The sequence below is a fragment of the Anoplopoma fimbria genome, chromosome 4 (assembly GCF_027596085.1).
Source record: "Anoplopoma fimbria isolate UVic2021 breed Golden Eagle Sablefish chromosome 4, Afim_UVic_2022, whole genome shotgun sequence".
Taxonomy (NCBI): Eukaryota; Metazoa; Chordata; class Actinopteri; order Perciformes; family Anoplopomatidae; genus Anoplopoma; species Anoplopoma fimbria.
Genome location: NC_072452.1, coordinates 7,240,829 through 7,312,917, shown reverse-complemented (window position 1 = coordinate 7,312,917; position 72,089 = coordinate 7,240,829). Strand labels below are relative to the sequence as shown.

The window sequence follows — 72,089 nt, the reverse complement described above, 5'->3', positions numbered from 1 at the left end:
TCAAATTCATCAATGCGTTGTTTGGTGTTGCCCTGACGAATCTGACGCAGGGTCTTGTATTTGTCACGTCCCGCCTTCACATTCTCAGCGTGGATCAGGTCATTGGGGGTCTTTTTGCTCTCGTCTACAGCTCCAGCCAGCTCAGTGCTCAGGAACTGAAAGAGAACACAAACACACAGTGAATGAGATCCTCTTTCCTCGGACTCTTTAAGGAGACTATTCAGGAGCCTTGCCCCTCTCCAGTCACCCCTGTACTCCACTCAATCCCGCATCTGAAAACCCTCTATTGTGCATAGTTAATAAGTCCAGTTCTGTGTTGAGTCCTCTATGCAGGACCATATCTTGTTTTGACTGTGAGATAGAGACCAATGTTATTTATTTGTTACAGGACTGGGTCTGGATGAGATTTGGGACTTGAATGAAACCAATAGAATGATAATGTACCCGCGACAATGTTTTATTATGCAGAGTGCACTTAGTTCTGGGTGAAAATCAAATTTCTTTGGGGGTGGCAATTAAGCTGCCATATTAAAAAACCTCTATATGACTGTGTCAACAGGCAAAACAGCAAATGTACCAAAACACTTTAAAAAGCTAACAGCAACAACAAAGATGTAATTTCCAAAACACAAACTCTAAGAGGTGGGACAAGGAATTGCAACCACCACACAGCTGAGTAACATTAAGCTTAAAGCACACATCACTCCATACATCTTATTCAGCCTCCAGGGCCTAAGTTCTACATTAAACTGTTACTTTAAAAATAACTATCAAAAAACATTTATAAAGAATTAAAGTCAGAGATCCAGACATTCTCCGTAAACAAGGCCGAGAGTCTTCATCTAGCAGCCCTCTAGCTCTCGGTGCTTAGAGATAAATGCTTATGTCGGCATACTGAAGTGCTCACAGTGACAATGCAATCATACTGATGTTTAGCAGTCAATATTTATCAGGTTAATTTAGCCATTTAGCATGTTAACATTTGCGAATTAGGAATAAACACAAAGTGCTACTGAGGATGATGGGAATTCCATCATTTTTTCATATATTTATTTGTCTACCAAAGAATTTGAACTTCGCTGACGTGGCCAGATGAAGTCAGAAGATTAAAGCATCTATCAAATATTTGTCAGGATATTTCACTCCAAAAAAAACAAAAATATATATAAATATTTTTCCACAAGAGGAAAAAAGAATATAGAAAAAAATTCACCAAAGTCAGTGGGACTGACCAACTGACAGACCGACATTGCCATAGAGCCACACACTCTTACAGGCCCCAGGACAGCCCAGGGACTGCTAATCTCTATCCGAACATGACCTCTGACCCGACGTTGAAAAAGAGAACAGCAAATATAGTAAATTTGATTACATTCACTTAACCTTACCTTGAGCTTTTTCTGCAGCCGCTGGTTCTTCTGGGCCTCTGTTACTCTCTCCTCCTCACTGCGATCTCGGACCATGCCCGGAGAGGTCAGCTCGGCGCTCGCCTCGGCACTGCTCTCGTCCGTCTCGTCGTGCTCATGCATATGAGGGTGGACTGAATCCTGGATGTTGACACCCATGAGTTTAGTCTTCAGCTCCTCCTTGGTTCGCTCCAAATCCGCTTCTACCACGGTCGCCTGTCAACACAAACGGAATTGCAGTGAAGTGCTGCAGCTGGATATTAATATTCAAGTAGCCTACTTGCTTTCCGTCTGTTGTTGCGGGGAATCAGACCTGAGACGGTTTCATAACCGGTTAAAAATATATTTATTTATATATATATTTATAACACATAAACTTCGATGACATATTTATTTTGGGTAAAATGCCCAATTCCTGTTGAATCCCAGGTAAATTTGTTTTTGTACAGCGCTCACTAATGAAGGGAAAATGTCCCAAATAAGTAGTCCTCTATGACTTAAGGGGTTTTTAGTCTCCGTTGGTCATTAAAAAATGAAATAAGGTGGAAATATTTTGGCAACTGCAAGTTCCGGAGAGCACTTCTTATTTGTATACAAAGATTTGCATGTACCTTCGGTAAATCTTTTTGCAAAACTTGCATTTACATTTAATGGTTTGTTTCAGCCAACTACAGCATCACAGGGCTGAGGTTTGCTACCTGTGACAATGCAGTGAATCAAAACAATCACAATCTGAATGTCTACTGATATACTAGTCTGTGGTCGACGCCTTTCTTCTTCTTTTCCGGGGCCTAACACTAAGAAGTGTCAGACATCCCTTTTTTGCTCATGTTTGATTCATCCTTTATCTCTGTCTCTCGTGGTTCCTTCATTAATTCTCACCCTTTCCTGCCATCTATTCGCCTCCTCGTCCTTTTTCTTCTTGGCGTCTTCCAGCTGGGAGATCTTAGAGGTAAGCTCTGCCAGCTCAGTGGCCTATACACACACGCACACAAATGGGAAGAGAGTTAAGAGTGCTCCTGATCTGGGGTCATTGTGCTCTGCCTGCGGGTGCGTTAGAGAGAACATGTGTGTGCGTGTACTAATGTGTTATGCGGCATCAAGGATCAGGTTATTGGCCTGTCTTTTTAATCGGCTAAAAATGGGAATAATTTGCAGTATACTATCTAGCTGAATTTGTGAATCACTTGATGGATCAATACCTTAGTTTCTAGCTTAGAGGTGGACTTGATCAATAAATATTAAATATTCCATAATGAGTCCTTGATCGTGGAAATAAAGTAAATTGGAATGATCAATTCACAGCAGTTTTTCTACTTTGAAGGTTTGGAAGGAATCCACCATATAATTTAATCAATTCAAGTGGAATTGAATTAAACCCATTATGCAGGTGTGTTTTGTGTTGTTGTTTTTTTTACCAGACTTTCCTGGCTCTTGATCTGGGTTTCAGACTGGTACAGCAGGGCTGCTTTAGCTTCCACTGCAGCTCTGCGGTCCTTGTCCAGCCGCTCAGCCTCCTCCTGAGCGATCGTCCTCTCCTTCTCTAACTCAAGAGCCCTGCGAGTCTGCTCCTCCAGCTCTGAAACACACATCCACCCGTGCGCAAAAATTATCCTACACATATACCCAGATATGCTCACAAAGTACAAGCTTCATAGAGATCCGTAAAAAACTAAAATATTTGAACGTACTGTTCGATTCTTTTGATGTTCTTAAACAGAAAAAAATAAAACTCAAGTTTGAGAAACATTTGTATTCAGAAAGTTGTCAGACCATCTTGAGCTCTCTTTGTCTGCTCTTCAATCTGTCTCAATCTCTCCATCAGCTCCATGGTCTCACGAGCAATCTTCTCTGTTTCCTTCTCAGCATTTTCTCGTTTCTTTTTCTCACTCTCGAGCAGAGCCCTGACAGGAGAATTGTGCATAAATACACATCTGAAAAAAAATCCCTGACAGTTCTTTCTCGAAGCAGAGAGAACACACTGTAAACTGTAAAAAAGACAAAAGAAATAAGCCTTCATTATGTCCTGCTTCCTCACCTCTCCATCTGCCTCTTGTTCTTCTCCTCCCTGGCCTGGGCTTTCATCTGCTGCACCTCAATGGTGTCAGGTTTACGTCTACGCATGTACAGGTCGTGATTCCCCATACACAACGCCAGTATACGTTTGTTGATGCGAAGACGGGGTACGTAGAAAACAAAGTCCTTTAACACAAAAATTCAGCATTCAGTGATTTATAAAACATTGACAAACCTGTTTTATACAGTTGATAACGGGTTTATGTCTTGAAGTGTTTGTTTTGCTTGGGAGATTAAAGTTATTTTTTCTAAACAGTTGGATGCTTTCCTCAAGTCTGGGCAATAATTGAAGTGTGAGGCTAAATTCATGTTTGTGAGTGAGATCAAGTAGCAGCTGCTGTCATTAGACTCCTTGATGTCATTTCCACATTTGCAAAATTGATAATTTCAGCAGTAACAAGGATATGAGATTCTCTCACATCACCTGTTTATAGTCACAGCAAATATATATGAATGGGCATATCTCTGAAGAAGTACTTGTAGAATAGATGTGAAAACTGTTTCATGAAAATTGCTAATGTTTACATAATGAGTACTACGATTTAAACCCTAAGCACTGGCCAAGGAGAAGCTATTTAATCCCATCCACAAACACCCATGAATTGAGTTTGGCTAAAATAAGCTCACAGATCAACATACCTGCACAAAGTCTTACTTTAGGTATGTAGAACAAATTGCAAGTTTCCCACAAACTAAACCCGCCCGTCAATGTTGACCGTGCTGCATTTTACTCATAGAATTTGTAGCTGCTGCAGATTAATCACTATTAATAATGTTGATGTTTTTTTGCATACCGGTGATTTCTTGTCGATTGGTTTTATGACAAACTTCTTGTCATTGAAGGAAATGTTTCTGATCTCACTCCATGGGAAGCCAATCTTTGGGGTCATCCTGTAAAAATATTGGCATGTTTTACCACATTAGTTGCTTGTTCATGTTCTTTACACACAGTTGAAACATAATTATGACAATATCCCCAAAAAAGTTCCAGCCAAGCTAACAGCTCTGTAAGGCGGTTCTTTGGTTCAGTGGTGCTTTGAGCTAAATGCTAACATCAGCATGCTAACCACCTGTTCACCATCTTAGTTTAGCATGTAAGCATGCAAAACGTAAATATGCTTTTCAGTCTGTAGTGGATCTTTAATGGATTACCAAAGGTATAAGGATTCATCCTCTGGGGACCATGGATATCTGTATCGCACTTTGTCTCAATCCTTTCAGTAATAGTTGCAATATTTCATTAAAAAAAGAGGGGAAAAAGTCAACCTCATTGTAATGCTAGATGTAAGATCAGGGGATCAACAAAGTAAGTAGTAGGTTTCCTCTGGGGACCATGAATGAAGTAGAAATAGCTTATAAGGATTCACAACAAGTTTTTCAGAGACATTTTGAAAATGCAGCCTACTTGTCCTTCTTGTCATAGATGTTGAGCCCCAGTGCGTCCACTCCCAACCACAGCTCTGATCCTTTCTTGTTCTTGATGTTAAAGTAGTTGACCCCGTACATCTCCAGATCCTGGGCGATCTTGAGGTACTCCACCATGGCGTCTTCTCTGTGGTGTGGAGTAATTTAATGAGCTACAGAACACCTGCTTTCAAAAATATGCACAAATGGCTGATTTTTGAAGTAAGCCTGCAGTACCTCAGCAATCCCTTGTGCTCTTGATGCCACACCTGGATTCTTTCCTCCCACTGATTTTTATTCAGCTTGTGCTGCTCCAAAACCCTGGTTTTATCAGTAAAGAGGAAGCACCGGTTAGAATTCAGATGGCTGAAACTGGAATTAAGTTGAACTTTGGTTAACACTCATAACCATAGGACTCAGTGCCTCTGTGGCAGCAGCTTCTCTCTTGCGAGGTATCCCGGTACGTGATAGTCTTTCCTGTAGTCTCCTTGTTTGACCTGAACCGCATACGAGGCCAAGAGCACCGCAGTCTCAGGTGGACAATAGATGTCATCATTTAGGATGCATTCTTTAACCTAAAACACAGAAAAGGACTGATATTTCTGCTTTAACACACAAATCCCTAATGTTTTATGATGCCGTCTGCGTAAAGGGATCATTGGGAATGGTGTTCATTTTGATGTGACTCACAGAGAGAGACAAACCCTATGTGTTCTGGAGTTTATTTAGTGTACCTGGACCCTCCTTTGTGCATATACTCCCTTATGGAAGACCCATGAGGGTAATGGGATCTGCATGATTCATTATGGAACCCCCGTTGGTCGTTAAGACAGGTTTAGTGTTTTGTTTTGACTGAGATCCCTTATTTATCTTTGCATCTGCTGGGTGCCACACTTGTATAAGAAAGCCTTAAATACATTGTGATGATTCTTGCGCATTTAAAAGATTCCTATTGTTGTTTTGTTCTTAATTTTGCTCTCCTTTTAGCATCTTATTCCATACAAATACAAATTTGATCATAAAATGAATTAGAGTGATTAGGACGGTCCATCTTTTCCATCCCATGTTTCAGGGTGGTTAATTTTTAACAAAAACAATGTGCTTGTGCTCATCTCCAACCTGCAGAAAGAAGAGACGCTGTGTTGCTTCCTGGATCAGCTCCTCCATGACATCCTCAGGGTAAAACTTGGCTCTGAACTTTATCAACAAAGGGTTGTCTCTCTTCACATCTTGAGCGGTCACCTGGGATCGGCATCCCGCGGCAGAGGGATTTTGGAATGAAGAAATACGTACTAATTAGCCTCAATGGGGTAACAGTAACATTACCAACCCCATAAGCATGATCACATCTTAATTTAAACCCAGGTGTCTGGGGAGTCTAGGGATGTAAAGTATACACACACAGACATTCTCCTCACCCTCTTGTTCAGCTTGAGCCAGGTGGAGAAGCCCTTGCTGTCCTGGTACTGGAGGCCAAAGAACCAGGTCTCCCTCAGCCCGATCGTCTTCACTATCTAAACGTACCAATAAGTAACACAATCACACATTTGTCCCTCAAAGCACCTATTTGATTGTAATGCACAGTGTACCTGGTCAAAAAGCTGTTTGCCAGTTGTGCTGGGCAGGATGGCAAACTCCAGCTCAGCATCCATGGTTGTAACTCGGACATTTATCTGCCAGAGAAAACAGTCACACTGAGCCACAGGAGGAAAAAAAGATCCCTGCTGCTCATTCATCTTTTTCACTGGAGAAGCATCAAGGAGCATGCAGAACATAAAAAACAATAAAAAAAGAAAAAGAAAAAGCACTACCAATTCTGTGATAATTTAGTTTGTTCTTTGAAACAATGCTACATTTCTTGGTTCTCTGACAGAAAAATGACCAAAAAGAGTGTTCCTTACATTCTTCTGTTCAACCAGGAGCATCCAATCGCAAGAGGTTGGTGGGGACTATAATCAAAAAATGAAGCCCACAGTATATTTTAGATTTAACTGAGAACACGGGGTTCATTCCATGATGCAGTATTAGCTAGGCTGGGTCAAAACAATTACACCTACTTAGCGTCAAGCTTGAATGTTAGTATCACACCACATACACATATCCGCAGTTGTTTAGACTGACTTGTACAATAGGGGGAAAAAAGCAGAATGGAGGAGAAATGGTTGGCTTCATTCCTCATAAACTTGGCTGAGATGAGTAAAACAAGGCAGGCTTTCATTAGTGCCTCTGATAATGATGATAATAGAAATAGTCACAACAATAATATACAAACTGTTGATGATCAGCCTCTGGAGACTGACTCCGTCAATTAATATTCATGAAAACACGAAGAGAATGCTTAGCTTTGGTTTTGTTTATCTATATAATGTAACAAAACACAACAAACCAAACCAATTAAAAGCATCTGGCAGCTGCGCATGATATCATCACACGTTGTTTGCTAAGAATTCTCTCTTAAGGTTAAGAGCTACGGAACAATACCTTCTGGTAGCCTTTAAATAACAAAACAGGTACACAAACTCCAGTCACACCACTATAGTTGTAATACATACACTGTACTTATGAAACACAGTGAAAAATACGTTATTATAAAATGAAGGGTAGCTACTTACAGTTGACATTTGTATTTTTTTATTCTGTAGCCGAAACACTTCTTCAGAGAGGTGCTTGAAGTAGCCTTTTCTCTCCGGAGTCATATGAAACTGCTTGCAATACCTACAAGGATTATTACTGAATGAGAATGGACCATTGTACTGCTCCGAAGTAGGCTACTTCTCTCTGAGTTAATCCAATGGCAGCCTGGGGGCCCACATGTTTTAGAGAGGCAGCCTTCATCTACTTTGGAGGCTTTTCATCTTAAATTGGTTATGTTTTATGAGTATCATTTACCTAGAACCTAGACGTGATCTTCGCCTCCCAAACCTATTTACAGAGGTACACAAATAAGGAGTAGGCCTAACTCAACAGCACCTGGCGTTCCAGTGGCAGTGAAGGCGCCAGCACACTCTGCTAATCTAATAATCCGTTGAGTTAATGTTTTAAGCGCAAGTTATGGCATACAGTGATTTTAGGGTTAGTGTGGTGGTTTGGTTTGTAGGCCTGTTCATAACTGCTCATCAAAAGAGTGTGGTAGCTAACAGGGCTGTACTGTTAAATACTGCTGCAATATGAATGCATTAAAATGTATAATTTTACATTGTATATTGTTCTTTGTGATTCACTGGTAGCTACAGTAAAGCCCTGATGAACTAATAGAGGTAGAGAGAAACATGAACTACTCCATAATATAACCGTAACATATTTTTTATGTTTTTTAGTCGATTTTCTTTCCTGTCCCTCCAACTATTCAGAAATCTGTTGTAAATGTAACATGTCAATTTAATGCTACACTTAATGTTCATGTGGAGATTGGGGAAAGGACACGTTATTTAGTATTTCATTTTAGTCACTGCCAAGCTGCGTGTGGCAGAGAGCTCGTGTGGTGTTACTATTACTATTACCTGTACCATTACGCATATTAGCTTTGCTTCCACCCTGAAGCCCTTTTTGCTTTCTCGCTTTGCAGGTTTCCATTAATCGTTGTGGTACCTGGACCGTTTTTTTAGGGGAGTTTCTCCTGTGCCGATGTGAGGGTTCAGGGACAGAGGATGTCGCATGTGTACAGATTGTAAAGCCCTCTGAGGCAAATTTGTAATTTGTGATTTTGGGCTAAACAAAATAAACTGAATTATATTGAAATCGCACAACTTTCTTTTGTCGTGCCTCCTGCTGTGGCCCTGCTGACACCCACTGCTACTTCGATTATTATTAGTCACATTACTATTACTATTCCCTATTTCATAATTATAATTCTACTATAATAATTGCTGCTTTTATTATAAGTAGTCTTCATTTTTTCATTTGTCACTCTGCTTACTACTCTTATTATATGAATAATTTATGTCATATTCATTGAATGTGTTGTATCTCTGTAATGCTGTTCATTCTGTACACATGGCATCTATTGCATCCTGTCCATCCTGGGAGAAGGATCCCAGGTTTATTTGCATGGACAGGATGTCGCATGTGTACAGATTATTAAAGCCCTCTCAGGCACATTTGTAACTTGTGATTCTGGTCTATACAAAATAAACTGAATTATATTGTTAAAGGTTTTTTTTTTTTTTTAGGGGAGTTTTTCCCTGTGAGGATGTCTCAGATTGCAGGCACATTTGTAACTTGTGATTCTGGTCTATACAAAATAAACTCAACCGAATTGGTGCCAATCAGCACACGTGGCCACGGTCTCACGTTGCGTGCGCGTCCTCGTCTGCGCGCTCCCCACCGTCCATTGTGTTTTTAACAACAAGCAGACCACCGTGGCCCTACGGGTAACCTAACCGGACATCTGAGAGACAACGAGGGACCGCTGAACCATGGCGGACGAGCAGGAAATCATGTGCAAGCTGGAAAACATCTTGGAAATACGGTGAGACCTGGCTGTGGGGTGAGACCCGGGTTGATGAACCATATCTCGGCTAGCGTTAGCCGGCCCCTTGACTTCACCTTTGTCTCTGAGCTAGCTGAGATTAGCCAGTCTGCTGTCTGTAATAGGACTGTGCTAGTCTAGCTTTTGGGAAGCAATCACCACATCAGGACACATACATACAAAATAAGCTGTATCTCAGGGGTCCATTGGGTTCATGCATGTGTTCAAAATCCAGATGTGTGTCAACAAAGTGCCAGATGTGCTAGTTATCTTCAGTGGTTAAGCTAGCAGCTTATCTGTCATTATCTCACCAGAATGGTGTGAGTCGAGCTTAATTACTGTGTAACAGATGTGCATAACCAGTCACATTAATCCATGCACTTCATACATATCAATGCATGCAGTCTGTTAAGTTATTCATACTTGTGTATAGATGCAAAGCACTGCAGAAAAGATAATGTATGTGAGGGGGGGAATCCACCTGATGAGATGGTCTCTGTTGTCTGTGCCACTTCTTGTCTGCAGGAACAAGACTGTCCAGATGCAGAAGATCAAGTCTCGACTCAAGATCGAGTTCGAGGCTCTGGAGTCCGAGGAGAAGCACCTGAAAGATTACAAGCAAGAGATGGATCTGCTGCTACAAGAGAAAATGGCACACGTGGAGGAGCTGCGGCTCATCCACGCAGATATAAATGTGGTGAGTGTCTTCTACATTCAGAGATCCATGCATTCGGTGGAGTATTGCAACGGAAATCTAAGTTCAGGTGTCTGATAAGCACCATTTAGCAACAACTCTGAGAATAGCAATGCTGGATCAACAACACATAGTGATGATGTAGTAAATGCAATTTTAGTCCCTGTTTTATTTCCAGTATATAAAAGCACAAATAACTTATAAAGAGCATATTACTTCTGTATTTCTGAACTACCCATTCCCGTCCTCTCAGATGGAGAGCACCATCAAGCAGTCAGAGAATGACCTGAATAAGCTGCTAGAAACAACTCGGCGCCTGCATGATGAGTACAAACCTCTGAAGGAGCACGTTGATGCCCTCAGGATGACGTTAGGCCTACACAGACTCCCTAACCTGAACGAAGAAGAGGAGAAGCTCTCCCTGGAGTCAGTATACACACACAACAAACACACACACAGACACACACACACACACACACACACACACACACACACACACACACACACACACACACACACAGATAAAGAGAATGCATGTAAGGTACAGTGAAATTATTTTTGAACAAATGTTGCTTCATAGTGTTTACACCGCATTTACAACCATGTTTTAGGTCTCATAAAATCTTCTTGTTAACATAGTGGATTTACTGCTGATTTTTGACACATCAGAAAACATCTGAAATTACTTTTTCAATAATTGTATTGTATAGACTGGCACATGATGCACAGGTTTTATTTTAACTTATTTTCCATTGTGCTTTTTCACATTCTAACAGTCAAATCACATCATTCACGAACACAAAGTCCAGTAAATTTAAAATACTTTCTTTATGGCATTTTTGCGCATATATATCATCCATAGTGTAACCTTCCAGATTCTCAGACATACAGTAAGCGTCAATGGCAACAGAAGCAGAAAAGTAGAAAAAAATACAGCAGCTATCAGATTATATAAGTATTCAATGGTCACTGTCGAGGTACATCTGGGTAGCATGTGTCACAGAGTGCTGCAGCTACAGTGAAATTTCAGTGAGCCGCAATGTAGGGTTACAGAACAGAATGTGATGCTATGTATAAGCAGTAAAAACAAGTAGATAGTGGGAACTGTGCAAGGCCCAAAGATACTCGGGCTTCTGGGGATATAAAAAGTATATTGGTTAATGTGATATCATTTATATAATTTCATTTCATTTAAAGGCCACAAGTACATTTATATTTAGCAAACACAGAAAAATGGTCCAAGAATGGAGCCTTGTAGTACACCATGGTCATGTAGAAACATCTGTATTACATTGAGAATGGTTCATAACCAGTAAAAAAATTAAATAAATTACTTGATAAGTGAATTCTTCAAAACTTGGAATAATTTATGTTGATCATTATTAAACATTTTTAGTAAAAATGCCAGATGTGATAAGATAATTAGCACCGCACATTTGGCATTTTGTTGATACACATCTGGAATTTTAACACATGTATGAACCGAATTTTCCCCTTAGATACAGCTTCTTTGTATTTATGTTTCTTGATGTGGTGATTGCTTCCCAACCCTGTCGGAATTTAGTCCAGAGTACAACCTCAATAACATTTACACATCAGCAGAGAAAACATTTGATCATCATTGTGAATATTAAAATGACCATGAATTGTAGTTGAGGGCATTTTCAATCCTGAAACAGTTAAATAGAAGATAATTCAGTTGATATCGGCCTTCAGGTAAAAATGAACTTTGCCCAGAATAACAAGTGCAATATTGTGCAATAGAAAACAAGTAATCGGAAACAGGATTATAAATAGTGTCTACTGACTGCTCTGTTCGGTGGTGAAGGGACAGAGATGCCCATAAGCCATTAGTCTAGTCACAGGTCCAGAGAAAGTCTCATGATTGTTACACTGCATTTCCTTATTTTAGAAAGTCAAAGCATGTACTGTATTATCATTACTCCTTTATCTATTAGCAGTGTCAATAGCAGTGTTCAAACAACTGGAATGTCTTACTTTGATACAATATCTTAAAGAATATCAATATTATATTATATTATATTAATATAATACTTCTGATAGCTTGGGGGGAAATTTGATAAACATTAAGGGCATAAAATCTACATTTTTTTTATGGTGAACTAACTAACCCTTCATTCTCAGGTACAGTATGAATTCATCGAACCTAAAATAAAAACGTCCTTAAAGGAAATATTCTTTGAGTGGGACATGATCTTCTGGCCATCATTGGTCTGGAACAACCCAAATACATTTTCTGATTTTAATATTTTTCTTATATATTTATTATGGAATGTTGAGCTGGCTTTCATACCCCCAATGTAAACTATTGGCAGCTGGATCGTTTGATTGTCTTGAGGTAGTGAAACTTTTTTTATTTTTTTCAGATGCATTGTGATTGTATTTGGGCTAGAGCCGGCCGTCTTCTACACCAATATAGGTCATTCCACATCTTAATAACGATATATATCACGAAATAGCATGTTTTCTAGCAATTCAATAAATACATTTTCATTATAAAAAAAATAACCACATAGTAAAGCCTATTTTTGTATACTCTTGGGTGAATTAAATACTTAATAAATATTAATATTGAGTATGAGTATTTTCTAATTTTATTAAGAACTTTAGTGCAAAATGAATAAAATAGATTTGAGTGAAATTATATAGAAAAAAATTACAAATCTTTCAAGCTGACTATATTCAGATTAAGTCAATAAGTACATTTAACTGATCATATCAAAATGCCTCATGTTCTTTCTTGAAAAAACGCTAAATATTTTCTCTCACGAGATGTCAGAGTCTCCGCAGCTTTCAATCTTTGATATTTGGAGGATGTCGGAATAATTTAAAACTCAAAGAGAAGTATCTGATGTTCTTTTAAGGTCTGTCAGCCTATCCAGTAATTCATGTCCAAATTAATTTCCCCTCCATTCCTAAAAGATCCTGCGTCTTCAGCAACTGCTGAGCAATAAATCCATTTTGAAGCCTCAGAATGTCCCTGTTATCCAAAACACTGCATGCACATCAAGGGGGATTAACAGACTCCCAGCTGCACAGACTGCAGTTGGACCTCCATAAACAGTGGAAGATATTAAGATTGAACAGTTTACTATGAAGCAAATCTGAGATTATGGTGACGACTCGTTTATTTCGTAATCAGGGTTGTTTAATAGGATCAGCGATCACGTTTGTATTTTCAAGTACATGCCTTGGACAGATGTTGAAAATATTCTTTTTATGTGAGATTTTTTTCTTCCATTGAACAGACAAATATCGATGCAGTCTGCCTTTAATGATTCTGCCAGATGCTGATCTGGTCCCTTACTGTCAGTGCGAAGGGGATTTCAAAATGTTTTATTATTTCTCACTGGTTGGTAGGAATACTTTATGTACTTTAAATCGAAATTGTCTCTACAAATGAAGAGCTTAAGTTGTGAGAAAGTTTGCTGGACCTCTGCTGCTCTGCACACTGACAGCATTGGCAGTCTGTTTGGCCGTGTTCTGTTGTGGGAGCTCAGATGATGAGTTCATTCGGCCAGGTGCTAGTCGTCTTGCATTTCCCTTCTTGGTGGTGTGCTGCCCGATTTTCCCCTGAGTTTACGAGATACTAAGAAAGTTCCGACTTATGTTGTCCTTCAGTCCTTTTTTTTTTTTATTGAAAGATGGAGGTCATTGTAGAGAGAGATTCACGGCAGATGTTAAAACTATCACTTGCACATCTTGGTGGCAGAAAAGGAATTCACAGTGATGACACTTAAAACACGTCACAGGCCAGGGGGGCGTTGGGCCCCATTAATATATGCTGTGACAGTGAAGTTGATGATGTCGGGCCAAATAACGAGCACTTTACACCTCTGTAGTAGCAAACAAATCCAACTTTTAAATGAACTCTTATTAGGACAAGAGTGACATAGAATCCACATCAGATAAACTTGTGTTGACTGTGGAATGTTAAAATGTGTTCTGTTAATTCTTTGCTCTATCACAAACCTATTTTGAGAGGAACCAGAGAGCTTAAGTAAATGGAATATCACGTTTTTGCCAGTGAGGCATAAAGTTCAAGGACACATTTCTTTCCCAGCCCTCCGCACTCACGGACACATTCGCATGCAAGCAGACAAACACTCTCACAATGAAAGAACCTTCGCTCAGAGTTCTCCAATTTTAGCCTCCTTTATATTTGGTTTTGCCACTCTATCTTGTGATACACAGAGTAGATGAGGAAATCTCACCTCGGATATGATTTCATAAGCTTTAAATAAGCACCACAGCTAGCCAGTTTTCTCTCTCTTTTTCCCCCGAACAGTTACTTTGAGAAGCAGAAAGCAGAGTGGCAGAAGGAGCCGCATGAGCCAGCCATCCCAGAATCCCTTGCTGCCGCTGCAGCAGCAGCACAGCAGCTTCAGGTTTCCAGGAAGCAAGATGCACGCCAGACGGCCACCTTCAGACAGCAACCCCCACCTATGAAGGTATTTCTCCTACTGACCTAAAATAGCTGCAACCATGAAAGAAAGGCATCTTTTTCAAATTTAAATAGTTGTAGAATGGTCTGGCCTAAAAACAAAGCAGTCATTTTTTCAGTTAAAATCTTAGTCAAAGTCAATTAGGCTGCACTTTATAGTTTCTTTCTCTGTAATGAAAAAGGCCTGTTCATTTCCAAGATTTAATCAACTCCTTGTGCCATATAGAAAAAAGAGAGGAAAACAAACTTACCCTAAAGTTGAATTAAGAAAATAATAAGCTTAGTCAGGCATTCCCACATACAACCTGACAAAGATGCTCATCTCTACAACACAGCAAGAAGGACTTAATGTGAAGTGATTGCTCTAAACTTCTCCCGCTCTCTCCAGGCTTGCCTGTCCTGCCACCAGCAGATTCATCGTAATGCTCCCATCTGCCCATTGTGCAAGGCCAAGAGCCGCTCCCGCAACCCAAAGAAGCCCAAGAGGAAGCCTGATGAGTAGAACCTGCTTTTCCTTCAGCTTCAGTAGGGTTTAAAGGGACCTGGTCCAATACACTGATCTGAGATCAGCCATGTACATCAATGTATGGCCGAAATAACAGATCTATGCTTCAGGACAATTTCCCCAGTCCCCACTTTAACAAATTGTCTTAGTACCTTTTTCATAAACTGTCAACTGAAATTGATACAGAATCTGGTAATGTCATTATGTCGTTTGTTTTTATCAGTGCTTTGGATGTTTATATGTAATTGTATGACTTTGATAGTAGGATTATTAGCCCCTAACCATGTTTATGCAATAATGCAAAAAGGAACTTGATAAAATGTCTAAATAATTTTGCCCATGTTGCTACGTTTTATTTTGCCTTAGATATTGTACTGTACTTTCAAATTTGTTGCAATGCATGCTTGCTTCCATGGCTGTCTGTCGTGTATTTTTTGTGCCAATATAGAAATTGAATAGTTTTATTGAAGTTAAATAAAACACAATGTTGTTTTAATGTTTACAGTGTTCATGTGACCACAGAAGGGAGAAAAAAAAAGGCCAGACTCGTTTTCTCTGAATAGTGTTGTGTGTTTAACTTTAATACGGTGATAAAATAAATGGCTGTTTTGTACTAACCTTGTTGGCATGTCATGTTTTTACACCCAAAACAAAGGCTAGACATTTGTTTCTGTTATTTAGCGGTGTGAACATAAACACAGCTGTAGCTGAATGGTAACCGAGGACGCCGCCATCAGCATATGGATTAGTGTTGATTGGGTGGGTTTATCCTGTGTGTCAAAATAAAGGGGATGGGGATATGTTTGACACAATAATGTCCCTTCCATTGTGTTAATACTGCGCCCATCATGTCGGCTACATGTCTGAAAAAGGACAGCGGGGTCTTTCTAAATTAGTTCCTGTTGCTTTTTTGTCAGGGTAACCCTTTATTTCATCTGTTGCCAGGGTAACTCCACGTTCCTTAGTCGTTGCTAAGGCAACCCCAGGTTGCTGTGACCCGCATATCTCCACAAAGCAGTCCCTCCCAAATCCAGCGAGGGGCATCGATGAGATTTGGGAGATTTTGCCCTGTAACAGAAAAAAAATAGTTTGTTTTAATCATGTTAATGTGTCAAATCCACAAAAATGTTGGTTGTCAGTTAGAGACTTGTTAGTGTTTGACACTGAACTCCAGTGTGTGTTTAGTCTGCTTCAGTGTTTGGAGCTGCAGTTGTGTCTTCTTCTGCCTGATAAAAGTCCTCAAGGCCAGAGAAGCCTGGTCCTGCTCACACACGCTGCAGACAGCGGGGTCATGGAGCTCCACCTCTGCAGCCTGCCCCACAACACCAACACATCGAGTGGAGACATGAGGGTGTTATAGCAACCACCCCACGGCCAAAATGAATCACACACACAACAGGGAGTGTAACCTGACCCTTGTCATCTGCTGCTTGAACGTTTAGAGCATCAGTGTTAGGATGAGTTAAAGGGGGACGGTCTGGACTTTGGGTCCTTGACATGTGAGAGTGCGGGAGTCTGGGAGGGGAAGGTTAGGTTTTCTGCAACCTCTAAACTCGGCCACATAGATACCTGGTCTATTACAGTCTCCCCCGTGTTTACACGCACTGTTCTTTTAGATCGGAGAACTATTCGCGCCATCTGGTGGTTGACTCTTTTTATTTACAGTACCAGTCAAAAGTTTGGATACACCTTCTCATTCAATGGTTTTTCTTAATTTTTATTTTTATTTTTTTCTACTTTGTAGATTAATATTGAAGACATCCAAACTATGAAGGAACACTTATGGAAGTATGTGGTAAACAAACAAATGCTCAACAAACCAGAATATGTTTTATATTTTAGATTCTTCAAAGTAGTTGAATGAGAAGGTGTGTCCAAACTTTTGACTGGTACTGTATGTATGTATTTATTTGTTTTTATTCATCGCATGTAAACCAGAGGATGCACGGTGACATGTTGAGTGACAATAATTACAATCATAGATGCAAAACAATGTGTAATACCAAATATAAAATGTGCAATACAAAGATAATACAAACAAAAAGTGCAATATTTTTTAAAAAAAAACGTGCAAGATAAAATAGGCTGTACTGTTTTTTGTTGTTAATTTTTTTTACTTCTTCATACATGATTCTGTTGCTATATTTTCTATTGCTTGAACATCAATATGTTTTTTTTAATGGTAATGAATCTCTGCGTGTGTGAAATATTCAGCATCAGTTTTATTAGCTTTGGCGCAGTTTTGATTTACTTCACATGATGGTCCTATTTCTGTCATGGCCTCATTCTCAACTGCTTAAATACTGTGATGTTGCTCTCGTAAGCAGAGTTATCTTATATATTGTTGTCGTACTTGTAGTAGTCTGAGTTGTAGTAGTAGTAGTCATTAAAAAGTCATACAATGGTATCTTATATACAAATCCCATAAAACTTTGAATTATATCATATAAGAAGTCATGGTATATAGGCGAGGCCATGGAGAAGGACTTTCGAATGGCCTCAAGGAAGTTCTGGCAAACCGTGAGACGACTCAGAAAGGGGAAACAGGGCTTTTCTCAGGCTGTGCTCAGCAGGGGGGGAGAACTGCAGACCCGGACTGGGGATATTGTCGAGCGGTGGAAAGAACACTTTGAGGAACTCCTGAACCCGACCAACACGTCCTCTGTGGAAGAGGCAGAGTCTGAAGACTCAGGGGAAGTCTCGTCCATATGCCTGGCGGAGGTCGTTGAGGTAGTTAAAAAGCTCTTCAGCGGCAAAGCGCCAGGAGTGGATGAGATTCGACCGGAGATGCTAAAGGCTCTGGACATTGTTGGGCTGTCTTGGTTGACACGTCTCTTCACTGTCGCGTGGAAGTCGGGTACAGTGCCTGTGGAGTGGCAGACCGGGGTGGTGGTTCCCATTTTCAAAAAGGGGGACCGGAGAGTGTGCTCCAATTATAGGGGTATCACACTGCTCAGCCTCCCATTACATTACAGTCATTTAGCGGGAAAGTTTACTCCAGGGTGCTGGAAAGGAGGGTCCGTCCGATTGTCGAACCTCAGATTCAGGAGGAGCAATGCAGATTCCGTCCTGGACGTGGAACAGCGGACCAACTCTTTACCCTTGCAGGTCTGTTGGAGGGTGCATGGGAGTTTGCTCATCCAGTCTACATGTGTTTTGTAGACTTGGAGAAGGCCTTCGACCGTGTCCCTCGGGGAGTCCTGTGGGGGTACTGCGGGAATATGGGGTACCTGGTTCGTTACTACGAGCCATTCGGTCCTTGTATGACCAAAGTGAGAGCTGTGTCCGGATACTCGGCACAAAGTCGAGCTTGTTCCCAGTGCGTGTTGGCCTCCGCCAGGGCTGCCCATTGTCACCAATCCTGTTTGTGATTTTCATGGACAGGATTTCAAGGCGCAGCCGGGGGAGGAGAGTTTCCGGTTTGGGGACCTCAGAATCGCATCCCTGCTTTTTGCAGATGATGTGGTTCTGTTGGCTTCTTCAGAACGTGACCTTCAGCACGCACTGGGGCGGTTCACAGCCGAGTGTGAAACGGTCGGGATGAGAGTCAGTACCTCCAAGTCTGAGGCCATGGTTCTCTTCCGGAAAACGGTGGATTGCACCCTCTGGGTTGGGAGTGAGTCACTGCCCCAAGCGAGGGAGTTCAAGTATCTCGGGATCTTATTCACAAGTGAGGGTAAAATGGAGCGGGAGATGGACAGGCGGTTCGGTGCAGCGTCAGCAGTGATGCGGGCGTTGTACCGGACCGTTTTGGTGAAGAAGGAGCTGAGCCGAAAGGCAAAGCTCTCGATTTACCAGTCCATCTACGTTCCAACCCTCACCTATGGTCATGAGCTTTGGGTAGTGACCGAAAGAATGAGATCGCGAATACAAGCGGCCGAAATGAGCTTCCTTCGTAGGGTGGCTGGGCTCAGCCTTAGAGATAGGGTGAGGAGCTCAGACATCCGGAGGGAGCTCGGAGTAGAGCCGCTGCTCCTTCGCGTCGAAAGGGGCCAGCTGAGGTGGCTCGGGCATCTGATCAGGATGCCTCCTGGACGCCTCCCTTTAGAGGTTTGCCAGGCACGTCCAACTGGTAAGAGGCCCCGGGGTAGACCCAGAACACGCTGGAGAGATTATATATCTCGTCTGGCCTGGGAACGCCTCGGGGTTCCCCAGGAGGAGCTGGAAAGTGTTGCTGGGGAGAAGGACGTCTGGAGGACCCTCCTTAGCTTGCTGCCCCCGCGACCAGGCCCCGGATAAGCGGAAGGAGATGGATGGATGGTATAGTAGGCCATAGAAAGGTCATAAGAATGTCATGTATGTCATAAAAAAAATCATATAAAATTCATAAAAAAGGTGTAGCATTGTCATGGTAAGGATGTCACCAAAAAAGAAAAGACATTTGTATTGTCATTGAAAATGTCTCAGAAATGTCATAGTATATTATGCCACAAACATTGAATAATATATAATATATATCATAGTATAGCATTTCTTAAACAAATGGTGTGCCAAAAAACATTAAAATGTCAGTGCAGTATATCATAAAAGTAATAAAATTAACAATGCCATGAAACGTGTCAAAAAAGTCATAGTATGCCATAAAAAGTCATAACAAAATGTTAAATGCCATAAAATGTTTTCCTATTGTTTAGAATGTCATAAAAAGTCTAAGTATAGTATACTATCCTATGACTTTTTTGTGACTTTTTTCTACATACTGTGCTATGACATTTTTATGACTTTTTTAAGTATACTATACTATACCATGACTTTTTTTAGGACATACTATACTATGACTTTTTTGTGACTTTTACCAAGTTAGTTAGTGATGGTATACCATTACTTTATTTTATTTTATTCAACATGCTATACTATGTGTTTTTTCGACATACTATACTATGAGTTTTTTCGACATACTATACTATGACTTTTTTTAGGACATACTATACTATGACTTTTTTATGGCTTTTTTCGACATGCTATACTATGTGTTTTTTTGACATACTATACTATGACTTTTTTGTGACTTTTACCAGCATACTATACTATGACTTTTTACGACATATTATAGTATGACTTTTTCGACATACTATACTATGACTTTTTTTATGGCTTTTTTCGACGTACTATACTATGACCTTTTTAGTGATGGTATACCATGACTTTATTTTATTTGTTTTACTACGTGCAAGACTCTCACCCCAGTCACAGTCTGTTTGCCCTCCTGCCCTCAGAAAGGTTTTACAGGTCTATTCGTTCCAGGACCCGCAGGCTCAGGAACAGCTTACTTCGACATCTCTGTGACAGCAGGCTGTGGCACATGAGGTAGAGCGGCTGTGGCACATGAGGTAGAGCGCTTGTCCCGTAACCACAAGGTTGGTGGTTCAAACCCCTCTACTGGCAACATGCCGAGGTGTCCTTGAGCAAGACACCTAACCCCAAGTTGCTCCCCGGGCGCTTCATTGCAGCCCACTGCTCCTCCGGGTTAAATGCAGAGAAATAATTTCCCCATTGTGGGACTAATAAAGGATTGATTGATTATTATTATTATTATTATTATTATTATTATTATTATTATTATTATTATTATTATTATTATTATCATAAACACGGTCTATAATGATCAAACTGCTGATACTGTATATACAGTATCAGTCAAAAGTTTGGACACACCTTCTCATTCAACTACGTTGAAGAATCTAAAATATAAAACATATTCTGGTTGGTTGAGCATTTGTTTGTTTACCACATAATTCCATATGTGTTCCTTCATAGTTTGGATGTCTTCAATATTAATCTACAATGTAGAAAAAAATAAAATAAAAAATAAAGAAAAACCATTGAATGAGAAGGTGTGTCCAAACTTTTGACTGGTACTGTATGTCTTGTATTTATACCTTACTTTTTATTCCAGATACACAATTTTACTATGGATATTAACTGTGTATGCTGTATTTCTGTGTCTAGTTACCTGTTCAATGACAATAAAAGGTAAATGTTAAACTCCAGTGTGTCCTTTTTTTTCATCACATACTATACTATAACGTTTTTGGGCATACTTTACTATGATTTTCTATGACTGTTTTCGAGAAACTATACTATGACTTTTTTATGACGTTTTCGACATACTACACTATGACTTTATTTGACATGCTGTACCATGACCTTTTGTTAATTTACTTATTTCAACATACTATACTTCGATTTTTTAAAACCCTTTTCCACTGACTATACTGTCTTTTTTTGAGAAAACCCACTGTGACTTTCTTGTGACTTTTTTTGATATGCAATTATATAACCTTTTGGACATACTATACTGTGACTTTTTGGACATACTATATATTTTTTAACCTTTTTCAACATAGTATATTATGACTTATTAAAACTCTTCTTAAAATTACTTTTTTCAATATACTACACTATGACTTTTTCCACATGCTATACCATGACTATTATTTCTTTACTTATTTCAACATACTATACTATGATTTTATTTTGACTTTTTTGACATGCTATACAATTACTTTTTTTGACATACTATACTATAATTTATTTTGCGATACTATGACTTTCTGTGATTTTTTGACATACTATACTTTGACTTTTTTCTTCATACTTTACTATGACTGTTTTCTGACTTTTTCACATACTTAAGTATGATTTTAGTTTTGTTTTACCTCTTTCAACATACTATAATATGAATTTTAATTGGCTTTTTGGATATACTATGACTTTTTTAAAACTTTCTTGGACATACTATACTGACATTTTTGGCAAACTTTATTTTGATTTGTTTACCTTTTTAACATGCTATACTGTGACATCTTTTGACATACCATACTATGACTTTTTTTTAAACTTTTTTCGACATACATGACATGGATGTGGAACTTCGGGATCAAATCTTGCCCTTCCACTCCTCACAGCTGTCAGTATATCTGTTGTCATTAATGTGAAAAGGATCAATTATGAACAGAAACCCATTGCACACTGCAGGCACCCAATTAAAAATGCTAACACCAAAGAACCAGCAGTATACTACAAAAAGATCAAGCAACATTTGTGTTATATTACAGATAACCACCCATTACACCTTATCTTTAAATAATTGCTATTATTTGAATGAAAGTTTCACTAGTAATGTGAAATAGGTGTCACAAGATACGCTGGATGTAAGATGTATCTTTCTGTTGGATCTCTTGAGATCACAGAAACAGTCAGTCCACTGCAGAAAGAGAGATTTGGTTGCTGTCTCTTTTGTCGCTTCAAAATTGAGATCGGCATACAGGCTTCAAAGCAGTTTGAAGGGCGTGATAACGCTTTTGGGGATTGTATGGTAGTGTAAAACTACATGTGTAGTTCGAAACGCACGAATCAGACGCAGTGTCTCGTCTCGGGGGTGACTGAGCTGCTTCTGATGAGCCATCTTTGTGATTCTCCAGCTGCTCCTCCTGCCTTATCTGGAGGATAGAGAACCTAAAAATAAAAACACACACATTACTGACACAATCATTCAAATGTAAAACTCATGCCATTTGAATGTTCCAGTTTCCAGCTGTCTGCTGCTCCTCCCCAAAAACCTTGTGTCTTTTCTCTGAGACCCAACAAAGAAGACAAAGAAACTCCTTAAATGGGCTGTAAATCCCGCTAAAGGTATTTTGAAGTTCTGGACATCGGAAACAATGATAATCTCAGAAAGAGTAAATCACACTGAATGATGTCTGAGTGTCCATGTCTGTTACAGACTATATCCTTTAATTCAGTGTATTTTTGAGAAGATCATAACAAAGCTAAATAGGCAACTGAATTTAAAATATTTGGTACACTTTCAATATTCAGCAAAATTAAACACAGAGCAAGTTATGAGAAAAAAATATCCTTCCTCAGATCTTCAGCACGGAGAAGATGTTCTCTCAGTTGGTCTGTATAACATTTCTCTTCTTCCAAGATGTCATCCATTGAGGCAGCATGTCTACAAGAGTGTGACAAATAAAAGCATATGTCTCCATATAACAATAACAGAATTTTAGAATTTATAGTTATATACTTAGCATTAACACTGGAAGTGAATAATTGCATAATGTTCACAAATAAAAATGACAAAGATGTGCAGGATTTGGACAAACATGAAGACTCTTCCATAGTTCCCATGGAACGTGTAAACACCAGACCATCTGCAACTGTCATCACAAGTTCTAAGTGCATTCATTTCAAATTGCAGCATGTTGCACACATTCAAACTGACCTTTGTGTATGAAATAAAAAGTTTTAATTTCCATTCATTTTTGTCCTTCATTAATTAATAATTGCAATAGAATTAAGAATGCATGAAAGTGTGTTTTTAGGAAACACTTAATTCCCGTTTTCTGTAACACTGAGATCTAGCATCTGCTGTTTCACACTTTGTTCCTGTCAGATAAATTGGTGGAATAATTAAATCAATCAGCCATTAATATATAAACAATTAGTCACGAAATATGTTGCCCCACCAGTTGTAGAATATCTTATTGGAGAGGAGTGGATGCGACTTTGTTTTGGTGGTTGTTGTTTGTTTTTTAGTCTTTGCAGTGTTTCCCATTAATTAACTAGACTATGGCGGCCCACCAAAGTCCATTATGTCAGGCCTCAGTTTCATAATAAACTAAAAATATTTGCACACTTCTCAAAAGGAGGGCTGGCAGGCTCTCTAAAGGGACATTTCCTCCGAAGCAGTGAGTAGTAACCGTCTCTAGTTAGGGATGTGAAAGCGTTTACTATTTTTTACTAGAGCACAGTGTAAAAATACTCTGCTTACAAGTCAAAGTCCTGCGTTCCAAATGTTTCTTCGGTAAAAGTACAAAAGGTAATGGCATCAAAATATACTTAAATTACCAAAAGTTAAAGTATATTCATTATGCAGAATTGCTTATTTCAAATAATATATTTATGGTAGTCTTATAAAATCGGATAATAACTATTGTTGTAGCAACTGGAATGGTGGAACTTATTATCCTTAATAATTTGGCTACATACATACTACTAAATAATACAAAGTTTTAGTTGATTCTTATTTTGTATTAAGAATCTGAATCTGCAAAGTAGCCTTACTAGTAATTAACATTGCCAAATAAATGTAGTGAAGGTAAAATTAAATATTTGCCTCTGAGAAGTAATGGAGTAGACGTATAATATTACATTAAATAGAAATACTCAAGTAAAGTATAATTATCTCAAAATTATACTTTTTTACAGTAATTGAGTAGCCTAATCTATTTAATTACATTTCACCCTTGCTGGAACAAGAGCATGAAGTTGTTTACAAGAGCACAAAGTTTTTCATGGATATAGCCTGTTCATTTTGCACCAGAATGATGCATTTCATTTTAAAATGTGCATTTTTTTCCCTGGAGAACATGCCCTAAAGGGTCTGAGGTCCACCCACCATAGTCTCACAAAGTCAAATGGGAAACACTGCTTTGGCATTGGCACACACTTAGACCTCTCAGGTCTTTTGAGCACAATATATTGTGTAATATGATCAAGAATTATTCCAGTAATCACATTGCCTTAAATAAATGGTTACCAGACCAAATGGAAGTTAAATATCCAATGTAGAAACTAGCAATATACATCCACAAGTCTTTGAACAACTGGGAAACTGATATGCCATTGCTAGCATATTTCCGCCTCCTAAAATAAGAGTTTCTGCCCAACAAGAGCATCGTTACAAGCAGTTGGTAATGTGAGACAATGACAGAAAAAGGCGTATTACACGCATTCAATTACAATTTTACCAAAACCAATAGAATGCTGATCATGTTACATATGTAGAGATGATTACCTTAACAAAATATATTTAGGCAAGAGAAAAATATATCAACAGAATCATGTAGGAAGTCTGCACAGTACATTTTCAACACAGAGGGTGAAACAACCGGCAAAGCGACGACCATTAGCAACACACACACATTAGCAATTTAACTGCAAGCAGCTTTGTTATTTAAACAATTTTGTTTCTTGAACTCGACAACCTTACACTAAAAGTAATATTTTATCTGACAATAATGGTAGGAAAACTATAACAAAGCCAACATAAAATGCAATTTTTCCTCTCATAATAATCTGTAATTTTCGCCATGCATCATTCGGGTGACAGATTCATGCAAAAAACAGGCAATGTACCAGCTGTACAAACTTTCCCCATAGGCTTCAATTAACAAATAACATAGAACATGATATACGCCTACGTGAGGCAGATGTGCCGTGGGCATGACTTCTGATGACCCATTGTACTAGTAACCAGGAAAGTGTTATTTTTGTATCATATATCATTAATCTAAGGTCAATTTGATATGAAACCTGTTCATACTTTTATACAGCCTGTAAGTGAAACATGCAGTCTGACATGAGTTGATTACACCAAGCTCGAACTCAGCTGTAAACTGTAGCAAACTATGATCCGGTTAACCTGTGATATGCCATCTGCAGGCTATATGCCATAGTTCATGTTTATCAAAGGCAACAGAGGTTTATCTCTCTCATCACAACAATATTCTACACTATTCAGCACACGTTCATCTGGATAAGAACTTTCTTTTGCTGTTGTAGAGGCATAAACTAAACTAAGCACTGGGGTTAAAGTGTCTTTTAGACAATTACGATTGTACAACTAGCTGGAAAAATAATAAAACAGTCTCAATAAAATACATGAAAATATAATCCATCTTTATTACAAAATATGTCGACATGCTGGAGTTGAATGGCTGAACTCTACGTGTGTCTTTACCATGGTCTTTACTGTGAAGATAAGTAACGTTAAGCCCATAGCTAATTGAGGTATTATCAGAATCAGAAATACTTTGTTTATCCCCAGAGGGAAATTGGAAGGTTATAGTTGCTTGTGTATAAGAGGAAAGGAAGTATGTAAAATGTAAATGATGTACATAATGCTACAATAAATGTAGAGAAATATAATTAGTGATAAAAATAAGAAAATAAATAAATAAATATGTACAAATGAGTGTGGATGTAGTATCACAAGTTAATCAGAGCTGGGTGTATACCAATCAGACTTATTAATATTGATATAACGTTACACAAATATGATACAAATACAGGACTTACAACATTAACTGTTTGTGAAGGATTTATTAACGTTAGCAGAGCTTTTAAAGGTTTATTGTAGTTAACATCCCACTAGAACCAATTGGATATTTCCTTTGGATTTTGGGTTATTGTAGAAAATAAACTCTGTGGCAAACAAACGTTTAATATACTTATACGTTTAGTTCAGCAAGGGAATCTTCATAAATGATCAATACTTTTTAGTCTTTTGAAATGCCACAAGTAAAAAAAAAAAATTCTGACCCAACATCTGCATTTTATAATATCTTACTGAATATTTACCAAATTTAACAGTTTAACCACCTGGGAACAAAAGTTCAGGCAACCTCTCGGCTTCCTCACTCTAACCCAAACCAGGACGAAGGACCCCAAGCCTTCGAGCGTAGACCGCCATCTGCAGGTTGAACATGTAATAGCATGTCAACTTTCCAACGTGGAGATCATAACATCTCAGAAACGATGTAATCCAGCATGAAACCACATTGTTTTGTAGAAATGTCATAAAAGCTAATAAATCAAATAATTTATAATCTATTTATCCTTATGCATGATATATCCCATGATGCACTGGGTCGACCAAATTCACTTTTGTGTTATGTGTGATTTGAATACAAATATTTGTTTTTCTTTTGTATTTATGCTGATTTAACTATTTATACATTCATGTGACATCGCTATGCAAATAAAGGTATGGTAGTTGGAATGGTGTTTGTATCTTATTATTATTATTATTATTATTTTTGTTTTTATTATTTATCTATTGATTATACTTACTATATCTCTTATTAAATACATGGAGAGTATGGAAATAAGAATAACTTAAAAAAATAAAAGGAATTTCAAAACTCCATGGGTTTAATAAAGTTACAATTTTCTGAGTGTTTATTTGCAACCGGTTGAGAATAAGTTAGTAACACAGCAGCTAACCGGCTTGAATGGGCTACTTAATTTGCAAGTCAAAAGGCTTTCTGCCAAGATTTAGGAATAGTAGAAATAAATAAGTAAAAATCTACTTGGTTAGATTTAGGAAAAATATAAACAACCTACAGTGGACTACATATACAGTGATGTGTGCCTGGGTCGGTAGCAAATAGCAATGTTGGCTACGGACACCTGACTGCTTGTGCCGTCTGCCTTTTATTTTGGATATAGCTCCAAAAGCATGATAGCGATAAAAACTGTATATTTTTTGCATACTTGCACTTGTCACTGTTCTCGGATCAGGTTTCAGGAAGTGTGCATTAAAATCACATCTTTGTTATCCACATTTAATTGTTACATGTATGTGTGCTCAAATGGATAAATAAAGTTTACTCCTGTATTTGACTGCTAGGAATCTGGACTCTTGTGCCAGCTGCTGCTAAAAGAATGTGATGTGTCTCCCTTTTGAACACGGGGCAGGATGAAGACATGCGGGTTTAGCAGAGGAACAGCTGACCGGCTGCTCCTGTCTGCTCCTGATTCTGACATCTACTGAAATGATTGCTTTGTGGGGGCTGAGGGCTACTGAAGAGTATTGAAGACCACAAATACTTGGCATTATTTGGCTCAGCCCCTGCTGCCTTGGTGTGAATCAAGGAAACAGGTGATAGTGGGGCACATAGAGGCCAACTTACGTCCATTCTCATTGGTTGTTTGGCTTTATAGTCACAATGGGAAACCCAACAGTGCAGTCGTGTGCTGTTGTGTCCTTAATAACGGTTTGACAAAATTAAACAAAAAGTGGAAAATGATGCTACTCAATGCACCGTGACGTATGAAGAGACACAGAAGTCTTTTTTTTTTTTTTTACTCCAGACACACTCGCCAATCACTGACTGAGTGTCACACTTGTATCACCTTTCTAATTATAAACCTGAGCCTGGACTCTCCAAGAATGGAAGTTCAGCCAGGCCCATCTGTGGCCTAAAATTAGCCCCCCATCCCCCCAGAAAGGAGCTCTGGTCCCCTCTGTCTGTTAACAGACACACACACACACACACACACACACACACACACACACACACACACACACACACACACACACACACACACACACACACACACACACACACACACCATACTGCACTTTTCACAACTCACAGCTCCTGTGTAGGAATCACACACTGCTTGGAGGACTTTTCTTTCCTTCTTTCTTCTACATTACTTATTATGGAGTTTCAAAAGTGTTTAACTTCTCCCCTCTTCTAATGACTTTGGAAAAAACACACCAGCAAACAACTAGTTGAGGTAAGTGTCTTGTTGAAGTAATGGCGCTGTTGTTGAGACCGAAACCATATAGCCTTGTTTCTTCTGAGCAAATGATGTAGACCTCTAGTGGAAACCATTATTTCTTTGGTCAATAAATATAAATTGCATTCATGTATGGTTTTGATTTAAGTTGCATTGCTGTGATTTGTCTAATGTGAAGTAACTGTGTCATGAAAACAAACTGCATTGTCTTATGGCACCACTGAATGGTCATGTTAATAATTGTCATTCTCTTTCTGTCATGAAGGAGTTTGTTATGTTGAAATAAGAATCATGCCAAACTAAAATAACCCAAGATGTCAGCTGTGCATATGTGTTTGGACGTATTACCATCTCTCTCTGACATTTTCGCCATTGCAGATGGAAGGGCTTTGACTCGCAGCAGCCTGGGGTAACATTATGGTTCTGGGCCAAGCTGTCAACATGAGTTTGATGGACATTTCAAAGATCTTCTCCCTGCTGCAGCCCAAGGAGGAGGATGAGGACAACGAGCAGTGTCAGGCCCTGAACAACGCTGTGAGCAGCGACAACGTGACTCTGCTCTCCGAGCTTCTGTCTCAGGAGAGTTACAGGAGGTCTATCAATGCTCGAAGCGGGTGGGGGTCCCAGTAACCCCCTTGCGCAGTGCTGCTGCTCTGGGACACCTGAGGTGCTTGGAGTTGTTGTTGGAGCACGGTGCAGAGGTGAGAAACGGAGAGAGCATTTTGTTGTACAGCTTGCATATGAGGATGGTGAGATGTATCTTTAATAGTAGGTGTGGAGGGGTGGGGGGGGGGGCAGTATGTGCTTTCTAGTGGTTGTAATGGACATACATGTCCTATTTAGTAACCCAAATTATATACTGCACTCAGGCATCACACATTCCATTTAAAAGCCCCAAAAGGTTCTTAGATTTTTTCCTGCAGGTCTTTTTCACCTATCAAACATGATTAGAAAGAAATTAGATTTCCCACATTTGAAGCTAAGGTTATTAAAGCAGCACTTATCAATCATTTAAATGAACAATGGATCAAAATCAAATTGTAATATAAAAGGGGTCACTGGCGGTGACAAACCCACACAAATTATAACACAACTCTGCAGTTCACCTCTGTTCTAATGAACCTCAGAGCATCTTTTAAGCTCTTTGTTTTGGTTTTCAATCATCACGATTGTTTCCAGAAGCAGCAGACAGCTCTTTTCTGCAAAATGAAGGCTCTGATAAACCCACAGTTTACTACGTGACCAGTACAAAACAGCAAATTGACAATGTTAGGGATTAGTGAGGGATATGGTGGATCATTTAGCTGCTAATAAGCAGGATATTTCCCTCAGGAGTTGGTTGAGATCGAATCAGTGTTAGTAGATGAGTGAATATTGGATTTCAAGTCATTAGATAAATAAATAAATGCAATTGAAATGGTGAGAATTTGTCAATATTGTGTTTGCAGTGGAAAAAAATCAAATAATGCAGCTTTAACGATACTTATTGACATTCTTGGATCACCAAATCACAATTTGTCAGGACCACTTCCTCCTGTTACAACATGTCGGTCCACTGTTCTGTTTGAATCCAGATCGACAGCCTGGACGTGAAGGCCCAGACGCCCCTGTTCACAGCTGTCAGTGGGAAACATCTGGACTGTGTGGTCGCCCTGCTGAAGGTGGGAGCCGATCCTAATGGCAGCCAGTACAACAACTGCTCCCCACTGCTGACCGCAGCCCGTGAGGGCGACGTGGAGGTGCTCCGAGAGCTGCTGCGCTATGGAGCCGAGGTGGACGTCAAACCCAAGGTCCCCGAGTGGGCCTCCAATGCCACATCCTGCAGAGGGCCCCTTTACATCTCAGCTGTTTATGGACACCTGGACTGCTTGAAACTGCTCCTTCTCCACGGGGCCAACCCAAACTACAACTGCACAGACGAGAAGTTGCTGGCCAGGATAAAGCAGCCGAAGACAGTCCTGGAGGTGTGTCTGCGTTATGGCTGCGGGGTGGAGTACATCCAGCTGCTCATAGACTTTGGCGCAGATGTTTATCTGCCCACACTGATCATTGACAAGACTACAAAGCAGAACGAAGCTCTGATTCTGCTACTCAAAGAGAGAGGTGAGACACCGATCATATTTTGGTTCAGTAAGCATTGAAGTGTGCAAAGTGTCAAAATGTTGATCCACGTTTTTTTTTTGTCTCCTTCTGCTCCAGTTTGTCCCAAAACACTGATGTCGCAAACCCGGCTAGCAATTCGAAGATATCTCCCCTTCTCCAATAAAGAGATAGCCATCGACAGCTTGGACGTCCCTCTGATCCTGAGGAACTATCTAAAGCACGAAACGTCTGAACAGATATGAAGCTCGCCTGAGCGTCAGAATATATCGGCAGTGACATTTTTTTTTACCTCATTTCTGATGACTGGATAATTGATTTCTAGCTTTTCCGACAAGTACAAAAGGCCACTGTACTGTCCCAGTGAGTGCTGTAAATTCTCGTTTTTATTATTTATATAGAAAGATTGAAATGTGTACCTACTAAATAGATAAATAACTTCAGATTAAATGATTATTAAAGCTCTACAAAGCTCATTAAAGTGTATTTGTCAAAAACAGAAAGATGAACATCCTAAAGGCCTCCATGTTGGAAACTCTGCCGTGTCCTTTATCAGTGTAACACCATGGTTTACCACTAGAGACCACAGTTATACTGCTAATCGCTCTTGTCCAATTTTGGTAACGCCTCTTTGCATCACCTTTAGCTCTGTTCTCCTCTCAGGTAACATTACTCAATTAAATATTTTCTCACTTCAGTCATTTAGACATGCAGACACATATTGACACATATGCTCACAGTCAGTCTGCATTGCATCGGGAAGTGGACATTAGGAAGTGGAAAGGACCTATGTATAAGTCTTATTACTTATGGATTACAGTATAGTTATTTGCAGGCTACAGTTTGTGGTTATAAATGTTTCTTTTGTGAGTTGAGAAACCCCACCTGATACTGTTATCTTATGTTTGCATTCCTTTAAATCTTTCCTCTGTAACTCATCCAGGAGTTAATGCGTCAGCTGTTGGGAATGGGGACCTGCAAACAGGAAACGATGTCACACAACAGGAAACCCAGCACAATGCTCCCACTCACGCATTGACGCCTCGACACGCAGTTCTGTAGAGGTTTTATTTTCAACAAAAGTACAGCTATATCAGATATGGATTTATTTTTACAGCGAAGTACAACATATTCCCAGTGCTTCTGATTACATCAAAACATAGAATGTACATACAGTTGACATCTCCACTCTCCCATTCACAGTTTCTGGATTGAATAGGCATTATTTTTCAGGTTTTTCATTTCTACAACAAATAATCAAACTCAAAAGGCCAGCAAGAAAGAAAATGACAAAATGTTTGCATATGGTGACAAAGGATATGGATACTGTGAGTAAATGTTTCTGTGTTAGGCAAAAATCCAGACCTTAAACTAGATGGTAATATACAATGATTCGATTCCAAACCTGGGATGTCAGTCTTCTGTTTACCATGTTGTCATTGAACACCACATGAATATATGGCTCATTGAAGACTCCGTTTTGTACCCTGACTGTACTGAAACAACACTGCGAGGAGTTCCTACTGAAGATGTTGCGATGCTAAATATGAGTGAATGCGGTTACTGGCTCATGCTCACCCTGGACTAAAAGGAATGAAATAAATCTGAGCAAACTCTGATGTGTCCAACTGACAAGTCTGCTAAACTGTCAGTCTTGGTTTTATGACAGGAAATATAAAAATGTTTTAAATCTTCCACACAGAACGCTGTCCTCTCAGTTCTCAGCACAAGGTCAGAATAACAATTATATAATAAAAACAATGTATACATCCTTTTGAACAATGTGGCCAAAATGGTTCTATTTAATACTGCATTCAATAAATACAAGTGAGGAATTAATTTGTACTGTCAAGTCATTGCACTTCAAAGAATCAATTCTTAAGTAGAAACAAGGGCATGATATGAATTGCAATGAAGTACTGTGTGTGTGTGTGTGTGTGTGTGTGTGTGTGTGTGTGTGTGTGTGTGTGCGTCTTCAGGATTATGTTTATTTTTAGCTCATCCCGAGAGGTTTCGCATTTATTCAGCTCTTCTGCTTGACTACAAATCTATACACAAACACCCATGATCAGTGCTAACTCCTATTTGGTTCAATGTTGTCATAGAAAAAATTATACCCGTTTGTCCTCAGCGTTTAATGGCATTCCAAAATAATATCCAGCAGTTTGGACCATGACAGTGCAGGTTGGAGTCAAAGAAATGAGGAAATAAAGACTTCAGAATAAGTTTACAGTTTATAGTACCCAATATATCTGGGCAAAGAGAACATGAGTGCCTTTCATTTCAACCTATAAACAGTTCAGTTTTATAATTCAGCACGAGGAAAGATGTATCCCCTCTACTTAATAAATAAAAACATACAGCTACAACCTGTAATGTGTCGTGAGCAGGAGACAGGTGGACAGAGAAAAGAACTCCCTTTAGTGAGATGGTATGGATTCACAAATGAATGGTGCCGCGGTGTGGAGAAAAATCCCATTGGAAGTTAAATGAAACTAAACAATCTGTCAAGAGTTGTCTAAAGTCTCATGCAAAATATTGGATGCCACGAGCATGCATTTACCTGGTACTGAGGTCTACCGCACGCTAGAACTGGAACAACATTCGTCTCCAACGCAAAATACCAATATCCAAATATATGATCTGTTCTTTTTACATTATTTACAGTGTGTAGCTGATAAAGGTAAAATAGATGATTCTTCTTTTGATTCATAACTAACTACTAATAATATACTTTGAAAAGTGAAACCTAACTTGGCTAATGAATATCTGCTTCCTACTATATATTCAAATGAAACCATCTGTCAGCATGTTAAATATAACAATAAAGGAATTCTTTGTAGTTTCTAAACGTCTGAAATTAGAATGAACCTCTTTTTGTGCAATAAAATTACCGCTATGTACGTGTGGTATAATATGATAAGGTGTGTTTCACTCAGACGGCACAGTATCTACTCATATGGAAAAGGCCTGACCTCTAAGTTTCTGTCCGAGTGGATCTCATGCACTGGGGAACGAGGAATTCCCATAGTGTATGAGAGAAAGAGAGAGGATAAGAAAGAGAGAGAGCGAGAGAGATATAGAGAGAGATGCAAGTCCCACACTGAAGGGAAAATACATGACTAATTCAAATCTGCCTGTGAAACTGAATAGATAATCACTAGTGGAATGCTGGAAGGCACTGTTAGATAGCATCTCTCTTCTCCGCAGCAGAACGGGCCAGCAAGTGCGCATGATTGTGTGTTTTGTGTTTGCCTGCATGCTTGTGTCTGTATGTTGGGTGGTGGTAGAAAGGAGGGGGAGGGGGGGGGGGGGGGGGGGTAGTAAGCACGGGACCTGAGGTTATCATGGCCTGGGAACCATATCTTTTTGCTGTGCCAGACCAGGGAATTAACTTCCATAACAATCTCACTGGGAGCCATCTCTACAGACACCAGCAGCCAACTCACGCATTTCTCAACCTTCTTTACTGAAACAAAAACATAAATTACACAACATACAAAGCAATTCTAAGGTCTCTTTTTTTTTTTCTCCAATAGGTTATAAGGCCTATAAGAAGGCAAACAAATGACATAGAACGATATATAACTCTTTCATATCACGTTGTAGTGAATAGTGAAGATATATGATATATCACATTGCACAAGTTGTCATACTGTATATGTACTGTCCATCAGGTGATATAATTCAACACAAAATGTACTTCTGTATCTGAGGTCACGATATGATCACAAACCATGGACTCGAGAGTCACTTACATTCCGACTGTAGAAAAGAATATAACTTCATGACGTGTGTAAATTGTGTTTAGATGCTCTCGTTCCTAACACCTCTGTTAGTAGCATATGGCAGGATCTCGCCCACAGCAGCTTCGGCGACATTGTTGATTAAACACAACAATCTGATCGGGCCTGTGTAAATCACTTAACAGTGCCGAGCTAACTGCCAGAACATGGATCAGATCTGGAAATACAACGGGGAGGAGTGCCAAGATTTGAAGCTGCAGCCTTTAGAGATGCATGAATATATCAGAGGACACCTGCATGCTACGGATTCAATTCACCTTTCTCCCTCCTCGTGGTGTTGGCTCACACTTCTGCAGTGTACGTTCTATCGGTGCTGACTCACAACCGGCCAATATGGTTGTCCTGCTCATTCATACATATGTATTTTTTGACCATTTCCCCTTTGTGCTGGTTAAGGGGTTTGTTCCAAATTCTCACACAGTCGCTCCTACTCAAACGAGAGGAAAGAGTACTCCTCGGACTGAATATGTGCTGTGCTTTTTACAGTGTGAGCAACACAAAATAATTAAGCCAACCGAAGGAGTCTTTCTTTTGACAGCTGACGTGAAAAATAGATATTAGTTTAGACCTTGGCCAATGCTTCAACTTCACTTTTAGCTCTCGGTGGATTTCTGGAGGTCTGCTGTTCTCTTTCCAAACACCCATTGAGCTGCCAGCACAGTGCTACAGGGGTGGTCTCTGGGGAGAGGGGGGGAGGGGCTCTGACACAAGGCAGGTGGACCGCAGCCTGCCTATCTCCTGCTCCCAGCTGTTTCATCTGAGCGGCAAAGCTCTCTCGTCGAATCGTCGGCATGAACGCTTATGAATACCCTGTCAAAAGTGGTTGGTGAAAGGATGTAAATATTCTATTGATGCTCCAACTATTGATTTGTTCCCTGACCCATCGTATCATGGCCAATGGCAGGTTTCCAAAAGAGTGGAGCTGTTCCTCTGAGAGCCACTGACTCACGCAGGCTGAGCAGGTGTGTAGAGAGATAGAAAGGACAAGAGATGGATGGCGAGAGCGAGGGAGACAATGTAAAATGCAGCCTTAGTGAGGAGGAGGGGGGGGGGGGGGGTACTATATGGGAGCAGCTAGAGAGAGGAGCATGGAGCGTTGAGAGTGAGGAGGAGATCCAGACGCAGACATCCGTTGAGCAGAGATGGCATGGCTGGTCTGTGATCAGTGGCGGAATGGATCTAACTCAGAGATGATGCCGACGGTCGAGCTTCACGGGTCCTTCAGACGCCACAGGGCCCGTCATTATTAAATCTCACATTCAGAAGAATGCAACAAGCAATCTCACATAGCAGCACAGCAAGATCGACACAATCATACCACTAGGAATGCCCTGTCTTGGCCCTGTGTTTTTCTCCGGATGATGGTTTAAAAAATGGATTGATATGACAATCTAAATAACTCTGGGACATTCAGATGGCGTGAAGATGCAGAATCCGAGGGAAAGAGTTCATGACAGGTGACTCAGCTGGAGAAGCATGATAACTAAGAACGTTACTAACATATATGAATTGTAAAGTTTTGTAATTTTTATCAACGTTTTAAATCCAAGTCTTCAGTCCTCTTGCTGCTTCCAGTCACACGTTATATATTAACAATGGTCCATAATTTCAAAAGTCTCTTGTGTGTGTTTTTTTTCGTATTTTTCTTCATCATGGGACATGATCATCCAGTGTTTAGTGCTTCTAAGAAAAATAGCTGGTCCTTCAGAAGAGTCTGTGTATCTCTATTTCTTAAATGGAGCTAATCTACTAAAATTCTGCCAGAAAGGAGCCTGGCCTCTTTTGGATTGACTGAATTCAAAAACCTCTCCTTGTGCCATGTCCTCCGTTACCTCATACTGCCCCGCACTGAGGGGGTCCTGTGGGGGCGGGTATGAGGGGGGCGTGCACCTGTTTACACCTAAGAAGGCAGGTGCAAAAAGAGCAAGAAGGGGGAGCGAGGGGAGAGGGACAAGGAGGCAGCGCAGGGCACAAAGCGAGAGAAGAAGAAAGGAGGTGGATAGCAAACAGGAAACATCGTCAGTAAATGCAACTTGAACAGACACAAAAACACAACACCAAGTCATGCTTACAAAGAAAACAGGCACGTAGACGTACAAAATGAGCCTTCAGTGTTAACATTCCTGCATATTAAACCTAAGATATGATACAGTATGATCATATGATGACGGCTGAATTGGGACACGAGTGGAATTCAGCTCTAGCAATGACACAAGGGAGACTGAAGATGCTATTCAATCAAGTTCTGTAGCAGGCAAACAAGAGAACCAGCAGATTACATCGGCTACAATGATGAAACCAGGCATTTGGACAAGGGACATTGTTCTTCCACGTTTGTTGACAGCACATTTGTTTGAATAGCACCCTCGACACTTGAGAACAGAAGAGCGGCAAAAATAGAGCCAACAGAAAAGCTGTTAATATGCATTTAACTACAGTCTACAATGTCATAAATCTACGGTCTACAAGCATCACAACTACGCTAGTGCATTTAAAAATTAGATACAATCAATATTTGGAGATGAAATATTCAAAAGTTGCCATGGCATCTTAGGAAGATATGAAAAGATGAGGAACAGTGTCTTTAGTTTGGAGGGGGGGTATTTAGCCAAACACTGTTTTAGCAGTTCGAAGGGTTTGATCTGTTTTGTGTTAAGAGCAACCTGTTTTATCTTGGATAGTCAAGATAATGCTTGTAAACAGATTGGACTGTGACTGCATGCTCCAATGCCAACGTTAATCACAACACCTCCCAATGCTGCTTAGCAGTTGCCATGGCATCTTATTGTGCTAGCTCTAAGGAGAACTCTAATGCATATACCTTTATCATTCTCAAACCATGTCCATACAACATGGCCCTCTTTCTCAAGATGAAATCTATAAATGAATCTGAAATTCAAGAGAGTACTTCACCTTGTGCCAGCCATGTACACATACAGCACTTAGAAACACACAACATTTACTTCTGACAGACATCTACAGGGATCCTAACGTCAGAGAGAACATTCCAGCAGGGGTAATTGGTTAATTAATATTTGAATGGATGGTCATGCTTATCGTGAAATTGGCAATAGCAAGAACATCAGTAATGGTAAATGTACAAACATCTAGCCTAGCACTAAAATGGCTAAATCTTAAAGGATGATACCGGCAGTTTTGGACATGTGGGTCCTCTGTCTGATGCTTGGCGAGGAACTAGCATCTTGAATAACTTGCTTGACATGTTTTTCTGTTACCGAGATAGTTGGTAGCTGTTGGAGCTTACAGTATTTTGACATATCGGGCTTTAAAACAGAACTTGTTCAATCACCGAATAAGTCAAAATAACATGATCACCCTGATGTTTCTCCTGACTTCAAGGTGTCACGTTGTTTCTTTGTGCTAGAATACACATTGTAAAGTAAGAGCTACTTGTTCTACAATTTAAATCATGTAATAAAACAAGATAAATACAATAAAACACTTCAGAAGTCAGAATGGACCAAAGTGATTTTTGTTTAGGGTATACCTAGACAATCTGGATGTAAATGGAAGCGATAAGCACCAACGGCCACCCTAACTCAGTAAAAGAACAAATCCAAAGAGTTAAAATTGGTTTGAGACCAGTGCGACACAGGACCCACATGTCAGGAACACCGCTATCGCCCTTTGAACTCAATACTTCATGCAAACAGCCCTCTGTCTTTTCATTGATGCTTAACAGCTGCTTCGTAACTCGTACCAATTCCTCCATGTGAACGGGCCGACAGACATTTAACTCAAGGGAAGTATATTGAAAGTAATACAGCGAGTAGACATGAATCGACGTGACTTTTTCTAGCTTACTTAGTACACAGATAGTCTAGGTCCATTCATAAACAAAGTAGGCGTGTTTAAAAAAAGGTGTAGAAAGTAGAAAAAAAAAGAGAGCAGGTTAAAGAGTCAAGAGTAAACAGCGATGAGAAGACAGAGCACACCAGCGAGGAAAAGAAAAGGGAAATCACCTGATATCTTCTTGTTGCCTCACCTTTCTGTTTGGTCACCTTTCTCACTGTCATGGCTGCCTGCCGCTTCTGGTACTCAGAGATCTCGAAACCTAAACAAACCGAATCGCAAAGCATGTGAATACTATGTAGCAAGCCATAGAAAGCTGCCTTTTATTGTGAACTTAAAAACAATAAAGTACAAAAACCTACTTTAACCCTTATAATAATACAAAGTGTCCTATGATGCAAATGTAGCGTGCCAACTATAACTTTCATGTTACAAACATTACACAGGGAATTCATATTTCGTGCTAAAGAAAGTCACCCTGTAGTGTGCTGCAGCAAATACAACATGTATCTGACCCTCCGCTGTCCATTGTGAATGAAACTAAAGCTTTCTAAACTGGGAGGTACAGAGAGATGCGTGACTAACCGATTTTCTCATCCTCCTGCACCATCTTCCTCTCCTCGTGGAAGGCCCTGAGCCAGCGGATCTTCTCCTCTGGCTTCTTGGCCAGGAAGATGTGGATCTCCTCGCTGTCTTTGTTGCACAATTTGAAGGCGTTCTTCACGCTGACGTTGAAGTCGTCGTCGCGCCCGTCGAGGGCGTCTCGCACATCGTAGCGATCCATGTCGATGCGGCCCTTATAGTACAGGATGTCCCGGCGTATCAGATCCTGGGGAAGAAGAGGAGGAGGAGCGGTCTGTTAATGTGCATGTGTGTGTGCTGAACCTTAGAGGTGTCAACAAACATCCTTCCCTAGGTATCCTGACAGTCTGCTGCCTTATGTAACCCTTTCCATCTGCTGCCCAAATATACAAACACAATGCAGAGAGCCAAATCACAAAATGTAGAAAGTACTGTTTCAACAAAGCCGAGTACACCTACTAGTTTAATAGTAAGGTACAGCAGTGCAATCTCATGTACAACCACGCTGAGTAAATCACATCTTTGTGAAGCTTATGCTCGACAGTTTGTGTCAGACAGGTGTTTATTCAGCTCTTGTCATTTCCAAGATTGTTGGTGTTTTTGGCTGTAGGGCTGAATTCAATGATTATTTTTAATCCTGGTATTTTTTCAATGAATCCTTTGGTCAGTAAATATGCAAAAATATCCATTACAGTTTCCCAGAGCCAAAGTTGATGTCTTTATATAACTGGTTTTGTACAACACTCAAAAACCCCCAAGGATAACTCAATTAAAAAAAAACTTATATAAGGAGTGCCCCAGTGAAGTACAGATAAACACCCAAATATGACACTAATATTGTGACTAAAATAGTGGTTATCTGATGGTCAAGTTCTTCTTCAGCTTATAGGTTAACCCATAAAGTATCAAAAAACTATAAATATTTAATTTAAACTACTGTACAACAGGGCAGCACAGAGTATTTATTTTCATCATTGATTTATTTTAATTATTTTAATTGATTCATTTTTGTTACAATGTCAGTAATGGTGAAAAAATGCTAAATCCAACCACAGTTTTCCAAGTTTACATCTCCAAATGTCTCTTTCAGTTTACTATCACATAGGACAAACAAACCGCAAGTAACCTTAACCTGTGTTACTTTGCAGGAATAAGACGGCCCCATAAAAATAAATCTTCATTGTGACAGTTGCCTTAGGGACCAAATAACAAAGGTCAACAAAGGTAAAAATAAAAAAAAACAAGAACAGGAATCTTCTAATAAGCGTGTCGAGACAAATCTGCATCCGTGTGCTGATAAGGAAGAGATGAGCGGAAAAGATGGAAGGCCACATGCAACGTGTTACAAACACACCCTGAGGGCTGCCGTAACACATGTTGTACCGAGGATGCTGGAGAAAGATGTGCAGAACAAAGACGAAAATGTATAATTTAGTTGTTTATTTAGTGGACCAGAACAGCTAAGACACAGGGGGATCTGCAGAGATGCTGGAGTTCATTTCTGGTGTCAGAGATTTTCGACAATGACAGAAGTCGGGGAAGGATGAGGACGGAAACAGAAAAACTGAAACACACTATATCTGTATATCTTTGTTAGTTCCTTCTCTGTGTGTTTGTCTGTGTAATGGTAAAAGTATTGCTCGCCTGTGTGTACACGTGTGTGTGATGATGTAGTTCTCCAGCCTCTGTGTTTTTGTCCGTCTGCATTCCCGTCTGTGTCCCGTCTGTGCATGTATTGTTGAGTCTAGTCGAGCGTGAACATCTGTCTGACAGGAGAACGCAGCCTCGGTGCATTAGAGCCCAAACTACCACCGCTCCATTTTGTGAAAGGTGCTGAGGATTTCGTAACGTTTTATGTAATCTATTTACAGCTCCCGAGTGTGGTTGAAGAAGTCGCCTGGTCTTCAAGTGTTTCCGTCACCAGCCATTTCAAAAACACAGAGGGAGGGTGTGGTTTAAATTTTCAGCTGGTTTTCAGTCTTTTAAGGTTTTCAAAAAAAAAGAGGAAGAAAGTGAACAAGGAGAAAGAGAGAGCGAGCCTACCTTCTTACAGAGAACCAGCTGGTGATCAAAGAGGAAGAAGACTCGCTGCTGGCTGCGTCCATACGGCTGATAGATCCATGACAACTCTCCAGTGTAGATGAGCTCCGAGCTCCTGTCCAAGATATCATCCCCCTAGATACACATAGACACACAATTATAGATGAAGAAGATACTCATAGCTACAACCATGCACTATGATGCAAACTGCCAAAAGACAAAAGTTACAGCATACGGTAAAGATCAGTTTACTCATCATGGTTACTAGCTCTCATTATGTGAAAACAGCTGTACAGTGTCTCCTGTGGCTCATAGCTAGCTAGCTAAAAAGTCACATGGCCTGACATTACTCATGACGGCTCTGCAGAGAAGATTTAAGATGGAGTATAAGTGGTACAGCTGGATTTATTTCACTGCCTGTCTAATCTTCCTCTTCAGTTCCATAAAAGGTGGCAGTAAAGCCAGATGTGGGTCTGTCCGCCGCTGGCTGGTCAAGGCTGGAGTCTGACCTGAAGGAGATTCCGGTGAACCTGCACGTTGTAAAAGGTCTGATATTGAGGGGGAATCTGACCCAATGACAGGTGTTAAGAGTAAATATATCGAAGTAGCCAATCTTCTTGCTGATGGTCTCTTTGTAGGGCTGCCCCCTCTTAGTCCATTAGTTGACTAGTCGTTTAGGTCTTAGTTAAGTTCGATTTCTTTATTCGATTAGTCTTTATTGTGATTTTATCATGCTAAAGGACTTATTTTCAAGAAACTTATGAGCACATCGCTGGTAATAAGAAGGTTTCAAGAGATGCTTTTGCTTGATTCTCTGTGAAGAAACTCAGTTTTACTGATCGGTTTGTTAAATCAAATAATTGTTTGGTCTGCATAATCTTACGAGTCGACTAAGAATTTCTATATTTGAGGACAGGCCTAGTTGTTTGCTTTTGTAGGTCATATAGATGCATCAGTATTAATGTGAGACTGTTGCATAACAATTTTTTTATTTTTTATCTGAGCTTGAACTTTATTATTGTGCACAATCCATCTCAAAAGGGCAGCCATTTTAAAAGTTTAAAGTTAATACCGGATCACCTTTTAAATTGGAGTTTAATATTTTGGTGCAACAGAACAAAATTTGATCTAGGTTTAGAGTAAAATCCAAACTGAAGTTTCAATCAAATCCTTGTTTTAAAGTTTGGTGCAACGTGATTTAAAGTCAAACCATTATTTATTTAAGGGATTGCAGGAGTGACTCACTTTTACTGCATCAGCAGACAATGTGCGCTCGCCCCAAGATAAACCAACCACGTTTTACCACAATGTCCCAAAGCAGAACATATCATTGCTGTCAAACTTTGGTAATTTCAGTATCAACCCTCCTCTGCCTACCCATTCAGCTCCAAATCCCATCATCCAGATCTTCAGCCAACTCACTTCACCTCTTCACCATCAGTGTCCAGACTCTATACTAACCATGCTAACCATGGCATCACTACCCCCCTAAATATGGTTACATTAATGTAGTCTAATAGGCAAAGACTTTCCACATTTCTAACTTCAAGAAGTCTCTCCTTACTGAAATAAATAAAGAGAGATATACGTATATGAAGTAAAAGTTCTTCCGTCCCTGGGCAATATCCGTGACTAAACAAATGGACTTTACAGACCGGACCACATTTCTCCAGTAAAACCACATCAGTGGACATCAGATGCTTTGAAAGGACACCACAGTCAATTCATACACATACCTCCCAGTCCAGAACAGATGCTTGCCACTGGGCGATCTTGTCGATGTTCTCCAGTCTCCTCTTCCTCTCGTTTATCTGCTGAGTGACGTTCCGCATTACTGCCAGTGCTGCTGCCACGTATCGATAATCACTACGGACACAGTGTAAACATTAGTACTCCTGGGGTGTTAAAGGGTAAATTTATAGCCTTTTAAGTTCCAACAACCATTAAAATAAGACATGTAATGTTGCAGCACTGAATGATACAGAGTAGCCTATTAAAGGACCGGGGTTATAAACTCAAGTAACAGCAGTAAGTCTGCGGGAACACAGTAAAAATAACATTCTTCCATTTAGTTCTAATCAGCCACTTTCTCTAACCACAGTTAACTCTGACTGCGTCTATGCTAACTGAGCTGGATTTATCCCACTGGCTTAGATGTGCAACGGATCCAATCCTCACTTTGGAAGATAATGCCTGCGTGCGTGTGTGTGTGTGTGACAGAGAGCAGGCAGATTCTCTACAGCTCCAAACAGTCAAACACTGTGATCTGGCAGGCAGAGCTGGCAGAGCTGGCACCTGTCCCTCTCTGGCTGAGAACGCGTGCTTTGTGAATGACCTGGAGCTGGCTGAGACACGCTGAATCACTCACACCATGTTTCTGTGGGTTTGCACGCATGAGTTTGCACATCTGGATGCTCTCGTATCTGCAAATGTTTACTGTGCTTCTGTGCAGCGCATGCTGTGTGTGTTGGGAATGTTGATGCTCGTACGTGTGCCAGCAAAAGCCCAAATTCATATTTAATCTGCACTCTATTTATATCCAGAATTCTGTGCAATGATCCTATGGCCATGTATTGAAATGAAGATGATGTGAAATGGTGATGAATTGCAGTGTTGTAGTCCACATTTTCAATGCAACTGAGATTCCTTGATGAAATGTTTTCCTCCACAACATTCACAGAAAGATGGCAAAACACATTTGTTTCAGTTCATGCATGTTTCATGCATGTTGCTTTAGTAGAACAAACCCAACACCTGCAACAGCTGCATAGCAGCACAATGCATCTGGAACACAATGATGCATCAGTAATGGCTTCTTTTTTAAAACAGATGAACAAGCATCAAAAGCAACACTTTCAGATTCAGATTAAATATGACTTTGGACAAAGCGTACAGTACCTGTGCTCCTGCGCAGTGTATTTGAGAAGCTCAGCCAACTGGAGTGGATATTTGCAGATTTTCTGGACAGGGGTGAGCAAGAAGCCGTCTATGGCAATGTCAATCATTTGCTGGAGGAGACGACAGGCCTCGAAGAAGTGCTGGTACCTGCCATCCCTCATCAGTTTGCTCAGCTCCATACAGGCATCCAAGTGGTTGTTACAGTATTCTGAGTAGATCCAAAAACCATCTTGCTGTAGATTAAAGGAGTAGAGAGATACATGATGAGAGGGGGAAATATGAAACGAAATCATCTTTTCAATAAAACATGCTGGGCAGATGCCAAAATGTACGGAGGAGCAGCTCCGGTCACTTAAATTTTTATAAGAGCTGTTTTCTTGAGATCATGACTTAATTATCTCATTATCCTGAAAAAAAACAATTTGCTGGTGACTTAATTATAGCCACAGCTTAACTGTTATCTCAAGATAACGAGATAATTTAATTCTGATTTTAAGATAACAGGCCTAACAAAATGATTAGCAATTATAGCTGTTCTCAGCTGGACATCAAGTTTTTTTGTGTATAATAAAGTGTGTTAAAAGATGAAAAAGACTTGAGTAACCACTATTTGAACTCACGTGTTCTAAAAAGCACGGTCCGATTTCAGAGAGGTGGGGGTCATCTGTGTTGTACTGTTTCTCCAAGTCTCTAACAAAGCCCATCTGGAAGCGGAAGATGTCCTCGATGTTCCCAAAGATGACCTTCAGCTGGTCATCATTGAACATGTCCACGCGCTTCCTGCACTGGCGCAGGTAGCCCTGCAAAAATATGGGTGATTACTATTACACAGTTTTTCAAAGACAATACAGTTTGAGTGCCAGGTCCTGAGTTGTGACATGGCTGCACAACTCAGTCAGAAAACTGCTACAGGAAGGCACAATGCAGGCCACAGCTTGTTACATCTCATCACTGTTTTTGGTTAATTCTTCGTAATATACGCGTGAAGTCACTCCTTAAATATAATTCATTTGAATCAAAATGAACTTTGACACTGAAGCTTCTGTAGAGTCAAAAACAATTTTGTGTAGGTCGAACTGTGGCCTCAATTTCAGTCAATCCAATTCTTGTGGTTAATTAAATGCCCTGAAGCTTGGGCACTTTGGGAAAAGGTTTGCTGTGGGAGGAAGGTTTTTGCTGTTTCAAACTCCACCACCAAGAATTCTCTCTGTTGATGATATACATATGTTAAGCCTTTTTGTTTTGTTTAGTACAGTCAAGCTCAATGCACATAATCAAAATTAAAGATAAAAAAAGATTATTATGATTTGAGATTTGGAGCTTCTTCTATCATAGCCCCTTAAGTGTCATTACAGTCATGGTGTGTTCCATCAATAACCAGGAATACATCAGTTTTTAGTTTTTATTTTACTCTTATTTATTTTTTCTAAATTCTAAAACCTTTAACTTACGGACACACAATGTTTGGAAATAGTTATGAAATAAATTTAACATTTAATTAAAAAAAATAACCCATTGACTGGCTTGTCCACATCTGTTTCAAAGCGCATCCAAGATGTCTTTCTTGCCTGTGCTTGTTGTACCAAATTGGATCATGCTGTGTATTTCCACAGGTAATAAGTGTGGAGGTGAGAAGGGGAAATTTACGCTTTATTGCAGCTATTTTTAAACATTATGCTTCACCTGGAATACACACAAAGGGTATACAGAGGGTTGAGGAAAGATGATTAGATAAGCAAAAAATGTGCACTAGAAAATCTTGCCCACCCAAAGTCATTATGCAAGTGTTGTGTTCTGTATTCCGGATTTGCCCTCTATGTATGCAGCACAGATGCAACGGCTGTGCTGGTGACAACATTTTAGAAATAACTGCCTCGCATGAAAAAAGTGAATTTTGCAATCTTACCTTAACTCTCTTGTTTTTTTTGTGTGAATTTTAGCACTATATTATTTTACAGTATCAGCAGGAAGACAGCATTACTTAACAGGATGTCATACTGGTACTCTTAGCAGTAGAACAAACAGACAGGTATGAGACAGGCATTGATTATAAATATGGTCTTTTTTTGATCATATTTAATAACAAAAAAATTATCTGGAAATCCTAATGCCAATTTATCAGTTTACATTTACATCATACAACATCAATAGTCTTGTATTCCCATTGATAAAACCGTTCTATGTTAGATACAAACGTTTATAGAATAAATACTATAGCTGTACTGTACATGCATACGCAGTGGACTAACACTATGCCATGTAAATCCAGTTCCATATACATAACAAGGCTAGTAAAATTCACCATTGGTGAAAAATCTGCATTGTAAAGGAGTTGTAAAATATATTCAAACGTTTGATTATAAATAATCCGTCCAGATTTTAGATTTAAACTTGTATATGTCATGTGTTGATACTTTATAAAACGCTTTCCATGCTAAAAATGTAACAATTGGCAAGGCTCTTGTTTAATTTGATTAGGTGTGAATTTGAGCCTGTCGATTCGGCATGAATCTTAATGACACATTTATTGTGGACTAGATCGCTCCCAGTGTGGCTGCTGCCACCACTGTGTACAATCAACAAATTGTGCCTTCATGTCTAAAAAAAAAATAAGAGAGAGAAATATTTTTGGACTGTTTTGATAAAAACTGAAAAAATATGCCTTGAATTAAAGTGTGAATGTGGGAGTGTTAAGAATTCATACTAGACCCTTGTGTAGCATCAAACGGGCTGCTTCTTCTCACACAAACACGTTTCAGTTCATTCAGCTCCTTTTCATTTACCTTTCCTATTGTCTCTCTGGTATTAAAAGCATGCTCTGAAACAGCAGTGGATGTATGTGTGTGTGTGCACACATGTTTAGTACCTCACAGATGTCCTTGAGGTGTTTGATGTAGTGTCTCTCCGTGCTCATGATCTCGTTGATGACGTTGGCTCTCATCTGGTCTCGGTTCTGGAGGGGCGAGCCCAGACACAGGCAGTCATTGGTCGGGTCCAGGTGCCCGTTCTGCACCTCACTGGTCCCCTCGGCTGGCTCCCCTCCAACGTCCTCCTGGTTCACCCACAGCTGAGTGCAAACACATTCACACACATGCACTTGAATAAAAAATGTGCTCTGATAAGTCAGTTCACTGTATGAATCTGATGGAGAAAAAAAAGTATTAGTATATTAGAGATACATTTAGGTGTTCATATCACAAAACTTTGCCATAAAAGTGGTACTGCTCGCACCTCATGAGCATGAATGCACACAGCACACACACCACAAACATGAACACACATCTCACACACACAGAGCTTCATTTAGAGGGTCTCTGGTAGTTGGTCTAGCATTTCAGAAAGGTGAGGGACAAACTGCCAAACACTCCAGAGCTTAAAATAAGCCTCTTTCTGAGACTGGTGCCCAGAGGATATTCAATGCCCAACTTTGGCCCTGTGTGTGACTCCAAACCCCCGCCCCCCCTCCTCCCCTGCCCATACGCATGCATATACACTTGCACACAACCTAATAAATTCCACACACACGCATGCACTCGCCAACACGCACACACAGGACCACATACATTGTGTATTCCACTATCGCTCATAGAAAGGGCCAAGTGTGCGTGGTTTCAGATGTCCAGCAGCCAACACCTGATGACACACAGTTGGCCAAGAGAACATCAAAGAACCCGATGGGTAGAATGCCAAACACAAGATGAGAAATGTAGCGCCACAGACAAGCAGAGTGACGGGTGGTGGAGCACTGAGTGCAGACGAGAAATCGTAGCGCAGCATAAAGACTGAGAAATAGTCAGAGTCAACAGTAAATGGAGTGCAGAAAAAAGTAATCATCCATATTTAAAATAGAAATCTCCATGATAATTAACAGGAATTATGATTCCAAAATTGATCTAATTCTAAATGAACACATTTGTAGAATTTGAGTGCAGGCCGTTAAGGAGACACTCAACATTACTTTACTTTTGACTCATCAGTTCTGCCTCTCTATCGACCCCGTTGAGAATGATGTGAAAACGTCATGGGAACGTTAATGTTTGGTAATGTCGAGGGTACGTTGCGTGGACAGACTGGAGCGGGCGGGTGGGCGGGCAGGCTGGATGGGTTGATGAAGCTGGGAAAAAACGCACCTTTGACGTGGTGTTTTGGAACCGTGGAGTTGCTATGGGGTTGATATAGAAAACCTGTTTTGTTTGGGGCTGAGGAGGGTGGGGTTCCACCTTGGAGAGAGAGAATGACAGAACAGAAAGATACTTTTTGGTTGACAGTCGGTCAGCCTGTCTGCCCTGCCCTCTCAGGAGTGAATATGGAAGGGTGGACAGGTGGGAATGGCCATGAGGAGTGTCTGCGGGGGGGGGGGGGGGGATGCTAATTCTCCTTTAGTAAGTTAAGTAAAAGAAGTATGGAATAAGATGCAGTAGCTGCATCAGACCTTTGTGTTGGGTTAAGTTCAGCACAAATATGGGTGAGATATAATTACGATGTAAATTTAAGTGGATTTCAAGGGGAGGAACTGAGGTTGTTGCAAAACTAAAAAAAAGGGCCTCATCAGCATCTTTGTTTTATTGTCCCCGAACACCCCGATAAAGGCACTTAGCTAGCTATTCTCAGATCTCTTGAGGGTTTTTAGTTATCAAAATAGAGAAATATTCAACAGCGTGCATCTGTGTGTGTTTCGTGCATGTCTTTCAGTGTATTTGACAGAATGCTTGTGTGTGTGTTCACCTTCCTCTGTGTGTTTATCAGCTTGTGTGCATATGTTCATGTGCCTCCGGTTCTGTACGTGTGTGGGTGCGTGTTGTGTCTATGGTCGCTGGCCAGCCATGGCTGCAGTTAACTCACCCGTACAAAGCTGGCGGGGAACCATCCTTCCTCCTCATCAATCTGGCCCCACCACCAGTCCTTGTTGGAGGCGTCCAGCACCTTGATGACGTCGCCGGCCTTAAACGCCAACTCCCGGTCCGCCATGGTCACATGGTCCCATACCGCCTCAGCGTTGACGATTGAACCTCCACTTATCAACTAGAGAAATCGGAGGGAAAGACAATATCTTAAGCTTTATTCTTGTAACTGAAAAAGCGGGAAGAGCACCACAGACACTGACCAATGGATATGGATCCACGTTACCAAAAACAGCATTTAAATCTAATTTGGAAGTTATTGTAATTCAGTGCTCAGCCTCATTTTGGCCTCGATCTGTGTGAATCCTTGTTGTTAAACCCACTCAGATTACTAATGGATGCAAATACACACCCTCAAAGCCAGGGCCCACTGGCAGTTTACGGATTGCAAATAGAGCAACACAATAGCCGACACAGACCACAGCACAACAAAATACGACAACACAAAAAAGGCAGAGCCATTAGTGGAGAAACAACACAGCGCTCAGAAGCACAGCACCAGTCTCCACACAGGGATGGTAATTGGCCCATTATGACATTAGAATAATTACATGTGTTAATGTAATATAAATGCTGAGGAGCAAACAAATGTGAAGGGATAATCTCCCTTCCTTCATGCTTGTTATTTTATCAGCAGCACGGTCTTTGACAACACGGAAGGATGACTCATCAAATCTTTTCTATTGGTTTTTGCATCATGAATAAATAATGTAGACATTATGCAACGCTGAAATAACTTATAAATTGCACAACCGGTGCGCATTTTACTAGAGCAGAGTCTTATTTTGTGAGCATGCATTGGGCGCAGTGTCTAAGAACATGGATGCCTGTCAGGTGATCAGTATTCATTTGGGGATTTGGAGAGGCTAAAGGTTGCTTTCATTAAAGGACAACACAAAGCGGACGGTGATCCTGAGTAGGACCTGATTCTGACATCATCCATCTACCAAACAGCCTCACCATCCATCACACCGAGGCCTTAGCTCAGTGGCCTTGAGATGTGCACAAAAATACGCAGCACACGTGCAGCCACGCTTTTACCTTCGCATGCATATAAACCCCTGTATGCATCAGTGGCACAGCTCCAACTGCTTGTTCCAATTGTTCTCTCCAAAGTAGTGTTCATCAGCATGCTCCAGTCCAGAGCTAACCATGCATCCAGTCCCTGGGGCTGTGGGCAGAGCAGCCAGTGCTAACCAAGCCTGACAGGAGCTGCTTAGGCTCTAGGTAAAAACTTATCAAAGGCCTGGAGACAGGGATGTCACATGGATGGACATTATCTTACTTCTTTACTTGCATTTAAGGCTTCTGCATGTTAATATTGAGTTCCTTTTCTTTCTAAATGGAGCTTTTAAATGTTTTTTTTTTTTCCTTCCATCCTTTCAAGATGTCTTTGCCTCTTATAAAATGAAATCCCTGGATGGTAAAAACCTCTTAAAATGCAACTCATCACTCCAGCGCAAATATGCTATTCCACCTAGGTGCTGATGCAGTACGTTTGCAGGAAGGGCCGTGAGAAACAGCAGATTGTGTGTGTATGTGTGTTTGTATTCAACCAAACCTCCCCCCGAGGATCCGAGCTCTCAGACTCAGCAGCTACGTTGGCCCCTTCAACCTGTGGACATGTCTACTTCCCTGGTGGCTTAATGAGACAGCTACATGGGATATAAGCCAATCAGGGCAGAGGAGTGAACGCAGGGAGGGACGTCCATGCCTCGAAGGGAAAGAACGACCGTCGTCATGGTGACAGATGAGGATGCTTCACTGACACTTCAGGATGCACCAGAATAACTCCAAATTTAGGTGTGTGTGTCAATGTGAGCAGACACGCAAAGAGTGAGCACTGCATATCTGCAATATCACTCTGTCATTAAATATTAAAATGATAAACCAATCACATTAGACAATCCAGTCATATGATGGTTTCCATGTCAATGTAAAATGCAAAGGTACATAGTGTCGGCCTGTGCGTGCAGGTTTAAGATCAAAGATCTGATTAAGAAGCCTGATTGAATCAGGTATTACATAGGGCTGGGAGCTGGGGTAACAATAGATCCATCCTATATCTCAAAGCCTTTCACTACAGGAAGAGAGGAGGATTACCGCAAAAACATGTGTCACGCTGCCATGGAAACAGGACCAATGAATAGTACTCAAAAAGATTTTCAAAAATCATTGTTGATTCAGGAAAAGGAATCTGATTCATGTCATATATTTAACAATTGAAGTGTCAAAAAAATCCAACACAGTTAGTAGAAGCCAAATCTGCTCTACTTGACCGCCACCATCTGACATCAGGACCTCTGCCTGAAAACAGCTCCCATAGAACAGATGAGCGTTGGCACTGAGGTCAGTTCTGCTTCTTTCTTCCTTACTGTGTCTGCTTTGCCCTAATCCACCGCCCCCCAGCCTCCAACCCCCCTGCTCCATGACCACTCCATTCCCCGGCCCCCTTCACTCCCAGCAAAATCTCTCCGGTCCCCATCAATCTGCTGTAATATAACCAACAGACAGAAAGAGTGAGGGGGAGAGATGGAGATCCATTCACTTCCAATGTTCCTCTCTGCTCGCCTCTCCCCTTCCCCTCATCCCTCCATCTCTCTAATGAGATCAGCGCTGCCCTCTCAAATACATTGCATCCCTTTCCCCCCCTCTACATGTCTGAATAAATTAAAAAGCATTACATAATCAATCTTTCTGATCCCAAGCCTTAGTAGAACCTCACACCTAGCTAGATCAAATGGAAAACAGTGAACACAAGACACAGAGAAGTCTTTCGAACAAAACTCATCGTAACCTGTGTGTCTACCGGCTGTAAGGACCGGTGTCATCATGATGGTTACACTGCAGTTACAACATCAAAGATCAGAGGGCGAATATGCCGCCTTGAAACCGCAAAACCTGTATTTAGGTCAATGCAAATGAATGCAGAGGAATCTCTCCCTACACATGGACACGTACAGCAAACGCTCTCCGTTTCGTGTTCAAGCACGGACACGGATACTGACAAGGAAACATGTGAGAACAGAAAGCAGATCCACTCGCTTGTATCGTCTTTGCAGCACAACACATCAGCATTCACTGCACTGGCAGCTCCACTGCATTCCAACATCCTCCTCTATCTCTAGCCGTAGCACATCTGCACCAAAGCACCTACAGCATCCCCGAGCAAACACACACACACCCACCTTTAGCCAGCCTTACCATGTTTGTGGCATGAAACTGTTCAGAGAGTGTATGCATGGAGAAGTCCGGTTCACACAATCATGATAATTAAATCTCTCTTTGGAAGAGGCTGGAGAGGTGTTGGTCCTCCGCAAGAGCCGAGCCTGCGATGTCGAGTAGCAAGGTGCTGTATTCCAGCAAGAGGCTTCTCTCTCCGACGCACTTGTGTGTCTCGCGGTCCGTCCTCCCTGTGTCTGCCAACCCTGTTATGTAATACACTTATACCCAGAGTCTGGGAGCCAATCAAAGATGCTCTGCCTAAAACCGGTGAGAAAATGCATTCGCATCCTCACACACACACTGTGGTCATTGACACTTCTGACTGCACAGCATTTAACCGTACTCTATTAGAAGCACCTGCCCTGGAGGGATTACAAATGTGTGAACAGTCGGGGACGTGCGCACGACTCAGATTCAAAGCGGAACTACAGATAACATCCAACCCCAGCACACAAACACACACACACACACACACGTGCAACTTAACATGTGAATACACATTTGTAAGTAGCACTGAGTGATCACCGCTAGCCACCTGAGCCAGAGCCACTGCAGTAGACAATATCAGGATGCTATGTTTACAGTCCTGTGGGGGTCCCCTCTAGGAGGGATGGTTATGCGTTGATGAAGACACACACCAGCCCACATGCCACAGCATGTGATGGAGCTATTCGTGTTCATAATACATAGTCGCCAATATCTTCTTTCTACACCTACAGTACAACATTTACCACTTAACTAGACACACATACACACGAATAAAGAAAAAGCACGGCACTTAGCCTTGAGTGTGAGAGAGCACATACAGTATCTTCTAAAAACCTAGCCAGCCTATCATCCCTATTTATAGGACTGTCATAGACGGCTCTGGGATGGGCTTTTAGCATATCTATTTCTGACATTCATTCAACATTCATGACACCTGCCTCCAATCCTTTATTAGATTATGCAACTGCCTATTGGGTTAAAAAAAAGAAATGGGCATTTTTATCCCCACACTGACATGCCTTCACTTGGAGGACATTTCACATGTAAGACATATGCATATTTACTGATGCTTTTCTGATTAGACACGATTTAGTGACCAGGCGCAATAAAGGGTAGGCTGCAGAAACAGGTGCCAAATTAAAATGCTGTAAACTGGAGAAATGTGAATATTGTAGGGCTGTGAAATGGGAGCTGAGTTTAGCTGCATCTAAAATGGGGGAAACCTGGAGTGACGGAGGCCCTCCTTTATTAGGCCTAGCCCTGCCTGCTATTGGTTACTGCTCAGCTGAGATTAGAATGATCCTCTAGAGTCTACGATCAGCAGCAACATCTCACTTGCACCGCTATTTGCTACAAAATATCCCATTTACTACAGTGGAGAGAGATCCCTGCTCAGCTATCAGCTGCCATATTGTGGATGTGGCAGTGGATCACAATAGGAAAATAAGACCTGACGCAGCAGTGGGCTGGTGTTAAAAAAAAACAAGACCATCAGATTGATTTTTCCTCTAAAAAAAAACACCCCACTGACTATAGAATGAAATTAATCCATGCGCATAATCCACAAAATACAACATGGAGGAGAGAGGGAGATCGACGTAGGGGAGAGAGGGGGGGGGACATGTTTATATGCGGGGGATATGAATTTCCAGTCACCACAGAAAAGGCAAGAGCATCATCGGATCTGTATCCGCACAACTACGACCACCACCAGACAACACTAGCTATCACAAACGGTGAGAGGACACAAGACATAACGGAGGGTTTTGGGGGGAGAAGGGGGAGGTGGTGGGGGTAACAGAAAGACATTATGTTGTACCAACGTCATTCATTTCAACGCGTAGCCGTGATGGAGCGCACGGTGTCCCCGCTCTCGACCAACGCGCACTGCCTTTCTCTCCTCTCCGGAGCGAAAGTGCGCTGCGCTGCGAACCGGGCCCCAAGCGCCGATCCATTAACGAGTACCGAGGATGAACATCAACAGCACGTTCACAAGCACCAGAACCGCGATCACCGTGAACACCGCGCAAGTCTGGACGTCCAAGGCCATGGCGCAGCGCTGCGGGCCGATGCTGAGATGCGCTCTCGGGAGGACGGGCGGAATTCAGCTCTCCACGTCTAGACCCTGAGCCTCAAAGCCACGGAGGAATCCACCGTTACAGAGAGGCAAGACATGAGGGGGGGAAAAAGGAAAAAAGGCAAAAGACAAAAAAAAAAATAGATGCCTCTACGCCTCTTCACAATACGCGATGTAATTCATAAAGGCACGGGAAGAGATGCATCATTCCTCACCATCATCATCGTCATCAGTCTGCACCGCGATTTCTCCCCGCTAGTCAACACCTGCCGGTGTTTCGCCTCTTCCCCTAAACCGACCGACTCTCAGGCCAATAGATTCTCAAAGCAAACAAGAGAGAGGCTGTGCGCAGGCTGTTCGCAGGCTGTTCGCAGCTGCCGAGCCGCCTTCCGGTGAGTGGGGGACCAGATGAGGCTGCGAGGCTGAGAGGCGGTGCTGCTGTATTAATGCTGATCAGCGCTCCGCCGCCAGACTGCCGGCTCCAGCCATCACCTACGGTCGGGGCGGGGGAGGGGCACGGCCAGCCCCTCGCTCACTACCTCCACCACAGAGGCCAGAATCATAACCTCATTAATCACCACCCCCAAGTCTAAAAATATCCCCCCCCGCGCCGCGCTGATTTATCATTTGTCATTAGCGGCCCGTGATGGAGGAGAATAAATGTCAGGATAACGGGGGCGCACGCTCCTCAAAGTGATCACCATCTTATGATTTTATTGGCGTAATGTCAGCCGTTTCTGCCAATTTGTCGGTGGCCACGCATCAATCAGATACAGTACAGGCCTGTTGATCTGATCATCAACCCCATTTGCACCCATGCATTGCCACTGGTGCACCAGAGCAACGAGCAGCAGGCACTTAAAGGTGCCATCCATCAATCTGTACATTACTTACTTACTTACATACTTTTTTTTTAAACATGCATTTTGATCATGTATGATCAAAATGCATGTTAAAAAAAAAAGGCAGTTCTAAGATCTAATTAAGTCATCATAACACAAAGTTATGATTAGAGAAATATGTGATACAGGGCATTGAGAGGGAAATGTTTGGTACTCTCCCTTGTAGCCGACAAATTTTAAGTTCATCTTAAATATAAAATAGTCTGAACTCAAATTCACATTCATTTCATGGAGAAGATATGTTATGAATGAAGCTCAGAGGTCAGACTCATAGGTCAACCTTTATTTTCCCCCCAGCAAAACACACTTGTGCACACTATGAAAATGTCTTTACTGGTAAAAAAAACCAAACAAATTTAAACTCCACACCTTCAGCAGGCTGTCTGTTATAAAATGTGTAATCCTAACCCCGAATGACATTCTCAGACTTGATAAACCTCCTCCAGACAAACAGAAGACCTGCATCTGGTTTTAGCAGTTCTCATTATGACTTGTAAATTGATGTTGTGTAAAATAAGTGAAGCTACCATTTCATTTACACTGCATATTGTAGTGAGAACAGGCGGCAGCCTCCTCTGAAGCATTCTGAAGAGTGAAGCCATTGCCAAAGTGTCTTACACTTAGATTCTATCTTTTGGCCAGCAGGGGGCTGGCTGGAAAAATAAATCTGATTAAATAGAAGTCTATGAGAAAATGGCCCTATTGTCACTTGATTAATTAACTCAGTAAACATTGTCGACATGAATTTATGTTCTCAATCGCAAGTTTCAAGTCTTCTTCAATACAGCATGATGCATTTAGTAAATTAGGGTCCAATTAAGAGTCAAATAGAAGATAAAGCAGGGTATGCTTTAGGGCAGGGCTACATTGTGATTGACAGGTTGCTACCAGAGCTGTATACTGCGTCTGTACTAAGGTGTCTCTTCTTCGCTGACCAAATATGGTCACTTCAGTTCACTGGTTGCAAAAAAAACAAGATGGCGACGGCCAAAATCCAAGATGGTGATCGCCAAAACGCTGAACTCGAGGTTGCAAAATGGCAGTCCACAAACCAATGGGTGACGTCAAGACAACTATGTCCACTTCTTGTATACAGTCTTTTAGTGAAACTAGGATTCTAAGCATTAAGTGGATACATTTAAATAATAATTTTACTCGTGTATGCTATTGTGAGGACACATTTACACAACCCTGGATTTATACACTTAATATAGGTAGGGAAATGTCCTCTCCAGCGGTGTTAGTGGGCCAGTGAGAGATCACATTCTGGGTTTTGCACAATGGATGCCAACTGGTTTGGAAGAGTGTCCCGACCTCATTACCACCTTTGAGGTGCCCTTGAGCAACACGGTTAACCTCAAACTGCACTAGTGGAGCTGCTCAGGGACCCACGGATCAGAATGTGGTTGCAGAGGCAGCTTCCAGATGTGAAAAGTGTGCTACTGTGTAAATGTTGAGCAGGACATAATCTGAAATCAAGCATGGGGCTCAGAAAAACCTCTAACCCACCAAAGGTACAAAAAAACACACCGCTCCAAACCTCAACTAGAGGGTGTGTGTGTCTAGAGTCCTCTAAACTTAACACAACCTCATTTGTGGAACAGGAGAATATATGCAGAAGCGCTGAGTTTGCCCAGTACTTATGGTGAATCTGATTTTCAAGCCCCCGGGAAAAATGTGGTTATGCTTTAGTCATGTGACGCCCTGGGCTCAGAACGTCATTATGACATTGACATATTGAACAAAACAACTGTAAAAACAGAGTAACATGAAGCGTCATGAAGCTAACAGTTAATAAAAACACCTGTGTGAAGATTTATTCCTTTGAGTGAATCATTTTTACCCTCAAAGTAGCAGCGATTTGTCCTTGTAGCAGTAGAAACTAAAGTTGCTGGTTGTTGTTAATAGTCTGGTCAGTAAGAGAGGACAGAGGCTGTAGTCAGGTTGAAATCATGCCATTTACAATACATTTGAGTGGCAACTCAGTTTCATGGCAGGAACAAGGTATCAAAATGTCACTGAAAACTGCTTAAACCATTCCTGCAGCTGCCATTCGATACACTCAATATGTTCCAAACTGTCACATTTGCACTGGAATACAGCAGAATGAACACGCTGCAGTTGCTGCTAGCTTGGTGGGCTTGTTATACCCAGGGAGAACATAAACAAACTCTGTTGCAGGTTGATATCTTTTGGAACGGTTTGTAACATACTGAGAATATGGGATGGATACCAGAGAAGTGGGTTGTGCTTCGGGACTGTTCCTAGAAGTCTTTTCTTTTCCTTTTTTTTCCACCATGAAACTGCTGTTGGAATGTAACCACCGTGAATCTGTGCAGACTACTGCTGAAGTTCTCCACAAAGGAGCGAGCTCCAAACACTTCAGAGTCACCTTTCACAGCTACAGGAGGCAAGTGTTTTCTGTATTCAAATTTTTTTTTCTGAACAGTCTTTCCCTTAAGGCTCAGTCTAGTGAGTGACGGGACAAAATGGCTCCAGTTCCCATCTGATGCACGTGTTTGCCATTGGCATGCACAGTGTTATCTTGGCCTCCGTGTTCGCATCGATACTTAAGGTGAACACAAGCGCATCCCGGCCTGCAGCGCTTGTCTGCGCCTCTCGTGGCTGGCAGGTCATGAAGATGGCACAACATGAACACAAATTAATTCAAACAGGAGAATCAGTTCAGTTCAGCTCCAGCCACTACCCAGTCAACCATCTAACACAGGCACAACCCCCCCAAAACTGCAGCCGAGAGCTTCGAGATGGATCCAAAGACCCAGAGAATGCATTTAAAAGAATAACACCAAACGAGTGCACTATATCAGTATTTTTAAAGCCATAAATTATTTCTAAGGCACTCTCTGCACATACATGCCGATAAAAGCAGTGGCTCCTGAAAGCCAGGCTTTCTTTTTTTAGTGAGCTGCTGTACGAGACATCACAGCTGAGATATGAGAACCGTCCTCAAACAGGCTTTTTTTGTCTTGCTCTGTGCTCGTGTGTGTGCATGTGTGTGTGTGTGTGTGTGTGTGTGTGTGTGTGTGTGTGTGTGTGTGTGTGTGTGTGTGTGTGTGTGTGTGTGTGAAACGCAGAGTGAGCAGATTACATAAGCCTGCCCTACCTCTGTGGGCTCCCACTCCAATCTCCCTGACATTTAGACAACAAAGGTCACATCTGAAAGTCTAAATCTGCACCGACACCAATGCTAATATACTCATGCATATACAAAAGAGAGGGGAAATATCTCCCACCAGCACAGAACCGTGTGTTAAATAAGACTGAAATTAATCTCACTGTACATGAATTGCGTACACAACAAGCTCAGGTGCCGTTAATCAGTATGACTTGTTTTTAGGAATATGTGCTCATACGATTGTGCCTTCATCACCTATGTACTAAAGAGTTGCAACCACGACAGTTGCAACACAAATGTAAAGCTTCCAAATCTAAGCTTCTAATGGTTAGTATTTGCAGAAGGGCCATGGTATTACTGTGTACTGCATTGTATGTTGTGTTGTGCAGCAATGTTTGAAATGATTTCATCAAATAATATGCAAGCTTGCACCGAACCCTTCCGTTTTCCCAATGGAAATTAATGATGACAATGAATTAATGAGTGCAGATAAAAATCTACAGCACATGCCTGGATTGTGAAGGCTTTATTCCATCCATCCGTTTATCAATATTTCCTGCCATTTATCAAGCTATGAGTCCAGAGAAAATAAAGGGCAGGCAGAGCATGCAGATCCCTTCATTGTGTAACGGCTCTTTGTCAGGTTTACGCAACTGGCCTTGTTCCTTAAAGGCGAGGTTCCTTTGTAAAGACCTGACCCCCCTCAATTGGGTTCTCATTTGAGGTCAGTCCTCGCCGGCCTCCTCACCTGATCATGTGGGGAAAAAATAAAAAAATAATAGCTTTACTTTTTCAAAACTGACATGCCCATGTGTCCACAGTTCAGTCAAAAGTAATTTGAGGCCTCAGCAGTCTGAATTAGCAAAATCAATGTGTACCTGCCAAAAGTTAGTCTCTACAGTGTGAAATTCCCTCTTTGTGTTTTTCAGTGTTTCCTTGCCGAGCTGTGGTAGAGAGACAGTAATACCGTTCAGTAATTTGGTTCAAAAAAAGATTGTGAAGATATCCACTTCATTTGTCAAACTCAGACTGCTGAAGTCTCATATTAACTCCAGCTGCACTTTACGATTCATCTTTGTCTCAAATCTCTTACTTTGAAATTGCTTTACAGGCAGTATGGACTTATAGGAACAGTTACACGGTACATGTGGGCATGTGAGCGCTGTATTAAGAGAAGTTATGAAAAAAGTGAACCAATCCTCTAATCATTATGCCGATAAGCTTCATTTCGGCTTTTTAACAATCAAGTCAGGGCCAGAAAAAGGTAAAAATGTGAACTTTGTCTTTTTTCACCAGGGTCTGACGTAATGTCCATTACTGCAGCCAATGCACCAAACTGACAGTCAATGTTACTATCTCACACGTCACCCTCACTTGTGAAAATGAACCCCTTCCACAGCAGCAGCTGCTCACTACCCACTTGACTGGGACATATTTTTCCCCTGCCATAGAACTACTCCAGTGCATATTGGGTAACGTGGTCCAATAGAGCCTGAGGGGAGAAGATCATCTGCGAATAACAGAGGCCAATCTAATGTCATCAAACTGGACCCTCTCCAGAACCTCGTGTGTGCCTCAATATCCTGTCAACAAATGTCACAAACATGTGAGTACAATGCACATCCTCGACACCTTCCTTGACAAGGTCGATGATGCAATGCTGCAAAAAAATTAAAAGACATGTTGTGATTATAGTATTGCCGCAGAACACTACTGTCAAATGCATCAGGGCAATATCTGCTCATAATAGTTATTAGTATCCTGGTAGGATATCATCAGGAAGCTATGCTACTTTAGGCAGCGGTCGTTTGCTACAATATTGGCATCATCCATCACTGCCACACTGACAACCGTATTAGGAACAACGTGTGCACCTCTCACCTTTAGATGAAAGACGGTAAAATATTCAACACCCTCCTGTTTTTTAAGCATTGTATTAAGTCCAGCAGTGGTGAGAAGTGCATGAGTCAAACTCTCTCAGTTTAATTCATGACATTGAGCTCTTCTCTTTCAGCAGATTTTCTTTGAATCTCTGCATATGCAATGACTACTGCAGGACGTCCACTCATTATACAACCAGATAGTGTAGAAATAAAATGAATTGGATAAATTAAAAAAATTCTCCTTTGTGTTTATTTGCTGATCTGAGAGGAGCTTTCCAGTTCTAACTCTGGATCTAATCTGAGGTCAGTCCTGAGTTGACTCTACTGGCATTAAGCCAGCAAGCTACGTCTTTAGAAAGTCTCTCCCCGTATACGTCTACAAATTTCAGTGCTAGCGAATGAATCTGTTTGTGGTCAGTAGGTATTTGGCTAATAGGAGGCAAAGCCCACCACACCCATTTCCCCTCCAGTCTGCTCCAATTCTTTTGTTCCCCTCCCGTCCCCACGACAACCACACTGACTTCCTGCTTCCTCCCAGGCCTTCCAGCCACAAAGCGCCCTAAAAATAAACCGCTGGACTTTTCCTGAACACAGTTTTGTCACCATTGTTCAGACATCAGCTGTTTATTCGTTCAGCTCAATTTGGCCCGTTAGTGTGAAGGCAAGTCAGTGGGTCAGAGCATCGAGGGTTTTAAAAAATAGTGCGAGATAGATGAGATAAGAGAGGTAGGTCATGCCAAGTAGGGTGGAGAAATTAGGGTTAAAGACATTCCACGTGACATCAGCATTCCTAGACCTAACTGCTTCAGGAGAAATATTCCTACTCATTCAGTGTTTGTATGAACAAGGATGGATTTATGGTATACAAAGTCTCTTGCGGAATTTTTTTAAAGACAAGCTTGCAGAGGAGTAACAGAACTATGAAGCTAGTTTAAAACACGTCTCTCCTGTTTTCCACACATCTGTGACAGACATTTGGTCATTACTATGCTACTTGGATAATTGTAATTTATTAGCTTAAAGATTACCTGTGCATAAATCACTGAAAGCATATAACACAGAGAACTCAAACTTAACACATTTCCACCACCTCTATTAAAATCCAAATCATATTGGAACCACTGGGGGGAACTGGCAGCGCACACTTATTCCTACAAGGTGTATTGGCAAAGGTTAAAGGAATAGTGCAACATATTTGCTTGTGTTATTGTTGTTTTATGAGGAATTAAGTAGGGCACTATTTTTTGACCTGGCTAGCTGCTTCTCCCTGTTTCCAGTATTTATGCTAAGCTACTGGCTGCAGCTTCATATCTATTCCAGATATCTATCTTCTCATATGACTCAAGCATATTTCCTCTAATGTCAAACAATAAAACAAAACAAGGACCTTGTAAATTCATAAAAAAAATAAAATAAGAAAGATCCAATTATATTATTGGATTATGTTGGATTTATTTTACTATAATGAATTTGATCTAAAGTACCTATTTTCTATTTATTTGGCCCTCTTCTGCTCGGACCAGTTGGTTAAACTATACTGGCACACAAGTTGACTCCTTTACATATCCATTAGACTGGCAAACTGAAATCCCTGAAGCTCCCAACTCTTCAGTGAAGGTGTAGTAAGTCTTAAATTTCCCTCAAATTTCCCATAGAGGGAAACAGTGCCTCTGTAAAAAGACACTATAACAAGCTCCCCTAAGACGGCATTGTAGCTTTTCAACAACTGCAACAAAAAGAAAGCATTAAGGAACACTGTTGAGACATTATTCATTTGTGTTTTGTTCAGCATCGGCGCCAGTGTGTACTTAATTAAAGCCCAACGATTGACCATTTGAGAGCCCAGCTGCGGTGCGAAGGATAAAATCAAATGACCTACGCTAGGACTTGGTTGCGTAGCACTGCTTTACTGTGCTGGATGTGAGTGTGCTGAGCTCGCTGGTGTCATCATTCATCAGAGCACTGTCAGCCACCTGCAGCCCAAAACACTGGGAGGTAAGAACAGTAGTGTCTTCCCATCTATCCCCAGCTTTCTGGCCGCTACATTTGCATGCAGCGTTTGTGCGATATTTGTGCTGCGTCTCTTTGGGAGCAGATTTAGATTTCTATTGTTGCAGTTTCGGGTGAGGCTAGTCACATCATCTGAGAGACAGTGGTTTGCAACAGCCTACTCCCACCACCTCTAATCAACCATTATGCCGACTCACTATAAGAAAATCTACAGCTCCGCCTGTCCTCTGAGCTAAAATGATTTACATTCTCACTGCCTCCACGCCATGAGAGTTCAAAAGCAGCACATCGTATTGAAATGCAAAACTCTGCAGTGAAACCATATTTGGGTGCAGGGGTTGTTTGGCATTCTGCTGTTTCCCAGCACCTTTCGCCTTGTTGATAGGTCAGTTCCATTCCTGCCATCAAAGACTTCATAGACTCCAGCTGACATAGTGTTGTCATGGAAAAAAAATCCACTAACAAGCTTTCCATCTATGTCTGCACCTAGGATGCATATAGAAACTTGCAGGCTCCCATACTCACAGACACCTCTCAGGCCGCAAGAAGCAGGTGTTTTCACGGGCCTGGAGGGAGGAACGGGACGGAGCGAATGGGGGGAGACGATGTGAGGCAGCGAGAAAAAGATGGGGGGGGGGGGGGGACTTGATCTGAGAAGAGGGGGAAAAAGAGATGGAAGTGATGACGAAAAGGGAGGCGGATGGGGAGGGGGAACGAGGAAGAAGTCCAAGGAGCGATGGAGGTTGCATAATACGTGTCTGTGACGAAGGGTTTACTCTGACGCCGCATGTGGCGAAGCAGGGAGCCGGAGAGGTCACAGGGAGAAAGTTAAGCTAAATAATGTACACAAGAAGTGGCAGCTGCCAGAAAAATCCAGCCCATCTTTCACAAAGGGCCTGCAGGATACATTCTAACTAGCAGCACAATGAACAGGCAGTTAGCTTCTGTCTCATTATTTTAAGGCAGGGACAAAAGGACGGGAGCTGCGTATTCTATTCAGGGTACAAATACTCAATTAAGGTATATTTAAATCACAGCAGTTGTCTAGTTTTTAAATTTTTCAAAATAAAATGTTTTGTAAAAGCCAGAAATACACCCCATCATTAAATTCATGATTACTTATTAAACGCTTGACAGGTCATTGTCAGAATGTTTTCTTTGAAGCTCATAAAAATACATGATAACTGTAAACGTAAATGTTATTAAGAGCAATGAAGACAATACATTGCTCTAAATGTACAATCTACAAGTAAAAGTAATGTTACTTGAAATGCCCTTGATTACAATAAATAAATGCTTAAAGGGCCCCTTTAAAATTGTCTCATCAGGATGTTGCCCTTACCTGGTGCAAAAACTAAAGAGAGAATTATGTTGACTGACAATATTGCAAAAATGATAGTTTCAAAGCAGGTGTTTTGTGGGAAATTTTCCAAGTAAGGCAGATGGAGTTGGCACTGATTTAAAGATACCAACAATTTATGCAAAACACACATGATCCCCAAGACAACAGCCAGCAGATATTAGCCTGTAAGTTGACAAAGCAGCGAGATGACAGCCGCTAATCAGGTCTGAATAATGTATTGAAGCCACGGGTGAGTGTAAATACTCGCTTGCCTAGTTTCCCATGTCACTGTTGGTTGCATTTCTAGTGGTTTCTATAAGCGAGAATGAGAGCTGAGCATGAATACAAAAGCAATGGAAAAATATGCTCAATAGAATATTAATTAGGAATGTATATAGAATTACAAAGTTATATTCATTATTTGGTTTTCTTTATCGACCTGGGCGATTTGGAATAAATCAAATATATATATATTTTTTACCAAATAGCTTATTATATATTAATATTCATTTTTGCGGCGATATTGTTGGGTTGTCGATTGGTGCGTTCAAAAAATACTCACACTACGAGATTTTTCACAAGTTTGTAATGTGTATATAATGACTAAGTGGGTAAAGGCAAATAATAGAAAAGCTACAACAGTCTGGCAAGTTCAGGAAACGATACCTCGCCTCATATCATGATATCGATGTAACATCAATAGATAGCCAGGCCCTCGTTTATCATATCAATCATTTTCAAAGGTTGGCGCAAGAGAAAGCTGATGCAAAAAATGTTAAGTATTAAGTAAGACGGAAATATTATAAGTCTTTGTACTAAAGTCAGATCAAGTCAATTTAATTTCTGTATCTCACAAATTGCCTCTGGGAAGACGCTGAGCAACTTCAAGGTGCCACTACACACTGGCATGACCTCCTCTTTCAAACGCAATGTATCCTAGAGAGGTAAGAGGAGTAACGAGATTGTAATGAGACAAAGAAATATCCAATTCTAGACCATTATTATAGTCGGGTGAACAGAATTGCTCCAGTGGAAGTTATCCGTGGCATTAATACAGACATAAAACTTCCACAATCTCTCTGTGAAAGACATCTGTTACACATTTTAGCCTGTGGGGTGTCTGCTCTCAGATGGTGCTGTCAGATAACAAGGGATCATCATATTACTTAACACAAGGTGACGTTCTTCTGAGTTGACTCAAGACCAGAAAAATTCTTTATCCCAAACATAAACCTGTCAAATAACCATGAAAACAGACATTGTATTACACAAACAGCAGAAGCTGATGACTGTGGGTAAAAATCACCTGAGCAGCCTGGGAAAACTCTAACCGGAAGATACAACTGATGCTGGATAACAAGCACCGGAGTGCCTTAGGCCTTAAATAGTCTCAAAACAAAAAGCGCTGCGTGTTGTGACATTGCTTCCACCAATATATATCCCCACTGTCCTACTATGGCAGTGGCAATGGAGTGATGATGGAAGGATAGATAAACTGGCCCTGATGAGGTTTGAAACAGAGCTGCAAGAAAGCACAAAGACATGCATGATATGACAAAATAATGCGGACATACTGTAAAAACAGGATACACCAGTGAGGTGGGAGAATTAACACACAGCACGGTTCCCCCAGTCCCTGGGAACATGCAGCCATCTGAACTAAAAGTGGATATGGCTTTTGTAGGGAGCAAAGGAAAACCTCTCAACAGTTATATAAGAGTAAAGGCCCTGAGCCTGATCCGTCTCTTTTCTCTAGCACACAAACACACACACCACATAAGTGCATGGAGCTGCATGCCTATGCATACAACAACAACAACAACAACAACAACAACAACAACAACAACAACAACAACAACAACAACAACAACACACCTGACAGGCAGAAACCTATTCTTTGGAAGAAAACAGCCCGGGGAGGCTCTGACACAACCACCTGCTCAGATTCAGTCAGTGGCGATTCTATCTATTAGAGCCCAATGCATCCTGCAAAACAGCATTAACTGGTGGCTGCAGTAAGTCACCTGCCTGCACCTTGGCAGCAGGGCGATGTCGAATGAACACTGATAAAGGATTCTAGTTTGCCTGTGGCTCAAATAGCGGACAATACATCATACATGCAGCTATTTTGAGGGAGACCCATTCCTTTGGTTAGCCCACGACTTTAAAAAATAAAGCCCGGGGCGAGACCAATGCCACACGATCACAGTGTGTTTGACAGAGATATCGCTGGTCGGTGCTATTCCTTCCTCGCCAAATAATGAAGTCTTCAATGCAATGACTCACAAACCCTGACAGATGAATTCCGAATACATTGTGTGTGCATGTGAAGTGTGCGTCAACGTGAAGGAGGGTGTATCATAGGCTCCGGGGCCGAGGGAGGCAGATATAAACAGAATCCATGTGCGTGTGGTCAAATTAACAGCTGAGCACTGGTGTATAAAAAAAGTGCGGATGCAAAGGTAGTTGTACTCTTTGAACACTGCCCTACTACTTGCCCCAACTAGCCACTGCCTGCCGACTCAGGCGTTCATAATAAATAGATAGCATTGCATAATATGATTATGACCAGACCGACCTGGGTTAGCCCAAACTTAATCATATAAGATTGCTCTTGAAACTCTTAATCTGCGTGAAGCCCCTAATAAGACGGGCCCCCTTTCTGACAAGTTGACAGCAGAGCTTCGGGCACAGCATTAGTTACACACAGGGAACTGTCCTCTCATCTGCATGGGAATTAACAAAGACTGCCAATGCTAAGTGTTTGTTGTGAGGAGAGGAGAGGAGAGGAGAGGAGAGGAGAGGAGAGGAGAGGAGAGGGAGAGGAGAGGAGAGGAGGAGAGGGCAGTGACTAGGGGGAGAAATCCATTTAAATGAAAGGGAGAAGAGAGGCGTCAGCATTAGCAGTTAATCCACTGCAGTGAGAGCGCTTTCTCTCTGCCTGCGGCCTCCAGGCTCCAGTAGTCGTCCTAACAGGAAGAATGTAACACAAACACACCGCACTGTATCACAGACAACCGATCCGATCCGGACGTGAGATCCATACCATGTAAATTTAGATTTAACGTTGAAGCATCATCCATACGTGTCACTGCACCACAGCTGCGTTACTATGCTATGTCATATTGTGCATATAGTGTACATATAAAGCATTTACAGTGTACGTGCTACCTCCATGCTCAGGACGCAGTCTTGAATCCCAGCATTTGAGACAGAAATGAACTGCACTGGCCATTCAAACACACACAAGACATTTCCGGTGTCATGAGTCCACGTTCCCAACCCCAGGGGAGGGCCACGACACAAAAGTGCACACACAAAAGGGAGCATCTTTCTTCCCCTCTCCGTTTCTCTCCCACCTCTTTTTTCTCTCTCTCACCCACACACTTTCTCTATTTAGCTCACACTTAAAAGGCTGCCTAAAGATAGAAGCAAGGAGATGAACAACAGCCAGCGAGTGTCATGGCAACAACGTGCAGTGGCTCACAAACACTATTTAGACCAGCAAGAAACAAAAAGTTATAATGAAAGAACAAATGCAGCGGCATTGCCTCGTAAAAGAAAACACAATTTACTAAATTTCAATGCATGGATGTGCCAAGGCAGAAAGCCCTGGGCTCAGCATTCATCAGTTGAGCATCTCTAATGAAAATGGACAATTTATTGTACGACAAATGCTGTGGTTAATCCTCACTGGCTGCTAGTAAATAGTGAATTTGAGTCGGAAACGTGAACTTTACACTCCCAGCTTTACAACACTCTGCACACTCCTTCTTTATATTTAAGGGGGAAACACTGCTAGTAAACATTATTCATGATGCCTTTTAACTCACTTAAAGAAAACAAACAATACAGTCAATGAAACCTTGCATGTGGGACTCAGAGCAGAGATTCAGTTTAGTACGATCAAACAATGATTTAGATAGTGTTAAGCGCTCTATGCGTTGCGGTTCTGTAGGTACAGAGGTTGGATGCAGTCCCAGAAATGTTCACCACCCCGTCAGGATGTTACAGAGAAACTCTGCGTCTCCTTCCAGTAGAATCCCCCCGAGGCCACTTGCACATCAAAGCAGCGATTCTCAAATGCCTGGTTTTCCTGCCTGAGTAGTTTTACCCCGACGTTCTATTTTACACAACTGACAAAGACTCGTTACACTTTTTCGTTGATTCCAGAACACCAGGTATATGAAGACGATTTAATGCCATTACTCTCTCTGCTTCTGTCTGCACGAGCTCTCGTCGAGATTTAAAGACATCTGATGTGTTGGGTGGCCTATTCAGGATGAGTAATGGCCTCAGAGTACTGGATGACATTAATCCACGTGGCCACCATCTCCACGGATCAGTTCCTTCATCATCTGATGAAACATTGACCAGTGCGCTGTCATCTCCATATTATCAGTATCAGTGAGAGGTTATTTATCAGCCATAGTCCTGCTGTATTGCTTTTATGTTACATCCAATCATCTCATTTACAACAATAGTGGTCATAGTATTGTTTATAGTCTGTGCGATATTTTTTTATAAATCACTGTGAAGCCCTTGAAAGCTTGACAGAAAGAAGAGTAAAAGCAGTGACTAGTTTTATCTCTATTAAAGTGTGTGTGTGTGTGTGTGTGTCTGTGTGTTCATGAGGGTGTGTGTTGTACTCACAACGTTGACCTGCAGTGGTTCCGAACCAGGTCTCAACAGCCTCCTCCTCCTGCAGCTACCAGAGCCTCCAGACCGCAATCGCACCGACGATGACGACTGACCAACGTCTGGGGGACGGACGCGTGCAGACGGCCGGGCAAACAGATGATCAATTTCACAAACACACATCAATCAACGATGGAAAGTTGAAAAGAAATATGTAGGACTACCTGACTGAGGGAGGAGCAGCGCCAAGGCAGCGAGAGTGCTGTGGGGTAGCGGCAGGGATCGGCACCGCAGGAGAGTAACCCTCAGCGGGGGCTCTAACGGTGACACACCCGGGGGGCGAGACAAGGCCTAGAGGGTACTGAGTGGTTAGGGCAGCTCCTATATTCCATACAGAGTAACCTTTGATACACACCCTGGCACACACAAGGTTGAATGGACACATTCCCCTTCCTTTCGTGTAACATTTTCGAATTCAGGATTTTTTTCCCCCCATAACTGCCTTGTCCCCTTTTTTTGTTGTTGCAGTGAATGAAAGTATTTCACATCCGGGACGTCTATTCTGGTGCATTGGTGGGTGTGCATGCCCTGCAGCAAACCATGAGAGACTATACATCATGCCAACCGGGGCGGTCCTCTCAGGTTAAAATGAACCGATTCTGAGTTAGGGCAATGAGAGGTAGAGCTTATGGGAGCGATGAGGCAGAAAATTGGCGACAAAAAGAGAGAGAGACTTTGAGGGAGAGAGAGAGAGAGAGAGAAAGAGAAGTCAGGAAGAAAGAAAGAGAAAGAATGGGTGCGAGAGAGAGAGAGGGAAAGAAAAAGAGAGGGAGAGGGAGAGGGGGTGAGCTGAGGGAAAAGCAGCATCCAGAAATACTGGCCTCTATAAATGGGGCAGAGCGTGCATGCACTGTTGCAACTAACAGTGAGTGGTGTATAAATACTGGGTTAGTTCTGGGCTGCCCTTCAAAGTCTGTAGTGTGTTTGATTCATTTTTGGGCTTGTGGTATATTGATCGGTGAGTTGATGGAGACAACTAGCGAAACTCTGCCATGCAACTTTCATTTTTATGTGAACTGCACATAAATGCATTTACACTGTATAATCGTGCATTTATATATTTGTGGGAAAGCTTATTTGTCGCTTTAAAGTCAGTGTTTGTGTATTTACATTCAGTGAAATTATGCGTGAATGCCTGTGTTTGTTCTTTGACACCTACTCTGTGGTGCAGCTCCGTGGTCTGCATCTCCCTAGTAACACTGGTCTCTATGACAGAGCAGGGCCTGGCGCGAGCAGCCGTCCGTCTCTGCCCCGGAGAGTGTTGCATGGTGGGAGCGGGCCTGCGTCTCCTCCGGCACAGCGAGCCGACCTCGCTGTAGTGGTTGTAGAGATCTCGGTCTGGGTTGGGCCTCCACAGGTCCAGTACAGCTGAGGCCGGGCGAGGGCGAGGGCGCTTGGGCCTGCGAGGCACAGAGGTCTTCTCTGTGCTGGAGTCAGGCAGGGCTGGGCACGGCTGTCTTACACCGCAGCCTGTCTGGCTGGCAATCTGCTCACACAGCTGTGATTGGCACAGATACTCAGCAATTTGGCCCAGATAAAGGTGCAACAATGCGTTTCTTGTGTTGGGAATTGGGAGGAACGTCTCTTTAGATTCCCTAAAATATACCTCATTTGATATCAAAAGATTCTAATAGCCATGAGCTCATGTTCCTAATTGCTATGCATTAGTGGCTAATGCCAAGAAAGACCCTGAATTGCATTCAAACTTCAGAGAAGCAAATAAAAACAAATAACAGGTGGATGTAATATGTAAACAGTCGCTAATTAGGGAGGATTTTGCTGGTGCCATCATTGCTCCTAAATTATCGTAGGAATGCACATTAACACCCTTCCCAAAACACAGATTCCCACAGGCCCTTGCATAATAAACCCGCATGAAAGTGTGCTGAGTATTGAGATGTCACATCTCATTTTGTCATCAGCAGTTAGGGCTAACATGTCCTGACTCGTCAGTGTGACTAGAAGGGGGATGACTAATGCCTCCACTGGAGTGAGAAGGGAAGGGTGCCCTCATGAGGGGCAGACGTCACAGAGCTCTAGGGCTACTGCAGTCACATACACGGACAGCTTTATGGGAAATAGGGTTTTCCTTTCATGCCACACAAGGCTGGCTGGGCAGGAAGGGACAAACTAACATGGTGTTATCCACCATTGTAATTACTGCCTGTTTCCTCCTCCCTCCAACAGATGGGGCAAAAGGACAACTGCAGAGTGGCTGCCCAATCTCATGTCCTCACAGGCTGGTGTCTTGAATGTTTTTGTTTCTCCCTGACAGTTAATAAACCACACCTAGGAAACTTCTATCATTAGGAAATGAGTAACAGCTCTGGTGCTATATAGAGTCTAATCTGCTGTTGATGATTTTAAGAAGCAAAAGAATGACCATGGTTAAAACAGTTACATAAATGATACTTTGAGCATTTATGCAGTGATTACATGTTGCATGCTTTTGGCAATGTTAATGATGTGGAAAAAAGCCTGCAATGGAATGTGGTTATGGAATGAATGTGAGACACATTAAACATGAAAATGCTGTTTAGCAACAAAAATTACCGATATAACTCATTTATCAAATGCATTTATTCAAATTCAGTGGCTGGTAATTAGAATAGCTCACTTTGTATTTAAAGACACATACCTTGAATATTTCCTCAGTGGAATCTGATGCTGGCACGCTATTGGTTGTGCTCTCTTTATCACCTTGTTGTGATTGGACATTCACTTCCTGTATCTGGTGGGTGAACGGTGGAGCATCCCTGGAATCCTGCTCATTTCCTGTCTGCCCCTCTACCTTTTCCTCTTGACAGAGACAGCTTAATGGATCACTTTCAACCCCTGCTTCTTCTTTAGTCTCTGTGGTTGGACCTGACTGGGGGACATGATTCTCTACTATGGCTGTGGATCTGTTTGTCTCTTTGTTTACATGTTTGTCCGTGCCTTCATGACTCTGAAGGCCATTGACAGCTCGAGCTCCCTGGCATGCCCTAAAGGCTTTGAGGACCACCTTAGGGGATCGTCCACCTGTCACAGGTGCTGGAGCCTCGCTGTCAAGGCTGCCTGAGTGTGAGGATTTAGCGGTCACTGGTGATGATGGCATATGCTGGGATTTTGGAAGTCCTTCACTGTGGAGTGTCAGGGACACACTGTGAATCCTGTCCACTGATGGCTGTGGGGCCCGTGGGGAGCCCATCGATGTCCTCTCTCCCTCTGGAGGAGAGAAGGAGTGCGATGTTGTCCGCCATTTTCTGGCTGTCTCCGCTACACTGTTGAAAAACTTGAACAGACCACCAAAGTGCCCCTTGGTGTCAGAGTGTTTCGGGGGTGGTGGCTGAAAGTCTCTGACACTCTCAAAGTCAACAGAACCATAGTCTGAGTCCATGGTCTTGTCAAAAGAGTGAAGCTCAGAGTCAAAGCTCCTCTCGGAGTAGACAGGATTGGCCTTCCCCAAAAGGGAAATCCTCCTCAAGTAACTCCACACGTCTTTTTGCCTCCTTCCTCTACCATGGTGGGTGCTCGGGCTACCTTTAACGCTCGGCTCATCGCAGCCGGCAGCTGTTTTGTTACAGTTGTTTGAATTGCCCTGGCTTCTTTTAGTATAGCAAACTCTTTCTGAAGGTTTACAACCATTCTGAGTCACAGCCTCGCCCGTTACAGCGGGCTGGTGGTCGTCTAGAGGGGCTGTGAAGTCGATGTCTTCGAACGAGCAGTCAAATTCTAGTGTGTGGCCAGCATAGGAGTGCCTTTTGCCACGGTGTCTAAGTGTGCTCCTGCCGGACTGCTGAGGAGTGCCTATGTCCTGGCAGAAAGATTCCTCATCCACCAAGGAGCTGCCGAACTTGGCAGTGGACAATTTCCCTGTCTTCCCTCTAAACACAGAGGGGGATTTTAGCTTCTTGAAGGAGCGAACTTTGTCAGCAAACGAGAGTTTAGGGATGGAAGCCTCCCCGGGCAGGATCATGGAGTGGGGCCTGCGCTCCAGCTCTGAACCAGCTCTCTTTCGGTTCAAGATCCTCCAGATTCCCCCCGTGGTACGGGGCCTCCGGTTGACCTCTTGTCTCTCCATGACAGGGGTCTGAGAAGAGGCAGCTTGGGTCTCTTCCTGCCCCTCTGCAGGCCCTGGCCCAGTCTCCTGAATATAAACACTGCTGGTCTCATTCTCCACATCCAGAGAAACATTAAACACTCGGTTGACAAACCCATTAGGGTTGTTGCTCGCAGGGGCTGGGTTGTCTGTCTGCTCCATCCTCTCTCATTCTACAGTGTCAGCTATCAGCTCCAATGGACATCATGTCTCGGGCCTCTCTCTCTCTCTCAAACAACTGGAGGAACAAAACATTTTCAAATTTCATTCAG

General features: G+C 41.6%; 4 protein-coding genes across 5 annotated transcripts in view; 2 read left to right on the top strand and 2 right to left on the bottom strand.

Moving 5' to 3' along the window:
- LOC129090081 (moesin-like) overlaps window positions 1-7,522 on the bottom strand; it is a 7,532-nt gene extending 10 nt beyond the window's left edge. Inside the window, exons 1-15 of one of the 2 annotated variants that reach the window (XM_054597587.1) lie at window positions 7,499-7,522; window positions 6,788-6,835; window positions 6,476-6,559; window positions 6,305-6,400; window positions 6,006-6,128; window positions 5,310-5,461; window positions 5,124-5,207; window positions 4,888-5,034; window positions 4,277-4,373; window positions 3,445-3,608; window positions 3,180-3,310; window positions 2,825-2,985; window positions 2,289-2,381; window positions 1,389-1,622; window positions 1-155 (exon numbers count right to left, since the gene is read on the bottom strand). The exon at window positions 1-155 is cut by the window's left edge and continues 10 nt beyond it. In XM_054597587.1, the coding sequence (XP_054453562.1) occupies window positions 1-155; window positions 1,389-1,622; window positions 2,289-2,381; window positions 2,825-2,985; window positions 3,180-3,310; window positions 3,445-3,608; window positions 4,277-4,373; window positions 4,888-5,034; window positions 5,124-5,207; window positions 5,310-5,461; window positions 6,006-6,128; window positions 6,305-6,400; window positions 6,476-6,559; window positions 6,788-6,835; window positions 7,499-7,507 (1,778 nt within the window). In that variant the 5' untranslated portion in view covers window positions 7,508-7,522. Of the gene's footprint in view, window positions 156-1,388; window positions 1,623-2,288; window positions 2,382-2,824; window positions 2,986-3,179; window positions 3,311-3,444; window positions 3,609-4,276; window positions 4,374-4,887; window positions 5,035-5,123; window positions 5,208-5,309; window positions 5,462-6,005; window positions 6,129-6,304; window positions 6,401-6,475; window positions 6,560-6,787; window positions 6,836-7,498 lie in introns of those variants that run through there. The other variant, XM_054597586.1, reaches the window with a different exon arrangement.
- Window positions 7,523-9,157: 1,635 nt separating this feature from the next.
- Window positions 9,158-15,636, top strand: zc4h2 (zinc finger, C4H2 domain containing). The gene is made up of 5 exons (XM_054597542.1): window positions 9,158-9,354; window positions 9,880-10,051; window positions 10,302-10,474; window positions 14,358-14,520; window positions 14,902-15,636. Exons 1-5 carry the CDS (start codon window positions 9,302-9,304, stop codon window positions 15,013-15,015), a joined length of 675 nt encoding a protein of 224 aa, XP_054453517.1. The 5' UTR covers window positions 9,158-9,301; the 3' UTR covers window positions 15,016-15,636.
- A 13,116-nt stretch (window positions 15,637-28,752) lies between these two features.
- LOC129090455 (ankyrin repeat and SOCS box protein 12-like) lies at window positions 28,753-30,680 on the top strand. Its single transcript, XM_054598108.1, is given in 4 exon segments — window positions 28,753-28,954; window positions 28,957-29,036; window positions 29,910-30,438; window positions 30,535-30,680. Coding segments are annotated over 4 exon segments (957 nt in total).
- Window positions 30,681-35,819: 5,139 nt separating this feature from the next.
- Window positions 35,820-71,165, bottom strand: LOC129090108 (rho guanine nucleotide exchange factor 9-like). The gene is made up of 12 exons (XM_054597626.1): window positions 70,375-71,165; window positions 67,901-68,027; window positions 67,692-67,798; window positions 48,417-48,596; window positions 46,441-46,641; window positions 44,195-44,374; window positions 43,575-43,807; window positions 42,413-42,542; window positions 40,680-40,811; window positions 38,640-38,883; window positions 38,248-38,316; window positions 35,820-36,141 (listed from the first exon to the last, which is right to left on the bottom strand). The coding sequence occupies exons 1-12, from the start codon at window positions 71,113-71,115 to the stop codon at window positions 35,966-35,968; spliced, it is 2,520 nt and encodes an 839-aa protein (XP_054453601.1). The 5' UTR covers window positions 71,116-71,165; the 3' UTR covers window positions 35,820-35,965.
- Window positions 71,166-72,089: the final 924 nt, after the last annotated feature.

Bases quoted from the DNA above. Each gene is read 5' to 3' on its own strand.
- zc4h2 (XM_054597542.1), top strand. From the start codon at position 9,302: ATGGCGGACGAGCAGGAAATCATGTGCAAGCTGGAAAACATCTTGGAA. The intron at 9,355-9,879 runs GTGAGACCTGGC...TCTTGTCTGCAG, and splicing joins GAAAACATCTTGGAAATACG to GAACAAGACTGTCCAGATGC. The intron at 14,521-14,901 runs GTATTTCTCCTA...CGCTCTCTCCAG, and splicing joins AGCAACCCCCACCTATGAAG to GCTTGCCTGTCCTGCCACCA.
- LOC129090108 (XM_054597626.1), bottom strand. From the start codon at position 71,115: ATGGACTCAGACTATGGTTCTGTTGACTTTGAGAGTGTCAGAGACTTT. The intron at 68,028-70,374 runs GTATGTGTCTTT...AGTACCCTCTAG, and splicing joins CCACTGAGGAAATATTCAAG to GCCTTGTCTCGCCCCCCGGG. The intron at 48,597-67,691 runs GTGAGTACAACA...CGATTTCTCTAG, and splicing joins AACCACTGCAGGTCAACGTT to TTGATAAGTGGAGGTTCAAT.